We start from the raw sequence: 72,089 nt of genomic DNA on the forward strand, positions 1-72,089 counted from the left end.
TCCAAGATTCAAAGAAGATTAAAAAATCCACAGTTCATTGCTTACATCACTTGGTTAGCTGAGCCTTCTTACATTTTCGGATCGGTTGCCAAATGTAAGTCTTTAATTCAGCAATGTGTATACATAATAAATAGTAATACTATAATAGGACATCAGATCATAGTTTATTTAGTTGAGTAACACAACCTACTCCTCAGCAAATTATTTTTGAGAATTTGACAACACGCATAATAGTTTTCCAATTTCCAATGTGGTTAGTGGAGTGGTTTGGTTACTTGATTTAAAAAAAAAAAAACCTTAACTGTGACAAACTTTTATCCAAATTAATTGATATCTGATAATATAATTTGAATACCGCTTATGAAAAAAAATAAAATAAAAATCACACACACATATCGATTGAATCAACACTGGATGGTAAGTATTGACATTCTATAAATTCGCTAGCAAGTTTGACTTTGTGGTTGATGTCCAAATCAAGTGTGCAAGTTAATGTAGCCAAATTTCAACTTGTTAATTTGCACAATTATTTGTCTTTTAAATTGATTATTAAAGATTTTTTTATTTAAATTTATCTTTTAAATATTATAAGTTACTCATATTAGTCATTTTGTCATTTTATTGTTGACAATATTAAAATTTACTGATGTAATACGTTAAACGATGCCACATTGATCATAATATACATCTGACAGTTCTAATTAGTTCCTATCATGATAAATTTATACAATTAAATCAAATCAATGCTAAATTAAAGAGGATCTTGAGACATTGAAATTCCTTAATTTGAAATTAATTTGATTTAATTCATAAACTTATCATGTTAGTAGCCACTTAGAACAGTTAGATATGTGTTATGATGTCACTTTATGTCAACAAATTCTAACGAGCAACGAAAGTGACGGAAGATGAGCTCCAACAAGTGGAAAAGTGTGAATCCCTTTTGTTGTTGATGGCCATGTTGGAGATGATATGGGAATTCTTCTTTGTGTTGTTGTCTTACTTTCTTTACTTTTGGATTGTGGTGTTTGACTGATTCTGTTTGCCCCCACTTTATTCAGTTTATTGTGTTGAGCTCTTTGCTTTCAAAAAAAAAAAAAAGAACTAATGTAACTAAAAATTTTTAAAGGACTAATTTGAAAACTAATTTAGAGAACGAGTAATTTTTTAGGCTGCGTTTGTTTATAGGCACAGAACACTAAGACAGAGATACAGAAATACAAAATCGTGTTTGACAAATGAGACATGGACAGAAGTATTGTGTCTAGAGATACTAAATTAGTGTATTTTGTATCTATCCTGACAGAAAGGACATAGAAAAACTATCAAGAGACACAACTTATTTTTCATTTTTTCTTTCATTATTCTCGTTAATTTTTCATAATTATATTTTTTATTAAGATAAATACCCTATCCGGTCTTTGACCTTTTTCTTGATGGACAAAGCGCACCTTGATCATCTTGAAATCTCAACCAGGTCCCACCCTTCTATAAAATTGTACAAATCGACCGTTGTTTTTGATTGATAAACAGTAACCCATCTGACGTGTTCGGTGAGATCTGATATGTCATGTAACAGTGCCAGGTGTCAATACCAATTAGTAAAGGGACTAAAAATCCCCTCGCCAAAACTTGAAATGTCGTCGCGTAGCCTAACTACCCTTGGCTCTTGTTGCTGCTACCTTCCTCTTCTCTCCTCCCTTCCTCTTATCTATTTTCCAAGAGTCAGCACCTTCGGCAACTGTTGCTCTGTTCTCCACATCTCCTCCTACTCTGTCCAACCCCAACGACTCCATTCTCAAACTTACTCAGTCACACTAGTTTCCAAGAGAGATCAGAGAAGAGATAACTAGTTCGCCTCTTGCATTCGCGCTCGTGCTTTTGAGTCTGCCTCTGTTTCTAGTTCCTCTGTCCACGGCTGCTTCGTTCGCCGCCTGCGTTCCCTTCTGTTTTTGTCACTGCTGGTTGTCCTGCTCGACTACTTCACTCGTGCTTCTGAGTCTGCTTTTTTTTAGCTGTCCTATTTCTAATTCGTTTTTTTTTCTATTTTCTCTAATTAGTTTATTTAGTTAGTTTAATAATGTGTTTGTGCAGATCAATGTGTTTAGTAATTTGTCTTATGGTTCAACGTGTAAAAACTGGAATTATGTCATTGTTAAATGAGGGAGGAAGAGATGAAATTGGTGAACAAAAGCAGTTCAGGGAAGCGGGAGTTGTTGGCGGCTGTAGCACAAAATGCAGTAAGGACGGCGAGAATTTTAGTGATGCCGAGAAGATTTGGTGCGAGCTATTGAGGGAGGTTGGGTGAAGGTGAGAAAAAGAAAAAGAGTAGGAAGAGAGAACCACGATGATGTTAGTTGCTGGTGACAAAATAGAGGGAGAAGATGATGGTTCTGGAGATGGCGCAATGGAGGCAGGAAAAAAAGAAGAGGAGGAAGAGGAAAAGAGGAGGAAAAAGAAAAGAGAGGTTGGTTCGGTGATGATGGTGTCGCGGTAATGGTCGTGAAGGTGGAGCTCGATGATGATGGTGATGGAGATAATGGTGATTGGCCGAATGAAAAGGAAAAGAAGAAGAGGAAGAAAAGGAAAAAGAAGAGGAAAATTATTTATTATTTTTTTTTTTTGGAGAAGGGTTTATAGACTTTTAATAAATTGGTATTGACACCTGTGACATGACATATCAGATCTCACTAGACAAGTCAAATGGGCCACTGTTTATTAACCGAGAGCAGAAATTGATTTGTACAATTTTATAAATAAGTGAGAGTTTGATTGAGATTTTAGAATGATTAAAATGCGTTTTATCCTTCGAAAAGAACATCAAATGACAAATATGGTATTTATTTTTTATTATTATATTTTTTTTAATTTTTTAAATAAAAAATAGAATAAATTAAATTTTTATAATTTATTTTAATTTATTATTAAATAAAATACAAAAATATTAATTTTTATGTATCTATTTTTATATTTTATTTTCAGTACTTTGTCTTATTCTATCAAACAATCTAAAAACGAATCACCAAAAAAAAAAAAAAAATCTAAAAACGAATTTAACTATTTATTCATGGACATGATACATGTAGGATATATTCGGTAAACCTGCAACAAATTGACCATAACCAGCCACCAGAGTTAGGTAAATCTTAATTTGAGACCTGTTCATAATGATAGGTTCAAGTAAAATGCAGTTTTTTTAATCTGAAAAAGAAAAGAAAGAAATATAAAATTATATATCAAGAGAAATAGTCAAAGACAAATAGTCAATGTACACTGAATATTTTAGGACTACCCAAGACAAAATTGTGATGAAACTGTGTAACAAATATCAGGACATTTTATTTCGTTGGGTTGAATATTTATTAATAGACTGAAAATTACATCTATTAATTATAATCTGATTCTTATTATTTAAATAAACCTAGTTGATCATATTATCAAAAGTCATTGACTGATTTGAGCCTTGTTAAGGCCAACAACTTTTCAATCCCTAATTCAAAGTTGGGTTAGTAATTGGTAAAGATTAGGTTTGTCCAGCATTAACTTAGTTAGGAACAATACTGAAAAGAGTTTTGTTATTAATACAAATTATTGGGAAAGTATAGATAACTAATAATATTTTTGAATAATGTATGAATAATATGAATTAATAGGGTTAAAAGAGTAAATTAATTTTAAATTTAATTAGTAACATTAAATTAAGATGTAGTGTATTTTTATTTGATTGGTAGTTGTTCATATTGTTCAAGATGATCATTGTTTACCTAGCACTCTCCAAATTATTTTCCACGAAAAAAAACAGAGTTAAAAAAGTATAGCATTAGCATCATATATGGGGTTCACGTGCATAATCATAATAACCATGTAAAAGTAGTTTAAAGTCAAACAAGCAATTCCAAAACATTGAATCATTTTCTCTTCTATTAGGAAATCCCATCAATGCAAAGATTTAAACTCTAGTTAATTAGTTAATACAATTAATATTAACATTGGCAAAAAATAAAAACTTGAACCAACTATGATGACCAAAATCCAGCAATTAATTAGATTCCCCTAAGCTATAGTAGTTAGGGGTTTACTTTCATCACTGTATATTGATTCATTTTTCTATTTATTTGTCATTCTCCCCCACCACCTCATTAATTATCTCTTTTAAATCAATTGCACAATCAAAGGTCACCATACATTAAAAAATTCAACCATATAACTCACACATCATTAAACAAAAAGAATTAAGGGACAGAAAATCAAGCAAATCAAAGAGAAGGTGAAGAAGAAGGAGGTAAGGGTGACATGGGAGAGCAAGGAGAGCAGCTTCAAAGATCAGTAACATCTTTTAGAAGACAAGGCTCTTCAGGATCTGTATGGGATGACAAGTTTCTTGCCGGTCTTTGGGATCAGAGTCAGAATCAGAAGCAACAAGATGAACAGTCTCAGTCTCAGTCTCAGTCTCAGCCTCAGCCTCGGCCTCGGCCTCAAAGCGAATCAAGTGGCACCATGTTGGAGCGTAGTAGATCAGGAGGAGGGGCAAGACAGCATGAACGTCGGACGGTCACCGTTGCGCCGCCATCCAATGACCCTCCCTCCCCTAAGGTACCAACCTGTGGCCTTTGTGGATTCTTTGCTAAATCCAATAATAATCCTAAGGTCAAGAAACGCAGGTGATATATCTTTTTTCTTTCTTTCTTAGTTATGTAGTTAGCTTCAACATGTAAATTAGTGGTTCTTGTATCTTGGATAATTATCCTTCAATTTATTATTGCACATCGACTTTGTTGTTTCCATTTTTATTTTGTATTAATTGGTATTTGTAAAGTCCTAGGATATATGGAATTATGTGCTTGGGTGTGTAATAACTTAGTTTTACTATATGAACTGAATTGAATTGAATACGGTCCTCATAAGTTCCAAGAAGAATGTAACATAATCCCAATTCCCAGCAAACTCAAGAATAATGGTATCAGTAATTAAATACCTTGTAATTTTGTAGTTTAGCAGCAACTTAACTGATCGCCCAACTCCAATATAACAACACTTTAATTTAAATGGACCAGATTTCATTTATATCAACATTTTTCAATTGTTTACCTCTTATATATTGCGGTTGTAATTTGGTTTTGCAATGTACGGCCATGCTGCTATTTACTTTGAAGTCAATCAAACATTAAAGTGAAATGTGAAATGTAAGAAGACAAGACACAAAGAAAAGAGAATGTTGTTCTCTTATTTTTTGTGTCTATTTTTCTATACTTTTTTATAATATATAAAATAAATCTTTTGTTTTTTTTTTTTTCTAATTTTAATTAATCACTTTAAGATATACACTGTGAGTTAAGAGATAAGAGAATAGTGAATCAAATAGCGCAATTCTTCAAGGCGTGTGTTACACACACTTTCCTTTAGGCTTAATTCGCCCCCACCAATATACAATGGTGTGCAAAATGGGTTATTGGCGAATTTATTGTAGGATACAATGAAGAACACTTGACTTGTTTATATACTCATACAGTCAAGCCTTACACTAAATGATAATTTACAGAATAATATTCTCTATTCTTTCTTTTTGCGCATAAAGAAAGTGTTGAGATGGATTCGTTCCGCAATAATGAAATGAGGGAAATTTATAGATACGGAGTACATGCAACTTGCAACTACGTACTCAACAGACACAACTTTTTAAACAGTTACGACCTTTCAATAGACATAACTTTTCAAATAGTTGTAACCTTTTAACATAGCTTTTCACATATTTTGAAAATATATCTCACAATCCCCCACCATTTTCGAAATTTCTTTTCAATCCTATTATTCTAGAAGTTTTATGCTTTCAGTAGAGGTATCTTGCAATTTGAACCTTTACCTAGTAACCAGTGGTATTTACTCATTCGAATTTAAAATGGTAGACAAGTTTTGAACCATTTAACTCATATGAACAAGCGTGCACTGATGACACATAAAAATTCGGTATTATTTAAATGTCATATTTAATATGACACATTTAGTAGGCCTTGTGTCTTGTATCCTTTCGTGAGTGCTTTAAGAGTAAAATCTTAACTCTAAGAACCGGCCTCAATTCACACTCATATAGGTAGACTCTATCAAAGTATCTCATAATTAAATACTTCAGCAATAATATACTTGCTATAGGTCTATTAAGAGCAAAGCTCATCGTGTTCCTTTATACCATTATGGTTCCAAGTACTTTTTACCTTGGGATGAAAGAAATTATTATGAGTACTTGCAATTACTCTAATAGTGTACTTTACCGCATTGAAGTCAAGACTTGATGTTACTCAAGTGTGAGTTGGGTTTCCACCATTGGTAATTATTTAAAATACGGATTTTAGTCCCATCTCTTTTGATGTTTTAAACACCAAATCCCTTGTCAATCCTTTCGTCAAAGGATCTGCAAGATTTTGTTCTGACCTTATAAAATTTATAGATATAACTCCATTACCAATAAGGTTTTTAACATAGCTATGTCTTACTCCAATGTGCCTAAATTTTTCATTATAGACTTGGCTATAAGCCTTTGATAATGTTGCTTGGCTATCATAATGTATAGAGATTGGTGCCATTAGTTTTGGCCAAACTGAAATTTCATATAATAAATTTCTAAACCATTCAGCTTCTTTGCTTGCTGCTGCCAAAGCAACAAATTCTGCAGCCATGGTAGAGTCCGTTATGCAAGTTTGTTTCTTGGATCCCCAAGAAACAGCACCCCTACCAAGGATAAAGATCCAACCACTTGTTGATGCATGATCCTCTGTATAGCTTATCCAATTGACATCTGTATATCCTTCTAAAATAGAAGGTTCACCACTATACAACAAAGTATAGTTTAATGTTCCTTTCAAATATTTTAATATTCTTCGAACAGCATGCCAATGGTCTTTACTTGGATTGCTTGTATACCGACTTAAGCGACCTACAACATATGCTATATCTGGTCTAGTACAGGTTATAGCATACATTAAGCATCCAATTATTTTTGCATACTCAATTTGTGAAACAAACGAACCTGTATTGGGTACTAATTTAAACTTGGATCAAAAGGAATACTCACCGAATATCCTTCAAACTCATCAAACTTTTTTAATATTTTTTCTATATAATGAGATTGAGATAATCCTAAATTATGACCATCTCTAACAATTTTAATTCCTAAAATTATATCTGCAATTCCCATATCTTTCATATCAAAATTACTAGACAAAAAATGTTTAGTTTTTTCTACCTCTTCTAAATCAGTACCAAAAATAAGCATATCATCAACATATAAACAAATCATAACACCTTTACCATTTTTAACTTTACTATATACACATTTATCAGATTCATTTATTTTATATCCATTAGCACGAACAGTTTCGACAAATTTTTTATGCCATTGCTTAGGGGCTTGTTTCAGTCCATATAAAGACTTAACTAATTTGCACACTTTATTTTCTTGACCAGCAACTATAAATCCTTTGGGTTGCTTCATATACACCTCTTCGTCTAGTTCACCATTTAAGAAAGCTGTTTTAACATCTATTTGGTGAATGACAAAATTAAAAATTGAAGCAAGTGCTATAAGCACTCTAATTGTAGCAATTCTTGCTACTGGTGCATATGTATCAAAGTAATCAATTTCTTCTTTTTGTGCAAACTCCTTAGCAACTAACCGTACTTTGAACTTATCAACAGTTCCATCTACTTTTATTTTCTTTTTAAAAATCCATTTAGAACCAATGGCTTTTGACCCACGAGGAAGATCCACTAATTTCCAAGTGTTATTTCTTATTATTGAGTCCATCTCATCTTGTATTGCTTCTTTCCAAAAATATGAATCTCGAGACCTTATAGCCTCTTCATAGGTCTCAGGATCACCTTCCATATAAAGGCATATAGGTGTAATGCTATCTATTGATTCTCCTGTTCCTTCCACAAGGAACATAAAGAAATCTGGTCCATAAGTCTTTGCTTTTCTTATTCTTTTACTTTTTCTAAGTTCAATATTTTCAACGGGCTTATTTTCTACATTTTCTTCTATTTCTAAGTGAATTTTACTTTCAGGTCTTGGAGTTGAATTAAATCTATCCTCTAAAAAAATTGCATCTCTTGATTCAATAACTGTATTAGTAGAATATGATTCATTAGATTCAATAACTACAAACCTATAAGTTTTACTGTTCTCAGCATATCCTAAGAAAATACATTCTATACCTCTTTCTCCTAATTTCTTTCTTTTAGGTTTAGGAACTTTTACTATTGCTCTACAGCCCCAAACTTTAAGATATTTAAGGTTAGGCTTTTTATTCTTCCAAAATTCATATGGAGTTATTTTATTCCTTTTATTAGGAATTCTATTTAAAATATAACATGCAGTTAAGATAGCCTCACCCCAATAACCTTTTGCTAGACCAGAATAAGATAGCATAGCATTAATCATTTTTTCTAGCACCCTATTTTTTCTTTCAGTAATACCATTCTGTTGTGGAGAGTGTGGTGCAGTGGTTTGATGAATAATACCAATGGACTCAAAATAACTAGGATTATAATATTCTCCTCCACGGTCAGACCTTAAACACTTAATAAAGGTTTCATGTTGTAATTCAACTTCAATTTTAAAAATCTTAAATATCTAAGACTTCATCTTTAGAATGCATCAACTATATGTAACAATATCTACTGAAATCATCAATAAAAGTTATAAAATATTTTTTTTCCACCTATAATAGGCTAACCATGCAAATCACATACATTAGAATGTATTAATTCTAATAACTTTGAATTTCTTTGTACTCTTTGAAAAGGAAGTCTTGTTATCTTGGTTAACATACAAGTTGTACATACATCTAAATTTTTAATTGATTTTGGAATAAGATCATATTTTATCATATCATTTAATTTATGAAAATTAACATGTCCTAAATGATTATGCCATAAATCAAAGGACTCGGCAATATAAACAGAAATATTATTATTATTATTATTATTATTATTATTATTATTATTATTATTATTATTATTATTATTATTATTATTATTATTCAATTTAAACATATTCTCACATAGATATCCTTTACCCACAAACAATCCACCCTTAGATAGAATAAATTTGTCTCCTTCAAATATAGACTTAATTCCATACTTGTTAAGTAGAGGGACAGAAACTAAATTTTTTCTGACTTCGGGTACATAATATACATCAGTAAGAGTTAGTACTCTTCCAGAAGTGAATTCAAGTTCCACCGTTCCTTTGCCCATTACTTGAACAGTTGATGCATTTTCCATGTACAAAATAGTCTCATTCTCTTCTTTGAATGTCTTGAAAAAATCTCTATTCTTGCATACATGTCGAGTTGCACCAAAATCTATTTACCATGATCCAATATCTTCAATCATGTTGATCTCAGAAATTACAGCAATAAGATTATCTTTTATTGCTGTGTCATTCTTTTCTTTCTTTTTTCTTAAGAAACGACATTCTTTCTTAAAATGTCCTAGTTTTTCACAATAAAAATAATTTTCTTTCTTTTTATTTTTTCTGAAATCATCATTGTTACTTTGAGATTTATTAAAATCTCGGTATCTCTTCTTGTTGGGCTTGTTGGATTTTCCATCTTCCATTACGTGAAGATTAGCATGAGCACTTTGCTCTTTAGTATCGTCTTATTTACGATACTCTTCTTCAAGACGAAGGTGATTACTTAATTGCTCAAGAGAAACATCATCATTTCTATATTTCATAGTTCTTTTGAATTCTTTCCATGATGGAGGGAGTTTGTCAATAATTGAAGATATAATGATGGTATCATCCATGTGCATGTTATGTTGCTTAAAATTATTTAAAATAGCTCAATTTCTTGTAGTTGTTCCATGACAGATCTACCATCAACCATCTTATAATTATTAAAGCGAGTGACAAGAAATTTCTTACTTGTTGCGTCCTCGGCCATATATTTTGTCTCTAATTTGTCCCATAATTCTTTTGCGCTCGTGGTATGCGAAATCATGATCACTCAGATTTGTATTTTGTAAAATTGTTTGTTCGTTCTTTCCCTGGCAATGGCGCCAAAACAGGTGCACAGAACCATGGTCCAAACATAACTTCACAACTTCGCATAACTAACCAGCAAGTGCACTGGGTCGTCCAAGTAATACCTTACGTGAGTAAGGGTCGAATCCCACGGAGATTGTCGGCTTGAAGCAAGCTATGGTCACCTTGTAAATCTCAGTCAGGCGGATATCAAAAGGTTATGGAGTTTTCGAATATAAATAATAAATAGATAGAAACTAAGGATAGAAACACTTATGTAATTCATTGGTGAGAATTTCAGATAAGCGTATGGAGATGCAATCGTTCCTCTGAACCTCTGCTTTCCTGCTATCTTCATCTAATCAGTCTTACTCCTTCCTATGGCTGGCTTTATGTAATGCATCACCATTGTCAATGGCTACTTTCGATCATCTCTCGGGAAAATGGTCCTATGCCCTGTCACGGCACGGCTAATCGTCTGGAGGCATCACCGTTGTCAATGGTTACATCCTATCCTCTCTGTGAAAATGGTCCGATGCGCTGTCACTGCATGGCTAATCATCTGGAGGTTCTCGATCATACTGGAATAGGATCCATTGATCTTTTTGCGTCTGTCACTACGCCCAGCACTCACGAGTTTTAAGCTCGTCACAGTCATTCAATCACTGAATCCTACTCAGAATACCACAGACAAGGTTTAGACTTTCCGGATTCTCATGAATGCCGCCATCAATCTAGCTTGTACCACGAAGATCCTGATTAAGAGATCCAAGAGATATTCATTCAATCTAATGTAGAACAGAGGTGGTTGTCAGGCACGTGTTCATAAGGAATGATGATGACTGTCACGATCACCACATTCAGATTGAAGCGTGAATGGATATCTTAGAAGTGGAATAAGTTGAATTGAATAGAAACAGTAGTACTTTGCATTAATCTTTGAGGAACAGCAGAGCTCCACACCTTAATCTATGGAGTGTAGAAACTCTACCGTTGAAAATACATAAGTGATAATGGAGTTCATTGGTCTCGGCCCCAGAGGGGAACCAGAGTAACCAAGACTAAAAATGATCCGAAGATGTCTAATACAATAGTAAAAGGTCCTATATATACTAGACTTGTTACTAGGGTTTACAGAAGTAAGTAATTGATGCATAAATTCACTTCCGGGGCCCACTTGGTGTGTGCTTGGACTGAGCTTTGAATGTTACACGTGCAGAGGTCATTCTGGAGTTGAACGCCAGCTTTTGTGCCAGTTTGGGCGTTGAACTCCACTTTGCAACTTGTTTTTAGCGCTGGACGCCAGAATTGGGCAGAGAGCTGGCGTTGAACGCCAGTTTGCGTCGTCTAAACTCGGGCAAAGTATGGACTATTATATATTGCTGGAAGGCCCTGGATATCTACTTTCCAACGCAATTAGAAGCGCGCCATTTTGAGTTCTGTAGCTCCAGAAAATCTACTTTGAGTGCAGGGAGGTCAGAATCCAACAGCATCAACAGTCCTTCTTCAACCTCTGAATCTGATTTCTGCTCAAGTCCCTCAATTTCAGCTAAAAAATACCTGAAATCACAGAAAAACACACAAACTCATAGTAAAGTCCAAAAATGTGAATTTAACATAAAAACTAATAAAAACATCCCTAAAAGTAACTAGATCCTACTAAAAACATACTCAAAACGATGCCAAAAAGCGTATAAATTATCCGCTCATCACAACACCAAACTTAAATTGTTGCTTGTCCCCAAGCAACTGAAAATCAAGTAGGATAAAAAGAAGAGAATATACTATAAATTCCAAACTATCAATGAAACATAGCTCCAATCAGATGAGCGGGACTTGTAGCTTTTTGCCTCTTGAATAGTTTTGGCATCTCACTTTATCCATTGAGGTTTAGAATGATTGGCTTCTATAGGAACTCAGAGTTCAGATAGTGTTATTGATTCTCCTAGTTCAGTATGATGATTCTTGAACACAGATATTTTATGAGTCTTGGCCGTGGCCCTAAGCACTTTGTTTTCCAGTATTACCACCGGATACATAAATGCCACAGACACATAATTGGGTGAACCTTTTCAGATTGTGACTCAGCTTTGCTAAAGTCCCCAATTAGAGGTGTCCAGGGTTCTTAAGCACACTCTTTTTTTTTTTTTTTTGCTTTGGACCTTGACTTTAACCGCTCAGTCTCAAGTTTTCACTTGACACCTACACGCCACAAGCACATGGTTAGGGACAGTTTGGTTTAGCCGCTTAGGCCAGGATTTTATTCCTTTAGGCCCTCCTATCCACTAATGCTCAAAGCCTTGGGATCCTTTTTATTGCCCTTGCCTTTTGGTTTTAAGGGTTATTGGCTTTTTGCTCTTGCCTCTTGGTTTTAAGAGCTATTGGCTTTTTCTGCTTGCTTTTTCTTTTTTCTTTTTTTTTTCTTTTTTTTTGCCTATTTTTTCTTTCTTTTTTTCTGCAAGCTTTGTTCTTTGCTGCTTTTTCTTGCTTCAAGAATCACTTTTATGATTTTTCAGATTATCAAATAACATGTCTCCTAGTCATCATTCTTTCAAGAGCTAACATATTTAACATTCTTAAACAACAAATTCAAAAGACATATGCACTGCTCAAGCATACATTCAGAAAACAAGAAGCATTGTCACCACATCAATATAATTAAGCTAAGTTCAAGGATAAATTCAAAACTCATGTACTTCTTGTTCTTTTGAATTAAAACATTTTTCATTTAAGAGAGGTGATGGATTCATAGGACATTCATAACTTTAAGACATAGTTACTACTACTAATGATCATGTAATGAAGACACAAACATAGATAAGCACATAACATAGAAAATGAAAAACAGAAGAATTAAGAACAAGGAATGAGTCCACCTTAGTTATGGTGGCGTTTCCTTCTTGAGGAACCAATGATGTTCTTAAGCTCTTCTATGTCTCTTCCTTGTCTTTGTTGCTCCTCCCTCATTGCTTTTTGATCTTCTCTGATTTCATGAAGGATGATGGAGTGCTCTTGATGTTCCACCCTTAATTGTCCCATGTTGGAACTTAATTCTCCTAGGGAGGTGTTGATTTGCTCCCAATAGTTTTGTGGAGGAAAATGCATTTGAGGCATCTCCGGGATCTCATGGTGATGAGCTTCATACGCCTCTTGAGCTCCATAAATGGGCTCTCTTGCTTGCTCCATCTTTTTCTTAGTGATGGGCTTCTCTTCCTCAATGTGAATGTCTCCTTCTATGAAAGCTCCAGCTGAGTAACATAGATGGCAAATAAGATGAGGAAAAGCTAGCCTTGCCCCAGGAGAGGGCTTTTCAGCTATTTTGTAGAGTTCAAGGGAGATGACTTCATGAACTTCTACTTCTTCTCCAATCATGATGCTATGGATCATGATGGCCCGATCCACAGTAACTTCAGATCGGTTGCTAGTGGGAATGATGGAGTGTTGGATAAACTCCAACCATCCTCTAGCCACAGGCTTGAGGTCCAATCTTCTTAGTTGAACCGGCTTGCCTTTGGAGTCAATCTTCCATTGAGCTCCTTCCACACATATGTCCATGAGGACTTGGTCCAACCTTTGATTAAAGTTGACCCTTCTAGTGTAGGGGCGTTCATCTACTTGCATCATGGGCAAGTTAAACGCCAACCTCACATTTTCCGGACTAAAATCTAAGTATTTCCCCCGAACCATGGTGAGATAATTCTTTGGATTCGGGTTTTTACTTTGATCATGGTTCTTAGTGATCCATGCATTGGCATAGAACTCTTGAACCATTAAGATGCCGACTTGTTGGATGGGGTTTGTTAGAACTTCCCAACCTCTTCTTTGGATTTCATGTCGGATCTCCGGATACTCATTTCTTTTGAGCTTGAAAGGGACCTCGGGGATCACCTTCTTCTTGGCCACAACATCATAGAAGTGGTCTTGATGGGCTTTGGAGATGAACCTTTCCATCTCCCATGACTCGGAGGTGGAAGCTTTTGTCTTCCCTTTCCCTTTTCTAGAGGATTCTCCGGTCTTAGGTGCCATCAATGGTAATAGAAAAACAAAAAGCTTATGCTTTTACCACACCAAACTTAGAATGTTGCTCGCCCTCGAGCAAGAAAAGAAAGAATTAGATGAGGAAGAAGAAGAGAATATGGAGAAGAGGGGGGAGGTGTGTTTCGGCCAAGAAGGGAAAGAGAGGGTTGTGTTGTGTGAAAATGAAGAAGAATGGAAGGCTTTATATAGGGAAGGGAGGGGGGTTAAGGTTCGGCCATATGGGTGGGTGTGGGTGGGAAATTGATTTTGAATTTTGAAGGTAGGTGGAGTTTATTGGGTAGGTTTATAGGGAAGAGTGGGTGGATGTGAGTGGTGAAGTGGTGATGGGGAAGAGAGATTGAGGTGATTGATGAAGAGTTTTAGGGAAGAGTGTTTATGGGATTGTGTGAAAGAGGGATGAGAATAAGTGAGTGGAGGTAGGTGGGGATCCTGTGGGGTCCACAGATCCTGAGGTGATCCTGTGGGGTCCACAGATCCTGAGGTGTTCAAGGATTTACAACCTTGCACTAAATTAGGCATGTAAAATGCCCTTGCACACAACTCTGGGCGTTCAGCGCCAGGTTGGTGCCCATTTTGGGCGTTCAACACCCATTTGTTGCCCATTTCTGGCGTTGAACGCCAGAACCATGCTTGTTCTGGGCGTTCAGCACCAGCTCTTCTCCAGGGTGCAATTCTGGCGTTCAGCGCCCAGATGCTGCCCATTTTAGGCATTCAGCGCCAGAACCATGCTCTGTTCTGGCGTTGAACGCCAGATCCATGCTCCTTACTGGCGTTTAAACGCCAGAAAGGCCTTCCTCCAGGGTGTGATTTTTCTTCTGCTATTTTTCATTCTGTTTTCAATTTTTATATTTATTTTGTGACTCCACATGATCATGAACCTAAGAAAACATGAAAAACAAAAATAAAATAAGATAATTAAACATTGGGTTGCCTCCCAACAAGCGCTTCTTTAATGTCAATAGCTTGACAGTGGGCTCTCATGGAGCCTCACAGATGTGCAGAGCTTTGTTGAGACCTCCCAACACCAAACTTATAGTTTGACTGTGGGGGCTCTAGTTGACTCTGTTTTGAGGGAAGCTTTTTATGCTTCCTCTCCATGTTTACAGAAGGATAACCTTGAGTTGTGAACACAAGGGAGTCCCCATTTAGTTGAAGGACCAATTCTCCTCTGTCCACATTAATCACAGCTTTTGCTGTGGCTAGGAAGGGTCTTCCAAGGATGATGGATTCATCCTCATCCTTCCCAGTATCCAGGACTATGAAATCAGCAGGGATGTAGAGGCCTTCAACCTTTACTAATATGTCCTCTACTTGTCCATAAGCCTGTTTTCTTGAATTGTCTGCCATCTCTAATGAGATTTTAACAGCTTGCACCCCATAGATTCCCAGCTTCTCTATTACAGAGAGGGGCATGAGGTTTATCCCTGAACCAAGGTCACACAAAGCTTTGAAGGTCATGGTGCCTATGGTACAAGGTATTAGGAACTTTTCAGGATCCTGTTTCTTCTGAGGCAATCTTAGTTGATCCAGATCACTCAGTTCATTGGTGAACAAGGGAGGTTCATCTTCCCAAGTCTCATTACCAAATAAACTGGCATTCAGCTTCATGATTGCACCAAGGTACTTGGCAACTTGCTCCTCAGTAACATCCTCATTCTCTTCAGAAGAAGAATACTCATCAGAGCTCATGAATGGCATAAGGAGGTTCAATGGAATCTCTATGGTCTCTAGTTGAGCCTCAGATTCCTTTGGTTCCTCAGAGGAAAGCTCCTTATTGATCACTGGACGTCCCAGGAGGTCTTCCTCACTGGGATTTTCGTCCTCTCCCTCCCTTACAGGTTCGGCCATGTTTGTTATATCAATGGCCTTGCATTCTCCTTTTGGATTTTCTTCTGTATTGCTTGGGAGGATACTAGGAGGGATTTCAGTGATCCTTTTACTCAGCTGGCCCACTTGTGCCTCCAAATTTCTAATGGAGGACCTTGTTTCATTCATGAAACTCAGAGTGGCCTTAGATATATCAGAGACTAAGTTTGCTAAATTAGAGGAATTTTGTTCAGAGTTCTCTGTCTTTTGCTGAGTGGATGATGGAAAAGGCTTGCTGTTGCTAAACCTGTTTCTTCCACCATTATTAAAGCCTTGTTGAGGCTTTTGATTCTTCCATGAGAAATTTGGATGATTTCTCCATGATGAGTTATAGGTGTTTCCATAAGGTTCACCTAAATAATTTACCTCTGCTATTGCAGGGTTCTCAGGATCATAAGCTTCTTCTTCAGAAGATGCCTCTTGAGTACTGTTGGATGCAGCTTGCATTCCATTCAGACTCTGAGAAATCATATTGACTTGCTGAGTCAATATGTTATTCTGAGCCAATATGGCATTCAGAGTATCAATTTCAAGAACTCCCTTCTTCATAGGCGTCCCATTACTCATAGGATTCCTCTCAGAAGTGTACATGAACTGGTTATTAGCAACCATGTCAATGAGTTCTTGAGCTTCTGCCGACGTTTTCTTTAAGTGAATGGATCCACCTGCAGAGGTATCCAATGACATTTTTGATAACTCAGACAGACCATCATAGAATATATCTAGAATGGTCCATTCTGAAAGTATGTCAGAAGGACACTTTTTGGTCAGTTGCTTGTATCTCTCCCAAGCTTCATAGAGGGATTCACCTTCCTTCTGTCTAAAGGTCTGAATATCCACTCTAAGCTTACTAAGCTTTTGAGGAGGAAAGAACTTGGCTAAGAAATCCGTGACCAGCTTATTCCAAGAGTTCATGCTGTCCTTAGGTTGAGAGTCCAACCATATTCTAGCTCTGTCTCTTACAGCAAAAGGGAAAAGCAGGAGCCTGTAGACTTCAGGATCTACTCCATTAGTCTTAACAGTATCACATATCTGCAAGAATTCAGTTAAGAACTGAAAGGGATCTTCAGATGGAAGTCCATGAAACTTGCAGTTTTGTTGCATCAGAGAAACTAATTGAGGTTTAAGCTCAAAATTGTTTGCTCCAATGGCAGGAATGGAGATGCTTCTTCCGTGTAAATTAGAATTGGGTGCAGTAAAGTCACCAAGCATCCTCCTTGTATTATTATTATTTTCGGCTGCCATCTCCTCTTCTTGTTCGAAATTTTCTGAAAGGTACTCGCTGGATTGTTGTAATTTAGCTTCTCTTAATTTTCTCTTCAGAGTCCTTTCAGGTTCTGGGTCTGCTTCAACAAGAATGTTCTTGTCCTTGCTCCTGCTCATATGACAAAAAAGAGGGCACAGAAAAATAATAATAATAGGGGTCCTTTTTACCACAGTATAAAGGTCCCTGTGTGAGTAGAAGAAAAGAAGAATAGAAGGAGATGAGAGAGAAGGAGAATTTTCGAAAATTATTTTTTTGAAAAAGAGTTAGTGATTTTCGAAAATAGTTTTTGAAAAAGGTTAGTAATTTTTCGAAAATTAGAATAAAAAATTAAAATAATTAGTTAATTAAAAAGAAATTTTGAAAAAGAGGGGAGATATTTTCGAAAATTAGAGAGAGAGAGTTAGTTAGGTAGTTTTGAAAAAGATAAGAAACAAACAAAAAGTTAGTTAGTTAGTTGAAACAAATTTGAAAATCAATTTTTGAAAAGATAAGAAGATAAGAAGTTAGAAAAGATATTTTAAAATCAAATTTTTGAAAAAGATAAGATTTTAAAAAGATATTTTTGAAAAGATATGATTGAAATTATTTTTGAAAAAGATTTGATTTTTAAAATCATAATTAATGACTTGATTCACAAGAAATCACAAGATATGATTCTAGAACTCAAAGTTTGAATCAAAACATTAATTGATGATGTTATTTTTAAAAATTATAACATAAAAATAAGAAGAAGATTTTTGAAAAATATTTTAAAAATTTTCGAAAATAACTAAGAAAAATGAAAAGGATTTGATTTTTGAAAAAGATTTTGAAAAAGATAAGATTTTTAAATTGAAAATTTGATTTGACTCATAAGAAACAATTGAATTTTAAAATTTTTTTGAAAAAGTCAAATCATATTTTCGAAATTTTGAGAGAAAAAAGGAAAAGATATTTTTTTTTATTTTTGAATTTTTTTTTATGAGAGAGAAAAACATGAAAAATGATGCAATGCATGAAAATTTTGGATCAAAACAATGAATGCATGCAAGAATGCTATGAATGTCAAGATGAACACCAATAACACTTTGAAGATCATGATGAACATCAAGAACATATTTTTGAAAAAAATTTCAATGCAAAGAAAACATGCAAGACACCAAACTTAGAAATCTTTGATGCTTAGACTCTATGAATGCAAGAATGCACATGAAAAACACCATACAACACAAAACAAGAAAATATCAAGATCAAACAAGAAAACTTACCAAGAACAACTTGAAGATCATGAAGAACACTATGAATGCATGAATTTTTCGAAAAATGCAAGATGAATATGCAATTGACACCAAACTTTCAACTTAACTCAAGACTCAAACAAGAAACTTGAAATATTTTTGATTTTTATGATTTTATGATTTTTTTTTTCGAAAACAAAGGAGAAATTTTTGAAAGATTTTTGAAACATTTTTTTGAAAACAAAACAAAAAGAAAATTACCTAATCTGAGCAACAAGATGAACCGTCAGTTGTCCAAACTCGAACAATCCCCGGCAACGGCGCCAAAAACTTGGTATGCGAAATCATGATCACTCAGATTTGTATTTTGTAAAATTGTTTGTTCGTTCTTTCCCTGGCAATGGCGCCAAAACAGGTGCACAGAACCATGGTCCAAACATAACTTCACAACTTCGCATAACTAACCAGCAAGTGCACTAGGTCGTCCAAGTAATACCTTACGTGAGTAAGGGTCGAATTCCACGGAGATTGTCGACTTGAAGCAAGCTATGGTCACCTTGTAAATCTCAGTCAGGCGGATATCAAAAGGTTATGGAGTTTTCGAATATAAATAATAAATAGATAGAAACTAAGGATAGAAACACTTATGTAATTCATTGGTGAGAATTTCAGATAAGCGTATGGAGATGCAATCGTTCCTCTGAACCTCTGCTTTCCTGCTATCTTCATCCAATCAGTCTTACTCCTTCCTATGGCTGGCTTTATGTAATGCATCACCATTGTCAATGGCTACTTTCGATCATCTCTCGGGAAAATGGTCCTATGCCCTGTCACGGCACGGCTAATCGTTTGGAGGCATCACCGTTGTCAATGGTTACATCCTATCCTCTCTGTGAAAATGGTCCAATGCTCTGTCACTGCATGGCTAATCATCTGGAGGTTCTCGATCATACTGGAATAGGATCCATTGATCCTTTTGCGTCTGTCACTACGCCCAGCACTCGCGAGTTTTAAGCTCGTCACAGTCATTCAATCACTGAATCCTACTCAGAATACCACAGACAAGGTTTAGACTTTCCGGATTCTCATGAATGCCGCCATCAATCTAGCTTGTACCACGAAGATCCTGATTAAGAGATCCAAGAGATATTCATTCAATCTAATGTAGAACAGAGGTGGTTGTCAGACACGTGTTCATAAGGAATGATGATGACTGTCACGATCACCACATTCAGGTTGAAGCGCGAATGGATATCTTAGAAGCGGAATAAGTTGAATTGAATAGAAACAGTAGTACTTTGCATTAATCTTTGAGGAACAACAGAGCTCCACACTTTAATCTATGGAGTGTAGAAACTCTACCTTTGAAAATACATAAGTGATAATGGAGTTCATTGGTCTCGGCCCCAGAGGGGAACCAGAGTAACCAAGACTAAAAATGATCCGAAGATGTCTAATACAATAGTAAAAGGTCCTATATATACTAGACTAGTTACTAGGGTTTACAGAAGTAAGTAATTGATGCATAAATCCACTTCCGGGGCCCACTTGGTGTGTGCTTGGACTGAGCTTTGAATGTTACACGTGCAGAGGTCATTCTGGAGTTGAACGCCAGCTTTTGTGCCAGTTTGGGCGTTGAACTCCACTTTGCAACTTGTTTCTGGCGCTGGACGCCAGAATTGGGCAGAGAGCTGGCGTTGAACGCCAGTTTGCGTCGTCTAAACTCTAGCAAAATATGGACTATTATATATTGCTGGAAAGCCCTGGATGTCTACTTTCCAACGCAATTGGAAGCGCGCCATTTTGAGTTCTGTAGCTCCAGAAAATCCACTTTGAGTGCAGGGAGGTCAGAATCCAACAGCATCAGCAGTCCTTCTTCAACCTCTGAATCTGATTTCTGCTCAAGTCCCTCAATTTCAGCCAGAAAATACCTGAAATCACAGAAAAACACACAAACTCATAGTAAAGTCCAGAAATGTGAATTTAACATAAAAACTAATAAAAACATCCCTAAAAGTAACTAGATCCTACTAAAAACATACTCAAAACGATGCCAAAAAGCGTATAAATTATCCGGTGTATATATAGTCATCGTTGTCCCATTTTTGCCTGGCTCGTGTTTCTACAATGGCCTCCCCTTCAACTTCTGGTGGTCTTGGTATAGTAAGAACATATGCCACTTTTAGTGTTGTGAGAAGGAAATGCATCTTCTTTTGCCATCGTATAAAATTTCCACCATCAAATCTTTCTAACTTTTAAAATCCGACGTCATCTCCTTAATTGATGCAGTGACAATTTTTGTTTTATTGGTGAATAATTAAGCCTAAAGATTGTGAGTTAAGAGATAAAGGAATAGTGAATCAAATAGCGCAATTCTTCAAAGCGTGTGTTACACACACTTTTCTTTAGGCTTAATTCGCCCCCACCAATATACAATGGTGTGCAAAATGGGTTACTGGCGAATTTTCTGTAGGATACAATGAAGAACACTTGACTTGTTTATGCACTCACACAGTCAAACCTTACACTAAATGATAATTTACAGAATAATATTCTCTATTCTTTCTTTTGGCGCATAAAGAAAGTGTTGAGATGGATTCGTTCCGCAATAATGAAATGAGGGAAATTTATAGATACGGAGTACATGCAACATGCAGCTACGTACTCAACAGACACAATTTTTTAAATAGTTACGACCTTTCAATAGACATAACTTTTCAAATAGTTGCAACCTTTTGACATAACTTTTCACATATTTTAAAAATATATCTCACATATACAAGGATACAATATTTAACATCCTTAAAAAGTAAAAGCGTGAACATATAATTTGTTGAGGTACTTATCCCAATAAAGATGCTAAAAATATTTTTTTATAAAAGATATTTATTTAAAAGTGTGACTTATTTATTTAGTATACTTTAAATAAAAATAATACTTTTATAACATATTAAAATAAAATATTTTTATATAAAAATAATTATAAAACTTTTATTAAGTATCCACCATTTGTTGAAGTAAAGTAACTCACTTAATTAACTTTTAAAAGAGTAAAATTTAAGAACAGTAAAGCGCATATAATTAGATACGGTAGAAATACAAATGGCATATGCTCTGTTGAAATTTTAGATTTTTTGTGATGCATATATAAAAAGCAAAATTTACCTAGCTATTTACTTAATTAGCGTAACATATATATGATGTTATTTAAGCATAAAGTCTTAAACATGATCAAATTAAAACAATGTAAAAAGAAAAAGAATTGAGCTAATCATAAGTCATAATAAATAATTGGAAAAGTATAAGGAGATAATGTATGTTTTATACAATATGTAAAATAGAGTTAATTTGAAATTAAAACTAAATTATAGGCAACTAATTAATTTTGAATAGTTTTCAATTTAAAATTTAAATCAAATATTAGGATTACCGTCGGTTTTGGAAACAAATAAACTACCCCTTTTTCACCCCTCTCTCTCTCAATACGGTTTGTCAGCGTTCTATGCCTTTTTCATCGAGTCTCAGTCTCGTCGGTACACTAACGCCATGGTCACCAGCCACCATCGGAAATCGCGCCGACATTGTTCCGACTGGCGCCGTTGCCGCACAGGCCACCGCCAAGGGAGGACGCGCATATTGTGTGGGTTGAACTAACGACACCGCAGCAACCCAGACGTCCAGCGCCTCCGTCGCAGCCGGTGTGTGCCTTCTTCCCAACACCGTCCTCACCTCCTCCGATGCGCCTTTGCTTTCTCCCATTTTTTCAAATCTCTTCTCACCGATGATACCACCATACTCTTCTTCTTCTTCGGATCCAAGCATGGTTAGCTTCTTTCATGATTTGAGCCTTATGCTTCACAACAGTGCCGCTTTTGTCATGACTAGTTCTTCAAAATTATGTTTCACCACAACAATAGTTTCTTCTGTTTATTCATCTTCTTCTTCTATTTTAATGGTCAATTTAGGATGGTCATTGACAAATGAATTTTTGCCGGTATAGAAATTTTCAAATGATCAATCGTAGTATAGTCTAAACCGACGCAAAATCCTTCGTCAAACAAATCTACAATCTATATCCGAGAGTACTAGTCTCCCGAGTCGTTCTCCCTTGGAATTGCCAAAGTGTGCATCTTATTGATTTAGTAAGCCTTGTTGGAATTCTTTGAAGGTGTTAGCAAAGCAATGAGAAACAAACAATCAATTATCAAAAGACTTGGCTTAGGGTTGGCATTAGAAATTCTATCCTTATAGTCCATTCAATGTTGACAACAATTAGGCCTTGCTTCATTTAGTTATCCCCTAGGTATAGAGGGAGGTCAAATGAAAGCAATCAACTTGAGTCACAAGTCCTAGCTTCACCTTATGGGAATCTAGTTTTAGTGCACTCCAAGCCAACTAGCAATCCCTAATTCCAAATCAACTATTGATACAACTATTCAACTTCTTCCAAGGACCAAACCCTATGCCAAGTGTGAAAATTCTACTCCATAGCTAGTGTTGTCATTTTATCAAACATGTGATGAGCAATAAGGAAAGTCATAGCAAAATGAGAAGGAAAGTCAAATTGAAAGTATTGCAACACAAAGATCTAACAACAAGTCTCAAAGAGTAGCAATGAAAATAGAGACAAAATCCAAAATTACAAAGTTGAATTCTAGATCTATGAGAATTGATCAATTGCATCTACTACTTGAAATTGGAAAAGAAAATCTATGACATGAACAAAGTGGAGTGAGAATTGTAGTGGATCTCACCAAAAAGTCATTAAAAATTCAGAAATTAGATGAGGATGAACCCTAGTGAAGCTTGGAATCTCCCTCTTCTTCTCCTAAAAAGTGTAACTAACTCCCCTCTCTCCAAAAATATCTAGATCTAGAAAATGAACTAGCTAAGTGTCCTTAACCCTTGTTCCTTTGGTCTTCTTAAGCTTTTCCCGCCAAGGTGTTTCTCCAAGAGTGGGATCCTTAACTGCCTCCACGCCTAAGTCACGTGACTCCTTAAAAAAATCATATTCGCAAATCGGCGCGCACGCGCAAGGTACGCGCACGCGCCGTTGAGACGTCTTGTAATGTGCGCGGAGGCGTGATGTACGCGTGCGCGCCCATGAAGATCCTGGCTTAGCCGCTTCTCAAGCCGGCTCTTGGCTTTGGCTCCACGTTGCCTTATCCGCGCGGGCGCGCAAGGTGCGCGCACGCGCCCATGCGGAAATTTCCAAAGCTTAATCCTCATGCTTCCTTCCTTTGTACCCGTCTTCCTCCTCTCTTTCGGTCCATTCCTACTCTATATCCTGAAACCACTTAACACACAAGTCACGGCATCGAATGGCATCAAGAGAATATTAGAAATGTATCTATTTTAGTGCGAAATAAGCATGTTTTCATTCATGAGGCGAAACTAAGAGAGGAATGCAAAATCTTGTATTTTCATATAGAGAGTGTGTGGAATCATTGATAAAACCCCTGAAATCAGCACAAGATAAACCCTCAAATTGAGGTTTGTCAACCTCCCCACACTTAGATTCTAGCATGTCCTCATGCTTAGAGAAATGCAAAGAAACACAGAAGACCGAGGGATTGCAAAAGTATAAGACTCATGAAGTGCAACCTACTTATATGCATGCAACTATGACTAGTGCCACTATCCACTTGGTTGGGAGCAAATTAGCCTTCTTAGGACATATGCGAGCACATGGGGTACGATGGTGGCCAAAGCATAGGACTTGCCACTTTCTAAGCATCAAATGCAATATGCGCAACCTTGCATGAGGAATGCTCGCGAGAGCCGGGAATCAAAGGATTGAGCATCGAACCCTCATCGGAAGTGTTTGCACTCTAATCACTCGGTGTTTGGGGTTTATTCTCTCAATTCTCCCCTAATCATGCTTTCCAAGATTTGTTTTTCATCTAACAATCAACAATTATTCAATGCATGCATACAATTATCATGAGGTCTTTTCCTAGGTCGTAATGGGGTTAGGGTCAAGGTAGGGTCGTATATGGCTAGTGGACTTAGGATTTGAATCTTTGATTAACTTGAACTTTTCCCACCTAACCTATATAATGACCTATACAATTAAGTGCTAACCTAACTACCCATTCCTCACTTTTCCACATACTCATGCATTTTCTTTTCGTTTCACAATATTTATGCATTGATTCCTCTTGAGCTTCACTTTGGGGCATTTTGTCCCCTTTTCTCTTTTTTTTTTCTTTTCTTTCTTTTTCTATATTTTTTTTTCTTTTTTTTTCCATATTGTTTTCTTTTTTTTTTCTTTTGTTCTTTTGTTTTTCTTATTATTTTTTTTTTCTATATACAAGAGCGTCAATGCATAAGGTTTTTCATTTGATCAATACATGAGTATGTACCCAATTCCCAATATTTTCAATAATAATACAAAATACCCTCTTATTCACCCAATGTCCCAAGGTTCCCACACTTGAATGATACTCACACACACTAGCCTAAGCTAATCAAAGATCCAAATAAGGACTTTTATTGTTTTCCGCTTTAAGGCTTGTAATGTGCTAAATTAAGAACAAAGTGGGTTAATCGTAGGCTCAAATTTGGCTAACAAAGGAAGATAGAAGGTAAGGCCGTTTGGGTGAGTGAGCTAATGGAATGATGGCCTCAATCATATAAATGCATGAATACACCAAATAATGGACATAAAGAGTCAAACAAATCAAAGATCACAATCATGGAAGGAGAATAATGCACACTAGAAGGAAAAATAAGTGGTTATAAGATGTAACCACACCATTAGGCTCAAATCTCACAAGCTTGTGTTCTTAACTCAAAACCATGTTCCAAAATATAATTCTTCATGCAACTTTGGCATCAAAGCATTTAAAATTTGCAATGCCATGGTCGTCCCAAAGTGTTGGTTTCCTAAGAAAGAATTTCATTGTTCCAACCAAGCAGACTTATCATGCGAATGGTGCTAACTAAAACCTAATCATGCAACCTATTCTAATTTATTCAGATTTATTCAGATGTTACCTACGGAGATCGGTCGGCCGACCTCCCCACACTTAAAACTTAGCACAGTCCTCCGTGCTAGAGGTTAGGCGCACTCGGCCGAGTGTGCCTCGTTTCCAATGCCATTGCTATCTCCGCTTGAAGTTGCGGTGGAGGTGGAGATATCGGGTTCTTCCATAGGTGGGGTGATTACGCTTAGAAGCCTCTTCACATGAGCATAGCGGCGTTGGTTACGCCTCTCATAGCGGTCTAATTTGTTGTGAAGGTCTTCAAGGCGTTGGGCGGCCGATTTTTGTGATGTAGATGAAGTAGTAGCGTGGCCAGTCGGTGTGGGCAGTTCAATGTCCTTGGTGACTTCCGGAGGCTTAAGGCATCTCTTGGTCGGAATGATATCACCATCGACCGGTATTGAGGTTCGCCTATCTTTAGTCTCCCGGTTGACGCCGGCTTTCGCAACTAATGCCGTCACTAAAGCGGGGAATGGTAGATTTCCCTTGGCATGAATGCGCCCCATGGATTGGCGGATGGCACGCGGAACGTCGACCGGTTTCTCGGTCAAGATGCACCATATCAATAAGGCAAGCTCGGCGGTGATGGATGACCCATGTGTGCTTGGGAGCACGTAGTGAGCTAGAATTTGGGCCCATGCCGTGGCTTCTTGAGTGAGGTGGCTGACATCTAAACCCTTGGGTCTTCGCTTTATGGTCCCCCGAATCCAATATGCGTCGGGTAAAGCAATGACGCGGAGGATCGCACTCCAATCGAATGCGCGGTCAACGCATGTAGCCAAGACTTCTTGGTAGGCGTCATATGCATCCGGTGACGGTGCAATCCCAAGGACTTCTCGGATGGTTTCCACTGTGACTGACACTTGTTTTCGGCGCACAAATATGGATGTGAGATGAGGTGAGTGGAAGTTGGAGTAGAATTCCACCACCCATGAGAGATTGGCCTCCGTTGGTTGCCTCAAGAGGAACCTCCATTGCCTCCGGTCAATTTGTGGCATCACAATCGGACTGAGGTGAGCCGGTAAGACTAGGAGGGGTTCCGGATGGTAATTCCTTTCAATCATTCTGGAGTAAACAAGTTCGCAGTAACGGTTGGGAAACTTGTTTGAATCCTTAGGAGGGTTGTCCTTCTCTAGAACGTCAACGGGGCCCTTGGTCTTCTTTAGGAGGGGCCTGGCCGTTAGTTCTTGGCGCGCTTTATTGGAAGCTGGCTTCTTGGGGCCTTTCCCGTTGTCCTTTTTGATGACCATCCTGTGGAAGCAAGAAAGGGAAAATACCAAACTCAAAAAAAATGGAGGTACATGAGCTCTATGTGATGAAAAGTAATGCCATAAAATATGGGTATCTTTGTTACATGACAGCTGCAACATGTAACTAGGATAATGTGCGAAGAGCAAGGCAAATTATTTTCATGTGGTGCAAGGGCAGTTTAAGCATGCAAGGAAGAGGCATGAGAAGCGCACACCCTTGGGGGCCATAATTGGAAGGCAAGCTAAGAAAATGGGAAAGAATGGTTTGTGGAAAGTGGGGATGCACTCGAAAGTGATTAGTTGAGAGGCAATGTAGTCACAATGAGTCCAAAATTCAAGTGTGCCTTTCATCGAACACTTGGTGTGCATCCTTCAAGTAGTATGTGATTATGTGAAAATGAGGGCAATGTAACTTTCCACAATCCATTATTAATGATTATAATGCATATTGAGTGCAAGAAAAGTAAGCAACACCATTCATCTATTCATGTAAGTGAGTTTGGGGCCTAAATGCCCATGAAGAATGGGATTGAAAGAGAGGGGGGAGCAAAGACATCCCAAGGGAGTAACTAGAGAAAGAAGGAAGAGAGAGAGAAGAAGAAAAAAAGAAGAAAGAAGCTACCTAAAAGATGGTGCAACTAAATGAATAAGAACTACAAGAGATTAATGGACTAAGAGGGAGCCTAGTATAATACCTTGTGAGATGGAGAAGGATATGGGAGAAGAAAAGAAGTGGAATGAGAATGAAGGGATGAGTGTGCCCCCCTTTTTGTTTAAAGAAGGCGTCGATCACCGGCGCGCGCTCGCGCAGGGAGCGAGGTGGACTAGGGGCGCGCGCGCGCACAATGCGCGTGCGCGTCCATGCGCTTGGGCTGGCGGCACAGGAGAGGCACATGGGTGGCATAACTCTCTGGACGAAGTACCAGAGATGGCTTCAGCGCTTTTTGGCGCGCGCGCGCACAGTGCGCGCGCGCGTCCTCGTGGTTGTGCCCCAGGCATGAGAGGGGCCTGGAGGGGGCTCAACTCTCTGTAAAATGGCCCAGAGAGGAGTGCAGAATTAAAGGGCGCGTGCGCGGCTGCGGCGCGCGCGCGCAATTCGTGCTTGCCTTGCATGGACGCGTGCGCGCCAGGTGCGCGCACGCGGCAAAGGTGCTGGGCCTGTGGCTTAGTGTAAGCTTGAGAGTGGCTTAACTCTCTGTAGTATGTACTAGGGGGCAGTCAGGCAATTGGCGCGGACACGCACAGTGCGCTTGCGCGTCGATTGGCAGATTTCGCTCATGTGCGCGTACGTGCCATGTGCGCGCACGCGCAGAGGGGTGGTTTGTTTGTAATTTTGCAAATGTTTACACCACTTTTGACATTTCAAACCCCCCCCCATACAGCCACTTAAGCACTATAGGAGGGCATTTTACTTGGTAAACTATCAAGGAAGTCAACAAATGAAGGGGAGTGTCTATGTACAAACATGAAGTCAAGTGTCTATGTACAAATCTCAAAAGAAGATCTTACCATGGTGGGGTGTCTCCCACCTAGCACTTTTGTTTAACGTCCTTAAGTTGGACTTTCAGTAGCTTATAGTGTTTATTCAAGAGTTGCATCCCTCAAGAGGAACACTTCAACTTCCTTGGCGTTCTTTCTTTGCTCACCATGATACAATTTGAGACGGTGCCCGTTTACCTTGAAGATGTTCGGGCTCGATGGGTGGCGCAGGTGGTAGACCCCATAAGGTTCTACTTTCTCCACTTGGTAGGGCCCATCCCACCTTGATCTAAGTTTTCCGGGTAGTAATCGCAGCCTTGAATTGTAGAGAAGGACTAGGTCACCGGGTCTGAATTCTCTTCTCCTAATGTTCTTGTCGTGGATAGCTTTCAACTTTTCCTTATAAAGTCTAGAGTTGTCGTAAGCTTCCAATCTCAAACATTCTAATTCTGCCAATTGAAGCTTTCTCTCTACTCCGGCCCCACCCAAGCTCATATTACACTCCTTTACGGCCCAATAAGCTTTGTGTTCGATCTCTACCGGTAAGTGACATGCTTTACCATATACAAGCCGGAAGGGGCTCATGCCAATGGGTGTCTTGTAAGCCGTTCGATAGGCCCACAGTGCATCGGAGAGTTTAGTGCTCCAATCTTTCCTATTCGGCTTTACAATCCTTTCTAATACATGCTTGATTTCCCGGTTAGAGACTTCGGCTTGGCCGTTTGTCTGAGGGTGGTAAGCCGTGGCGACTTTGTGGATGATGCCATATTTTCTCATGAGGCCATCTATTCTTTTGTTGCAAAAGTGGGATCCTTGGTCACTTATGATTGCTCTTGGGGCGCCAAAGCGACAAATGATATTGTTCCTCACAAAAGAATACACAACATTAGCGTCATCCGTTCGGGTGGGGATTGCCTCCACCCATTTTGACACATAATCGACGGCTAACAAGATGTAAAGAAAGCCATTGGAATTTGGAAATGGTCCCATGAAGTCGATTCCCCATACGTCAAAGATTTCGCAAAAAAGCATATTTTGTTGGGGAATTTCGTCCTTCTTGGAAATATCTCCAAACCTAATACATTGGGGACAAGATTTGCAATAGAGAGAAGCATCTTTGAGAAGTGTTGGCCACCAAAATCCGCAATCAAGGATTTTTCTTGCCGTTCTTTGGGGTCCATAGTGACCACCTCCTTCGGAAGCATGGCAAGCGTCCAAGATTGCTTGGAATTCGGTTTGAGGTATGCACCGTCGCATTATTTGGTCCGCTCCACACCTCCACAAATAGGGATCATCCCAAATATAGTATTTGGATTCGCTTTTCAGCTTATCCTTTTTGTTTTTGTCGAGATTGGGAGGGAAAGTGCGTGAAACCAAATAGTTTGCTATTGGGGCATACCAAGGAACCACTTCCGAGATTGTATGCAAGGCATCTAAAGGAAAGGAATCATTGATAGGAGTGGTGTCGCCTTTTGTGTGTTCGAGGCGACTTAAATGGTCCGCCACTAGGTTTTGGGAACCGCTCCTATCTTTGATTTCCAAGTCAAATTCTTGTAATAAGAGCACCCAATGAATTAATCTCGGTTTTGATTCCTTTTTTGCCAACAAGTACTTTAGTGCCGCGTGATCTGAGTACACTACTACCTTGGAACCAAGAAGATAGGCTCGGAACTTGTCCAAAGCAAAAACAATAGCTAGGAGTTCCTTTTCGGTAGTAGTGTAGTTGGATTGGGCTCCGTCTAATGTTTTGGAAGCATAAGCTATGACATAGGGAGTCTTACCCTCGCGTTGTGCTAACGCGGCTCCTATCGCATAATTCGAAGCATCACACATGATTTCAAAGGGTTGAGTCCATTTGGGTCCTCGTACAATAGGGGCTTGTGTCAATGCTACCTTGAGTGTGTCATATGCTTCCATACATTCCTTGCTCATCTCAAATTCGGTGTCTTTTTGAAGTAATCGAGAGAGAGGTAAGGCCACCTTGCTAAAGTCCTTGATGAATCTCCGGTAGAATCCTGCATGTCCAAGAAAAGAACGGACTTCCCTCTCGGAGGAGGGGTAAGGTAAACTGGATATCACATTTATCTTTGCCGGATCTACGGAGATGCCTTCCTTTGATACTATGTGTCCCAAAACAATGCCTTGTTTGACCATGAAATGACATTTTTCAAAATTTAAGACAAGGTTTGTTTTGGTGCATCTTTCTAAGACTTTTTCAAGGTTACCTAAGCAATGCTCAAATGACTCACCATACACACTAAAATCATCCATGAAAACTTCCATCGATTGCTCTAGAAAGTCCGCAAATAGGCTCATCATGCATCTTTGAAATGTTGCCGGTGCATTGCATAGGCCAAATGGCATACGCTTGTAAGCATACGTTCCAAAGGGGCAAGTAAATGTGGTTTTTTCTTGGTCTTCTAGAGCAATATGAATTTGGAAGTATCCGGAGTAGCCATCAAGAAAACAATAGTATGATTTACCGGCTAACCGATCAAGCATTTGATCGATAAATGGTAGTGGAAAGTGATCTTTTCTTGTGGCCGCATTCAATCTTCGGTAGTCTATGCATACTCTCCAAGAATTCTGCACTCTTGTTGCTATAAGTTCACCACTTTCGTTTTTGATTGTTGTCACTCCGGACTTCTTTGGCACTACTTGGACCGGGCTTACCCATTCACTATCCGAGATAGGATAGATGATGTCCGCTTCAAGTAGCTTAGTGACTTCTTTCTTTACCACCTCAAGAATGGTTGGGTTAAGTCTCCTTTGAGGTTGTCGGACCGGTCTTGCTCCTTCTTCAAGAAATATGCGGTGCTCGCATACTTGGGGGCTTATTCCCACTAGATCCGCCAAACTCCACCCAATTGCCCTTTTGTTTTTCCTCAATACATTCAGCAATTTTTCTTCTTGTTGAGGAGTTAACTCTTGTGCAATTATCACGGGTAGCTTTTGGGCTTCATCAAGGTATGAATACCTTAAGTGAGGTGGTAGTGGCTTCAATTCCATCTTCTTGTCATTCCTTGAAGTTTGAGTCTCCGGATGGCTTGTATGATGTGTGGTATTTAGTTCGCTTGACTCTTCATTTGCTTCTTTGACCATGCACTTCTCATCTAATCTTGCAAGATGCACTTCGGCTACTATGTTATCGATTGGGTCACACCGAAATAGAGAGTGGTTCTCCGGTGGATGCTTCATTGCTTCTTCTAGGCTAAAGCTTACAATTCTCCCATCTATTTCAAATGAGTAGTTCCCCGAGTAAGCATCAAGCTTAAATCTAGAAGTCCTCAAGAATGGCCTTCCAAGTAGGATAGATGATGCTCTCTCGGTTTCGCTTGACAGCATTTCAAGGACATAGAAGTCAATCGGAAACACCAACCCCTTTATATTCACCAATACATCTTCCGCAACACCCGCTACGGTTATTATGCTTTTATCCGCTAGGACAAATCTTGCCGTCGACCTTTTTAGTGGGGGCAACTTCAATACCCGGTAAACGGAGAGCGGCATGATGCTAACACATGCTCCGAGGTCACACATACAATCTCTAAATTGAACTCCATTGACAGTGCAAGTGACCATACAAGGGCCCGGGTCATCACACTTCTCCGGTAATGTTCCCATCAAAGCGGAAATAGAACTCCCCAATGGGATGGTTTCCAATTCAAGAATTCTATCCTTGTTTATGCATAAATCCTTGAGGAATTTGGCATATCTAGGAACTTGATGGATGGCATCAAAGAGGGGGATGGTTACCTCAACTTTCTTGAACATTTCTACCATTTTGGGGTCGAGTTCCATGCGCTTTTTAGCTTTCTTTGCAAGTGTTGGAAATGGAAGTGGTTGAGCAATTTCTTCTTCCAAGGTTCTTTTGGCCTTGGTTGTCTCCCTTGTTGGTTGGGCTTCATCTTCAACTATGGCTTGTGGTGTCTCCTCTTTCGCTACCTCTTCTATGTCTATTCTCTCTTCCTCTTGGGCGGTTGTGATAGGACTTGGGTCATTTGCTTCCTTTTCTTTTAGTTGTGTACCGGATCTAAGGGTGATGGCATTGATGCCCCCTTTTGGATTTGGTTGAGGTTGAGAGGGAATGACACTTTGGATTGGGGGTTGAGGAGTGGGGGTCGATGGTGTGTCCATGCGTGCAAGAAGAGCTTGTAGTGTAGAGGTGAGGCCGGTGAGGCCGGAAGCAAGTGTGTTTTGTAATTCCTTTTGGCCTTGAATAATGGTCCGGAGTGTTTCGTCTTGGTTGGAGGGGGTGGTTGCATATGTGAGTTGAGGAGTTTGTGATTGGTTGGGTGGTGGTCTTTGATGTGGTGGTTGATATGTTTGGTAGTTTCTTTGTGGGTTTTGTTGATTGTATGGTTGATTTTGGAAGTTGTATGGTCGGTTTTGTGAGAAATTTTGCGAGTTGTTATTCCATCTTTGACCTCCTCCATTGTTGTTGTTGTCCCTATTCCCTTGTTGATGATTGTCTTTCCAATTTTGATTATTGTGTCCACTTCCTTGGTTGTAGCTTCCTCCTTGATAAGGGTGTCCTTGGTTAGGATTACCTCCTTGGTAGTACCCTTGATTAGGGCGGTCATAGAAATTATGGGTAGCCGCCAAAGTGTTATCTTCTTGGAGGCTTGGGCACTCATCCGTGTGGTGAGAGTAGCAAGAGCAAATGCCACACACTCTTTGAGGGACCAATTGTTGGTTGTGTTGTTGAGGTGGTGGAGGGTGTTGTTGTTATGATTGAGGTTGTTGTGGTTGTTGTTGGTTCAATTGGAGTTACCTCAAAACGGATGTCATCTCATTCAAGGATTGAGTTAGAGCGGTGGCTTCACTACTAGTTGATACCTCGTTCACGGTCCTTGGACGGTTGACTCTTCGCCTCATATGTTGATTGGATTCGGCTAAGTCAATAATAAGTTGCCATGCCTCCTCCGCGGTTTTATATTTGGACAAAGAACCATTGCTAGAAGTGTCCAAGAGGGTTCTATCTTGCTCTCGCATCCCTTGACATATGTATCCAAGCAATACTTGAGTGTCGATCATGTGATTAGGGCATGCATCTAGTAGTTTGCGAAACCGTTCCCAATACTCATAGAGTGGTTCCGTCTCACCTTGCACAATACAAGACATTTCCTTCCTTAGCCTATCCATCTTTTCCGGGGGCAAGAATTTATCCAAGAACCCCCTTCTAAGTAGGTCCCAATCGGAGGTAACTTCACTAGAGAGAGTGTAGAACCATTCTTTGGCCTTATCCTCAAGAGAGAAAGGGAAAGCAAACAACCATATAGCGACTTCATCGGACCCTTCCCGTCTAGTAGTCGAGCATATGCGATGGAAGTCCTTGAGATGTCGAATAGGGTCTTGTGCGGGAAGTCCGTGAAACTTGGGTAGGAGGTTGATCAAAGCGGTCTTCAATTCAAAGTTCGCATTCAAATTGGGGTGAGTTACATGAAGGGGTTGAAGGACATAATCCGGTGCACCCGCTTCCTTGATGGTAACTCTCCTTGGAGCGTCCATGGTATTAGTACCTAAAACAAAAGAAGAGTTGTTAGTGAGATTGATGGGAGTATGATTAATGCCTTCTTTGAGTGACGGTTCAATGTTCACTTCTAGTAAGGTGGTTGAGGTGGTGAAAACCTCTTCACCTTTTCCAAATCTTAGCCGCCTCCGAGCTTGTCTAATATGAAACAAAGTTCGTTCTATTTCCGGATCAAAAGGGGTTAAACTCGGATTCGGTTGTGAACGCGTCATGCAATGAAGGGGAAATGGAATTCATTGTAACAATGAGGAGTTAGTCAATTGAGTAGTTCACAATGAAGTGCAACTATGTACATATATACACGCTTAATCCAAAACAATAACATGGCACACTAAGCAAGTCCCCGGCAACGGCGCCATTTTGACAAATGAATTTTTGCCGGTATAGAAATTTTCAAATGATCAATCGTAGTATAGTCTAAACCGACGCAAAATCCTTCATCAAACAAATCTACAATCTATATCCGAGAGTACTAGTCTCCCGAGTCGTTCTCCCTTGGAATTGCCAAAGTGTGCATCTTATTGATTTAGTAAGCCTTGTTGGAATTCTTTGAAGGTGTTAGCAAAGCAATGAGAAACAAACAATCAATTATCAAAAGACTTGGCTTAGGGTTGGCATTAGAAATTCTATCCTTATAGTCCATTCAATGTTGACAACAATTAGGCCTTGCTTCATTTAGTTATCCCCTAGGTATAGAGGGAGGTCAAATGAAAGCAATCAACTTGAGTCACAAGTCCTAGCTTCACCTTATGGGAATCTAGTTTTAGTGCACTCCAAGCCAACTAGCAATCCCTAATTCCAAATCAACTATTGATACAACTATTCAACTTCTTCCAAGGACCAAACCCTATGCCAAGTGTGAAAATTCTACTCCATAGCTAGTGTTGTCATTTTATCAAACATGTGATGAGCAATAAGGAAAGTCATAGCAAAATGAGAAGGAAAGTCAAATTGAAAGTATTGCAACACAAAGATCTAACAACAAGTCTCAAAGAGTAGCAATGAAAATAGAGACGAAATCCAAAATTACAAAGTTGAATTCTAGATCTATGAGAATTGATCAATTGCATCTACTACTTGAAATTGGAGAAGAAAATCTATGACATGAACAAAGTGGAGTGAGAATTGTAGTGGATCTCACTAAAAAGTCATTGAAAATTCAGAAATTAGATGAGGATGAACCCTAGTGAAGCTTGGAATCTCCCTCTTCTTCTCCTAAAAAGTGTAACTAACTCCCCTCTCTCCAAAAATATCTAGATCTAGAAAATGAACTAGCTAAGTGTCCTTAACCCTTGTTCCTTTGGTCTTCTTAAGCTTTTCCCGCCAAGGTGTTTCTCCAAGAGTGGGATCCTTAACTGCCTCCATGCCTAAGTCACGTGACTCCTTAAAAAAATCATATTCGCAAATCGGCGCGCACGCGCAAGGTACGCGCACGCGTCGTTGAGACGTCTTGTAATGTGCGCGGAGGCGTGATGTACGCGTGCGCGCCCATGAAGATCCTGGCTTAGCCGCTTCTCAAGCCGGCTCTTGGCTTTGGCTCCACGTTGCCTTATCCGCACGGGCGCGCAAGGTGCGCGCACGCGCCCATGCGGAAATTTCCAAAGCTTAATCCTCATGCTTCCTTCCTTTGTACCCGTCTTCCTCCTCTCTTTCGGTCCATTCCTACTCTATATCCTGAAACCACTTAACACACAAGTCACGGCATCGAATGGCATCAAGAGAAGATTAGAAATGTATCTATTTTAGTGCGAAATAAGCATGTTTTCATTCATGAGGCGAAACTAAGAGAGGAATGCAAAATCTTGTATTTTCATATAGAGAGTGTGTGGAATCATTGATAAAACCCCTGAAATCAGCACAAGATAAACCCTCAAATTGAGGTTTGTCAGTCATTTTAGTAGATATGCGGATGGTTATTTTATTTTTATGTAGATGATTATTTTGATTGGATTGAATTTAGTTATATATAATTAAAATATGTTAGATGTTCAATTCATTAGGTATGCGGATGATTATTTTTATCCTTAAGTGGATGGTTATTTTTATTAAGGGTGAGTGGTGTGTGGCAACCCAAGTAGCAACGGTGAAATGGAATGATTATTGATGAAGGTGGGTAGGCCGCCGGTTGAAAAAGAAGAGAGTATTGAAGGATTTCAGATGGTTATTTTTTTTGAAATAACTAATTGAATTTTTTAAAAATTTGAAATTTGAAATTGAAGAATTTGAAATTTGATGTGAAATAACTGAATAAGAGTTTTTAAATTTATTATTTCGTAGGTAATTTTCATTTTTAACTCATATTGGACTAAATAAACAGCTCATTATACATATTGTACAAATATTCTATTGGTTTCTTAGCCGGACTCTAAATAATTACCACTAATTATATTACAACCCTTGTTATCCTCTTACAAAGCCGTGTAAGAATTGCTGCAAATTGAACAACATTTCAGATGGTATCATGCTTCTAATTTGGGTATGTGAGCCCCGTATCACTTATAGAACCAATTCCAATAATTATGAAACCCATATGAGATACCGAGGAATAAGCTATTCTTTTCTTTAAATTACCTTGACTAAGAGATGTTGAAGCTGCTATGGGTGTGTTTGGTAAACACGTTGGGGAGGAGAGAAGTCCGTTTGAGCTTCTTAAAAGTTTCACTTTGATGTTTGACAATTTTTATCTTTGTAAACGCAGAATTGATTTTGCCTCTAAACCCACGTTTAGAAGAAGCTAAAATTTGTAATTTCTGTGTTTCAAGTTCATGGTTGTTGATTATCATTGGAAAATTAAGTAAAAAATTTATTTCTTTTTTACCAACCCCACCCGTCATTTTCTTCTATAAGAATGATACCAGTAACTATTATCTTCGTCGTTCTTTGTAGTTCTTCCTACTTCTTCATAATTTTTTTCGTTCTAATTTTTTCATCAAAATCGTTCAAATTTATTTCAATCACTAGCAAATTGAATATTTTAATTTTTTATTATTTTTAGTACTCATTTTCATATTTTAATTTTTTTGTTTTTTATTGTATTTTTTATTTATATTTTTTATTATATTTTTATTTATATGATAAATATTTTTATATTATTTATGTAAGTGTCCTGATTTCTCATGTTATGTTTTTATATGGGTTTTTTTTATCATTTACTATATTATTTTTTATATGTATATTTTTTATGAAATCTTTTTTTTTTTATTTTTGGTTGACTTTGTTTATATGATTTTTTTATTTATTTTATTGTATTTCTTCAATTCATATGACAAATGTTGTTGAATTTTTTTATTTTTTATAGTGTTCTGATTTTTTAGGTATTTTATTAATTTTTATAATATTTTTATTATTTTTTTTATATGAATTTTTTTTATCCTTTACTGCATTGTATTTATGTTGTGTATGAAATTTTTTTTATTTGATTTTATTTATATGAATTTTATTTACGTTTTATAGTAGTTTTTTTGTTCATATGATATATGTTATTGGTTTTATGGAATTTTTATTATTTCTCATCTGTATGATTTTTTTTTATTGTTTGATGTACTCTATTTTTGTTTTGTATTAATTTTTTTTATTTTTTATACTGACTTTGTAAAATTTGTAATTGTAATTATTATATACTACGTTTATTATCAAAATTTTGTATAATATAAATTATAATCCTATAAAAAAGGATAAAATAAATAAAAAATTAATTATAAGTAATAATAGAGTCATAAATAATGAAAATTTATAGTCTAAAATAATACTAAATTAAAGAGTACTGACGATACTAAAAAAATTATAGAATATTTTCTTTTTGTCTGAACATTATAAAATTTATAGTACTCTCTTTTATATTTTTATTTTTTATTGTATTTATTTTATTTATATGATAAATATTTTTTATATTATTTTTTATAGTATTCTGATTTTGCAGGTATATAAAATTGATGTCACTTTTAGTAATTTTTTATTTAAAAGTGATTTTGAGTAATATAATCCAAACAATATTTATTTTACTATAATCAATTTTAATATAAAAATTACCAAATATAAATCACATTAACTCAAACTAATTTATCATCTAGTCACCAAAAAAAAAAAAAACTAACTTATCATCAAAATCAATTTTACAAAATCAATTTTATGCAAATCCAAACATACACTATAGGACAAGTGACCTCTTTCAACTTTCAAGAGCCTCAATGCTACTCATCCTCTAATGAGAGTGTGCCAGGTTTCATGGTTTAATTTCATCCACTTTATACAGGGGGATATCCATGATTTATAGGAGTCGTGTGGTTTTTTTTATTGATGTAACATTTTTTAGAATTTATTATCAAAATGTTATTTTTAAAATTAATTTCAAATGCTATTATTTTATTAAGGCGACAATCAATTTATTATTTATTTTTAATTATAACTAATTATAATAATGTAAAATTAATGCCTTTTGAATAATTAATTCTAAAAGAGTAATAACTTTATATTAAATTTTAGAAAATGTGATATATTGATTAAAAAAAAACTAACATGCACTCTGGAAATCTTTTCAGCAATGACTATGCTATATCACAATATAAAAGACTATAAATTTGCAAAGAAAATACTTCTAGCTTGCTTCTCAACTAATTAAAGATATTCTTGAATTCACAATTATCAGATTATCTCCCAAACATTACTTAAAAAATTTGACCCATTCAATACGAAAAACCCCCCAAAAATTAGAAGCTAAGCGTATTTTTGGTAGGCTCATTGATCTTCAACCCAAAAAGAAACCAAAAGCAGGATATAGACCCAGATGGAACGAAGGCTTGCCTTTTTCAAAAATTATTTTTCTTGACCAAAAGAAAAAACTATTTTTTATATAAAAAAATTGTATGATCCAATGTTATTGATATTTGGAGTGATAACATGGTTAGCAAATTCTTATCCTTCTTATCTTTTTTTACTCTCTAGGATTAGTCTAGTTTGAAACGTAAGAGGTGCAACTAGCAATACTTTTACTTTTTTAGGTGTAGCTTTAAGGATACGATGAAGCAACATAAACCAGATTTAACTATTTTGTTGGAAACTAAATGCAGCGTAATACAACAAAAAATAATAATATAACATTTGGGTTTCACTAATTTCATTATTGAAGAAGTTTAGAATTTTGTCGGAGGTATTTGAATTTGTTGGAATAGAAAGGACCTTAACATAATTAAAGTAAAATCACATAGACAATGCATTCATGTGAAAATTCAATATCAAAGAGATAAGGAATCACTTTTAACAGCGATGTATGCTAATCCACACAATCAAATGAGAAATCAGCTTTGGCCTAAGCTCCTAAACATAGCAAACTCAATGGATGGAGATTGATTGATAGTTGGTGACTTTAATGAAATTAAGGATGTTTCGGAAAAAAAGGGCGGAGTGGCTTTGGATATGAGAGCATGTAACAACTTTGCAAATTGGATCAATAGATGTGGGCAGATTGATTTAGGTTTCATAGGATCAAGATTCACGTGGAAGGGTTCAAAATGGGATGGGCATGATAGAGTGTTCAAACGATTGGATAGGACACTCTTTAACCCTACGTGGAGAACTAGATTCTAACAAGCAACTGTTGAAGTTCTTACTAGAACCAATTCCGACCATCACCCTCTTCTTATCAAATGTAAAAAGGAAAGAAACGGTAGTTATACTAGACCTTTCAGATTTGAAGCCATGTGCGAGTTACATCCGGATTTCCAAAACTGCCTAAGAACAAGTTGGAACAAAGAAAAATCTCTACTGACAGTTATTAGAGAACTTAAAAAAGACCTATTGAAGTGGAATAAGAAAATATTCGGAAATATTTTCAAAGCTAAAAGAAGACTTTTCGACAGGATTACGGGCATACAAAGAAACAACACGTACGGAATAAATCCTTATCTAGACAAATTGGAGCAAGATTTGAACAAAGAACTGAATAAAATTCTAGATAAGGAAGAGACCTTTTGGATGCAAAAATCAAGACAAGAATGGATAGTACAAAGAGATAGGAATACAAGATATTACAACACCAAAACCATCATCAGAAGGGGAAAAAACATAATTCAAAAGCTTCAAAACAAAGAGAAAAAATAGATCGAAGAAGAAGAAGAGCTAAAAGCACATGTCCTCAAACACTTCCAAGACCTATACCAAGAACAGGTAAATATTATTCCAATTGACAATTATCAAGTTCAATGCCTAATTTCAGTACCTCTGATTGTAGGAAACTCATAGCTATGCCTACGGAAATGGAGATAAAAAGAGCTATTTTCAGCATCAGATTGCTCAAGGCACCAGGAAGTGACGGACTTCTGTCTGTCATCTACAAAAATAACTGGAAGATAATGAAAGGGAAGTTGTGCAATTTCATCTACAACTGCTGGACCGAACCAAAACAGATAAAACAAAGCAACACCACCCTCTTGACGCTTGTCCCTAAGCTCAACAACTCTGAGTTAATAAGTCAATTCAGACCTATTGCTCTTTGCAATGTGTGCTACAAAGTTATAACTAAGATCCTGGTTAATAGAATAAAGTCTCACCTTAATGACAGAATTGCAGCTCATCAATCTAGTTTTGTCCTGGAAAAAAAAATCAAAGATAACATTATGATTGCTAAGGAGATGATGCACACCATGAGAAGAATGAAAGGAAAAAATAATTTATGGCCATTAAAATTGATTTTGAGAAGGCATATGACAGGATAAATTGGAACTTCATGATGAGAAGACTTCAAAAATTTAATTTCCCAAGCCACCTAGTCAATTTGATTATGAACTGTGTCCAAACACTTTCTTACCGTGTGATTTGAAATGGTAATAGAACGGAAGAGTTTGTGCCTAAAAGAGGACTGAGACAGGAAGACCCCATCTCTCCCTACCTGTTTGTCATCAGCATAAACAAACTTTTCCACCTCATAAAAGACCGTGTTCAAAGAGGTTTATGGAAGCCAATTAGAGTGGAAAGGGAAGGATCTGACATATCCCACCTTATGTTTGCGGATGACCTTCTCTTATTTGCTGAAGCAACAATGGATCAGATTAAGGAAGTGACAGGGGTGATTGAAACCTTTTGCAAAGCATCTTGACTGAAGATCAATATAGATAAATATGCCATTATTTTTTCTAAAAAAACTAATATGGACATTTGGGATGAAATCACTAAATATTTGGGTTTTAAAGAACAAAGGAACTTAGGCCATTACCTGGGGGCTATGATCACTAGCAACAGAAAAGGGAAAGAAAACTTCAAAGACATACTAGAGAAAGTCCATAACAAATTGAAAGGGTGGAAGAGTAAGTTCTTATCACTTGCGGGAAGACTTACACTAGTTCAATCGATGTTAAGGCCATCTCTCAATTTCAGCATGCAACACGAAAGAGTACCAAGAGAAACTTATTTAGAGGTAAAAAAATTGCAGAGAAGCTTCACATGGGGAGATGAACCAGATAAAAAAAAATACATCTCATAAGTTGGAAGACCCTTTGTCAACCAAAATATTTAGGAGGACTAGGATTCAGAAGTCTCAACACTATGAATGATGCTTTTCTACTAAAAATCATTTGGCAAGCTACGGAGAATCTGAAAGCATTGTGGGTTCAAGTACTTTCTAATAAGTATTGCAAAGGAAATAGGTTGAACAATCTTATGCAAGAAAAACGAAGAGATTCACCCTTTTGGAGAGAAATTATAAAGCTATGGTCTACGTTTTTAAATTGTTCTATTCACTATATTGAAAATAGATTATCTACACTTTTTTGGAAGTGAAATTGGTTAAAGAATAAATAGATTCTCGTAAAAAAAGCGTTAAATCTAGATATTATGAATGTTGAAAGTCTAGTGTGGGAATGGACCAAGCAAAATGGCAAATAGAACATAGACAGAATTAATCAGAACTTGCCTCCTAAGATTGTGTTGGAAATTATATGCAAACCACCACTTCAGGCAAAAAATGAGGATGATAGAAGAGGAGGAGATTGTCACAAGATGGAAATTTTTCTATTAACTCCTACAAAGAACTTAGAAAGTGGTCAAGTGAGGAGAAAACTGTTTGGAAACAACTCTGGAGTTGGAAAGGACCACAAAGAGCGAAAATATTCTTGTGGACGGTCATGCACAAGAAATTGATGACAAATAAGAGAAGAGTTAGGACTTTTGAAGGAGCAAGGCATTGTACGCTATGTAATGGAGGACAAGAAGACATCTTTCATGTGCTAAGAAATTGCCCGAAAGCTTCAACAATTTTGGTGAACCTAGTTAAAACAGACGAAATCCCTAATTTCTTTCAATTGGAATGGGATAATTGGATAGAAACAAATCTTCAACAGCAACTGGAGAAAGAGGAAGAGTTAGATTGGAGGAATGTGTTTATCACAGTTTGTTGGAGAATTTGGTAATAGAGGAACAAAAAATTCATGAACAACAGTATACAAGACCGATGCAACCATATGCAGAAATTAATAAACAAGCCAAGAAAATTAAAGGCGCGCTTGAGAAAGCTTACCTCATCGGGTAGAGAAGAGGAAGAATTGAGAGGAACGTTCGATGGAACCCCCTACCGGCAGGATGGATCAAATTGAACTCTGACGGAACAGTTCAGGGCAACACAAAAACTACCAGTTGTGGAGAAATTCTACGGAATAAGGAGAGGCGCTGGATAGCGGGCTTCTCTCACAAAATCAGAGTCGGAACAGCTTTCATGGCGGAATTCTGCGGTGTGAAGAAGACATTAGAGTTAGCTTGGACAATGGGTTTTTGAAAAATAATGGTAGAGATAGATACTAGAGCAGTGATAAAGCTTCTCAACAAGGGAGAAAGTTTGGCCTCCCACCCTAATGTTGTGGTTAGAGAGATATACGAATTAAAAAGAAAAAAAATGGAATATTCATTTTGTTTAGATATATAGAGAAGGTAATATGTATTGCAGATTACCTGGCAAAAAAGAGTTTAATAATCGAAGCTAATTTTATTTTTTGGGATATACCTCCCCCTAATCTTGGGAGGATTATTAGTGATGATAAAAGAGGGGTTACCTTATCCCATTTAATTTGTATCTAGGTTTTCTTTTGAACGTTTTAACTCCGTTTCATTACAAAAAAAAAAACATGGTTAGCGAATTTCTTTCTAGATCTTTTGTAAAACTTCGATCCCAAAAGGGATATTAAATTAGTATTCAGTGTCTACAAAACTACAAACCAAGAGATCACAACAATTCATGCTCAAAAAAACTAAAATATAAACGAATACAAAGAAATACTCTAACACAACATCTCAAATATCACAAAAGCAAAAATTCCTAACTAAACACACCAGACACTAACACAATTTCAGAAAAAAGACAATACAAGACTTATACCATATTTTTTTCATATTGAACTTCTTTCTTCTGATTCCTATTGCTGTGTCACTCTCTTCCTTCTTCTGGTCCTTATAATTATACTCAGATCTTCGATCTCATTTTTTTCACTCAAGTCCTATCTAATGTAATTTACAAGAGCCTCATCATCGTTATAAGACAAATTAAGTTGCGATCCTATTCTCCATATTTTAGTAGTTTTACTTCAGGACTCATCATCTTTACTTACAGTTGGAACCTCTCCCTCAAAGTCTGTCTACTTCTCTTCTTACTAGTTTTTTCTCTGAATTTATGTTTAGCTCTTCTTCCTCCTTTTGTATCCTTCTTTCTCTTTTGATTCCACTTCTAGTTTGATCATTTTTTTACCATTTCTCATTTCTTATTTTATGTTTTAACTTTTTTATCTTTTGATCTTGCTAAAAAGAATCTTGTTTCTCTTTCATGTTACACTTCCTCACACTTCTCAGCTTCACTTGAATTGGTCTCTTATTTTTAAAACTTGGCTAAGGTAAGCTTTTCTTGATAATGTCTTCAAAATCTTATAGAATTAAAGGACCCGAGACCAATTCGTTTTCTATTTCATCACGAGTCTCCTTGCAATTAAAATCATTTATCATTGTCGTATCCTTAAAAATTTTATGTTAAAACTCTAATTGATTTTTTCGAACAAGGTAGACGAAGGAAGCAACACGCTAGCCACATGTTGCATCACTAGTCAATCACACGGAACATGCAACCTACGTGTTGGCTATACGCAGTCTACATGCTATTATGGCGCAACCTATGAAAATGGTTAATCCTGAACTTGCGAATTGCATTATTCATCCGTCACATTCACATACAATTCCATCTCTTTATTTTATTTTGACGAAAAACACCAAAATTTTTTTCATATTAAAAAAATGAGCCGACAAAGGGATAACACAAAAAAAATTAACTCCTTTTAATGATTAATGTTTTGGTAATTTATCCATTAAATGTGATATTGAGTTCGTAATTTAATAGTTAGTTTTCTATATATACTTGATTGAACTTCAAGTGCTGTATTTTATCCATCTCCTTTCTTAAAACCGTTTTAGAATTAATTCTTTGTAAAAAAAATAAAAAATAATGACAATAGAATATGAGTAGTAAATCAAATTTAAACTCTTGTTATATGGAACAAGTATAATAATCCTTGAGAGAAAATTTGACAGCTGAAAAGATTAAAAAAAAGTTTTTAAAGTATATACCAGAGATGAGCTGGATCCATTCAGATTCCCAACCAATAAGAAAAATATATGAAAATAACCCAGTTGTTATAAGATTCCAAAATGGTAAGCTGTTATCAAACTGTCACATACACCAAATAAAAATGAAAGCAAAACCAAAAAGAGTAGAACAGAAAATTTGTTAAAGAAAACTTAATTTATTAGATTCCAATTTTCATGTACATACAAGAAATTTGAATAACTTTGCCAGCATAAAAAGTGGATGTGCTAGCAGCTAACTCTTATATATTTATATATATATAATAATTATATGATATTATATTAACATGTACCTTTACCCAAGGTCTTCTTAACTTTGGTCTTGAACAGTAAAATATACAAATTTTCCATTGAGAAATAAAGAAAACAACCCGTTGCATGCGTCACGAAAGAACCAAAGCTTGAACCTACAATGCAATGCCACACCGGACCATAAGCTTTGTCAAATTCCTGCACATGAACCAACACACCATAAAATAATGTAATGTTATTAAAAATAAAATATTGAAAACAAATTAAATCACTATATTTCATAAATCTTGCTGACCAAATATTTATCAATAAAATATAAAAATTCAGTGCACATGGCTGGGGTGAGAGTTGAGCCTGAGAATCCATATTAGGGAAATATAATAAATTAGATGAGATTAGATTATCAATTTTAATTTTCTTATTATATGAGAAAATAAAGAAAATGTAAAATTTTAGCTAGAGTTGTAGGGGCTATAGGAGTTTAACACATGGGGTGTTGGAGAATTTTGTGATTAATAAGATTTGATCTTCATAATGAGAAGAAAGGAGTAATTAATTAAGCAAATAGGGTTAGCATTTGGACGGTGAAGATTGAAAGAGATCCAATCAGAAAATGACAATAGTGTATGTATGTTATTAGCTAGATGTGTGATCTCCTTTATGATTGGACCACAATCTCATCAATTATTCACTCAAGAGAAAATGTCAACACATGCATGCGTCGTTTAGTCACCTTTCATTCCACAATTCTCAATCATCCAAGAAGCAAAATTCCAAAAACAAACACCAACCGAATAATAATCTTTACTACTTTTAATACCTTTGCAACACAATCTTCTATAGTTCTATAACATCTATCTTTTTTGGTTTATTCACAAAACTTTAAATTGCAAATAAAGCTTATCTAACTTCAATTTCAACACATCTAACTAAAAACTAGATAGATATTTTGATACATACGAACTAACTATATTATATTATTATTATTTTTTTCATTCTTTAATAATTATTTTTTAATCTTAACCATTCAAGTAACTGTTTTATACGATTCTTATAAACGATGACATGTTCATCTATGAGGGATCTAAGTAGACATTAAATGAACTTCTTAAATCAATTACTTGAATAATTAGAGATCGATTAAATTTTTAAATTTTTAAAAGATGTTTTGTGAAAATGACATTTACTTTTATATTAGAGACCAAGAATATAAGAATATTCATGACATATTCTATAGTGTAAAGTACTAAGATGAGAGGAGTGGTCAAAGTTCAAAGTAACAGAGAAAGTATTGAAGACGATGATAGGAAAAACAGTAAAGTTAATATATACCTTCTTAATGTTATGAGCAATGTGTTTAGAACTAAACTGTTCCAAGCTATCAAAGGTTCTTCTAGCAGAACGAAAAGCATGCAGTTGCATGAAACTTGGCATGTCAGAAACCAAAACCTTAACCTGAAGATATGCTGCCACTGATGACAATGTCTCAATCTGTGACACTGATTTTCTTCCTTCATCAACAACAACCTTTTCTACTCCTCCAAAATCTCCCTCAATCTGAGACACTGATTTTCTTCTCTCCTCAAATATCACTCCTTTGGATACTGATTTTCTTCCCTCTACAAATCCTTCTCCTCCTCCTCCTCCTCCTAACTCCAAGCATGATGTTGAATTTCTGGCTTCCACAAACCCACCTTCTTCAATAACAATCTTTTCAGCATTTGAAGAATTTCGAGTTCTGGTAAGCCTTTGCAACCAACTTCTAGATGAATTGGATTTCTTGCCTTGATTATCCTCATCTTTCTTTCTCTGATGATGATTTCCTGTTATTCCAGCTTTATAAATGTACAAGAACCCTCTCTTTTGGTTACTAGCCATTATTCCAATTATTCCCCTCTCAACAAAGACTACTCAATGGAATTGGTATTATAAGGAAGACCAATAATTAATATAATATAATGTTTTATTAGTTAGGAAAGAAGATGACAAATGACATGCAAATTTATGTATATATAAATGAATTAATTAAAGGCAGAGGCATGTGTGATGTGTATGTGGGTGTGAGCAAGGAATAGATATGTATAAATGAGATAATGCCTAATGTGGATGTGGGACTAATCATTAGTTTCTGGGGCACATTTGTCCCCCATTGATCTGCTTCTAGACATGCAACATCCATGGACCCCTACCCTTGCCAACACCTCTTTGTTGGGTTACCCTATAAAAAGGTCACTATCTACCTAGGATGTGATATTTTATTTTATTAGCTTCAACAATTTTCCATCTTTATAAATAACCATATAAACCCTTCAAACTTATTCTTATGGTAATTTCAGATTTTTTATACATATAGAGTTGTAGTCAACAGATGAGTTCATTTCGTTTTGGTTTTTCCTCTGTCTTAACATGGCAGGCCAAGTTGGATTCAGCCACTCCTATAATTAATTAAATTGTCGTGTATATATTATACATAAGATGCAACTAACCTGCCAAAAGATACAAATAATAAGTGAACAATTTTTCGATTGACATGAATTATTACAAGCTGTTTGCCCAATTCTAATCAACAATCATCCATAAAGAATCAAGATTGTTCAAACAAAAAAAGAAAAAAAATTATAAGTGTTAGTAACAACTTATGGGCCAATGAAATATATATAGATCTACTAGCTAGGGTAGCTCTTTAAAATATAATAAGAGAGCATTATTATTATGTGGACATCATGAATTTATAATTATAATATATGCAGCGGAATAATTTTGTGGTGTACGATATGTCTTAATAATGGCATAGTGATTTAATTTGAACGGCCAGAAGAAGGCATAGAAATTGATTACGTACCTTCCGTTTTGTTGATTGCGCAGAGTATATTTTAAGGTGTAAGGGGGGTTACCCCCACAACTGAACATTTTTGTTTGGTTGTTTACAATATCTTCAAGTTCAACAGATAAAGAATTAATATGTTATAGATTTAAATTCTATTTAAAGGTGTGTTGTTACTCAATGAATTATTGTATACACGATACTAAATTTAAATCCTTTATACTTATTTAAATGAGGGAATGAACTGATCACTTAACTAAAATCTAAAATAAATGGCCCACAACTGACACTGTTCTGTGTAGTGTGGACCTTCTATGGGATTTTGCTGGATTCATGAACCTTTTTAAGATAAGCAACTTTTTTCCGGGTGGAAACAATTTTTTTTTCCTTTAGAACTCGTTCGTGATGATGTACTTTACAAAATCTTTTTAGTCAAATTTCTAGTCGGGGTAAACTGGTGAATTCAAATTAGTTCAAAAGTTTTATTCGAGAATACTTTGATACGTGTGGCTAGAGTTAGATTATTGAAAAGAGAGCAATTGAGATAAAGACGTCTAAAGAGTATTTTTTTAAAGATATTTTTTAGTAATTAAAATTTAACACATGTAATTAATTAAATCGTATTATTTTTGTCAAAATTAGGTCAGATAAATTAATTTGACTAAAAAAATTGTGAATTAAATCTTGAACCGGTCTAAATTAATATTATTTTTTTATAAAAAATAACTATAATACCTTTATTATAAAAAATAACTAAAATATTTCTATATATATATATATTTAAAAAAAAACTCTAAATCCTAATCTTATAACGATATAAGAGTAAAGGGCTAGAATTTAAGATTCTCATAATTAATATATATAATAAGAGTATTTTAGTCATTTTCTATAATAAGGGTATTGTAGTCATTTGCTATAAAAAATAATATTAATTTAAATCAGTTTAAGATTTGATTCATTATTTTTTTGGTCAAATTAATTTATCTAACCTAATTTTAACAAAAATAATACGATTTAATCAATTATATGTATTAAATTTTAATTACTAAAAATTATTTTAAAAAAATATTTTAAATATCTTTATCTAAATAATTTTCTATTAAAAATTATTCAGAATATATCCGAAAAAAATATTTATAGACATATAGGACATAATTTTTAAAATATTTTTTAATTCGACGGCCAAAAATTAATATAGAATATTAAAAGGATACAAGATGTATAAGATGTTTAAAATCTCCTCTAGAAGACAAAATTTTTTAATATAACAGTAGAGAATGGTATTCATCTTAGAAGATAAAATTTGGTTTATTGAGACATAGGAGATACCTTATTATATAAATACTAGAGGCTCGATGTCAAGCCACTCTTCTATTGTTGTTAATTTATATAACAATTTTAATTTATATTAACTAATATTTTTAGCAAGCAGTCGAATATTTTTAGTTTAATAGTCTAAGTCTAATATCATATTTTTTACTAATAATGTTAAATATTATTAGCTAATTATTATTATTCAAAAATAATAAATTGTGCTATTCATATAATATTACTCATATAAAAAATTTATTACATAAATGAGATAAACTTTAATATGTTGTTTCATTTTAAGAACTATTTTTCTTTTTGGTATAAAAAAACACAAAATATACATCGTAGAATGTTTTATGAATTTTTTATTTAAATAAATAAAATAAATATTTTAATTATTAAAATAAATAATTATAAAAATTATTATCAAAATCCGTTTTTCAGACTTATCTCGTCGTTTAATAAAAAAAATCCAATGATTCACATATTTAATAAAATTAACATAAAAAAGTCTCTACATGGTATAATCGTCTTTGTAAAAGATTTGAAGGATTAAAATTATATATTTTTCAGGTAAGGAGAAAATCTTGTTGGCAGAGTTTAATGTTGGAAAATTGTTTGGAATTTTTCTTCGAATTCTTTAACTCAAAGATCATCCATATTAAATCATTAAGAAAGAAAATACTTGAATGTAGAAACGTACCTGAGTTTATAAACATAAATTATGATCAGAAGAGTTTGGATCTTGTGGTTCTTTCGATCTTTCTCAACCAAAGCCTTCTGTATTTCTAGGTGGCTGAATTGCAACTTCTCTGATGGGAAAGAGTTGCTAAGGCGAATTTGGTATATTGGAGACCAAAACCCTGAAGGCACTATTTATATTTGAACATGACACCCATTAAACCCTAAACCCCAAATAAAATAGTATTTAAAGTCCAAAAGATAATATATCTTAAATCCAAAAGATAATTATCTAAAGAACAAAAGATAATATCTGGTTTTATTCTCATTTAATTCAAAATCAAAAGTAATAATGACTTATTCAATTTAGCATTTATAACAATAAATGAGATCACCATTATATAAGTCATTTAATTTAAAATAACATAATTTGTGATTATAATTAATATATGTATTGCTCACAAACAAATTAGAAAATTAAATAATTTCCTAACAATCTTCCACTTGAGCTATACATATATTCTTTCTTGACATAATCACATCTTATAAACTTTATGCGCGCATCTGAATGCTATTTCTCTCATTACTTTAACAATCTGGTCCGTCTCATACATTAGATATGGAACTACCGCAGCTTTTATCACATTAATGTCGTGACTAAACCACGACAATCACCATCCTAATATACTTAACGACATAGATCGAATTTGGATGAGTAATACGGAAATTACATGCCAAGTGATCTCATGCATGTCTATTTCCAGCTGGTCCAACTTTAAAACTTTATTGAGACCAAACACAAAACAAATGTTGCAAGATGAACATTTCACATAACATGAAATAAACCATCAACTTAATTCTGGAGAAAAATAATTCAATTATCTGTCATAGGACATATAGCATAAAATAAACTCCCACTAAACCAAGACATCACAAATATTAACACCCATCTGAGCAGTGTGCTTATGAAAGACTTTAGAGATCAATTCTTTGGTCAGTGAGTCTGCTAGCATATACTCTGTTCCTATATGTTCTATGGAAATCTATTTTTTCTTAACCTTTCTCCTTGACAACTAAGAGCTTGATGTCTATATGCTTCGATTTTGTCAAACTCTTATTGTTATTGGAGTATAGTACTGCTGACTTATTATTACAAAATATCTTTAATGGCCTTTCAATGTCATTTACTATATGAAGCTCAGTGACAAAGTTTTACAACCATATGCCATGAAATCGGAAATAGAGTACCCAATGATCTCCAAATTTTCTTATCTCCGATAATAAGCATGTAATTATTTATTCTCTTTAGATAACGCATCATGCGTTTTAATAGCTATCCAATGATTCATGCCCAGATTGCTTAAGTATTTACCCAATACTCTCACTATAAATGATATATCGGGATGTATGTAGACTTGAGCATACATTAAGCTCCCTAATGCTGATGCATAAGGTTTATCATGCATTGATGTCCTCTCAAGATCATTTTTAGGGCACAGCTTGAGACTGAACTTGTCTCCTTTAGTTACGGGTGTGTCCATTGGTCTACAACTTTTCATGCCATATCTACTTAAAATCTTTTCGATATAGTTCTTTTATGATAATCCAAGAATACATTGAGAGCAATCTCTTAGTATCTCGATTCCTAATACAAAAGAGGTATCACCAAGATATTTCATTTCGAATTTGTCCGATAGAAATTTCTTAGTTTTATGCAACAAGCCTATATCGTTACTGGCAAGTAGAATGTCATCAACATATAAGACTAAAAAGATGTATTTACTCCCACTGAACTTGCGGTATACACACTCATCTATGATATTTACCTCAAAACCATATGAGATAATGACTTGATGAAACTTGTGAAACCATTGACGGGAAGCTTGTTTGAGATCATAGATGGATTTTCTCCTTTTTTTTGTTGGATCTCCTTAATGATACTTCTTGATATTGTTGAGCTTGCTGTATGGGTTGTGGTTGAGAAGGATTCTCATTATTTTGCCTGTATTGTAGCAGTATCTTGAGCAACAATGATATTTTCATTATTCTTTTGTACTGTAACTAGATCTACAATAGAATTCTCATTGTACTCTTGTACTATAACTGTATCTTGAACAATAATAGGCACAAAGACTTAATCATTGTCCGTTATAGAATCCTCATCAAAAGCAACATTCCTAATATTTTCTTGCCCCCCAAACTCAACATCCTCAAGAAATCTCGCATTTTCTGTTTAAAAAAAAAGACTTTGATGCAGGATTGTAAAACTTGTACCCCCGTGAACACTCAGCGTAACCAAGAAAGTAGTAACTAATTGTCCTTGAGTCCAATTTTCTTTCATACGGCCTATAAGGTCGCGCCTTAGCTGGACATCCCTAAATATGCAAATGCTTTATACTGGTCATTTTCCCAGTCCAAATTTCATATGGAGTTTTGTTAACTGCTTTGCTTGGCACCCTATTAAGAATATACACTGCAATCATTAATGCTTCTCCCCAGAGTGATTCAGGTAAGGAAGAATGACTAATCATACTTCTCACCATATTCTTAAGAGTTTGGTTCCTATGCTCTGCAATACTATTCATGCTAGGTTTGCCTGGCATGGTGTATTGCAAAACAATATCGCACTCCTCTAGGAAAAGAGCAAAAGTCCCGGGACGTTGCTCACCTAAACCGTCATATTTTTCGTAGTATTCACCACTACAATCAGATTTGACAGCTTTAATTTTCTTCCCAAGTTGAAGTTCAACTTCAGCTTTGAAATTCATGAAAACATCCAAGGCTTTGGACTTTTCATGAATTAAATATAGATACCCGTAACGAGAGTAATCATCTATGAACGTAATAAAGTACCATTGTCCATTTCATGAGACAGTAGGGAGTGAGCCACATATATCGATATGTATCAGTTCTAAGATATCTTTAACTCTCTCGGCACCTAATGTCCTTTCGTTTGTCATTTTTTTGTTTATGCACTCAATGCAAACTTCAAAGTCCGCCAAATTTAGGGGTCGAAAAATTTCATCCGACACGAGCTATTAAATTTTCTGTTTAGATATGTGACCTAGGCGTTTGTGCCATAATGATGCCAAATTCTCATTTAATTTTTGTTTTCTACCTGTTTGCAGTATTTCATTATTATAGGAATTCAAATCAAACCTATATAGATTATCCACCAAACAACCAGAGTAAATATTATTCGAATTATAAAAGAGACTGACTTTATTATTTTCGAATGAACAAAAATAACCTGATTTGTCCAAACGAAAAATAGAAATTAAATTCTGTCTAAATGACGATGCATAAAATGTCTCTAATAAATCCAAGTAAAATCCACTCGTGGAACATAATCTAAAGGTTCCTATAGCTTCGAATGCAACTATATTGCTGTCTGCCACATAGATGTATCTTTCAACATCACTTGGCGGTCGGTTTCACAGGCAACCTTGCATAGTAACACTTACATGAGTAGTAGCAACAGAATCTACCCACCAAGTATCAACAGGTGCATAACTTAAACTAGCCTCAGAACAAATGAAAGTAAGAATTATACCCTTCTTTACACGCCAAGTGGCATATTTGGTACAATCCTTCTTCATGTGTCCCACCTTCTTACAGAAGAAACAAGTTGAAATTTGATCCTGTTTCTTACCCTTTTTCTGTTGAGAAGGCATATCTGTAGTAGTATCACGCTTTCTTTTATACTAAGAAGATGAAGCCATGTGAGCACTTTCAGTCTTATCTTACTATAGCCTCTCTTCTTCTTGCACACAGTGAGATATAAGCTCATTTAAGGACCATATGTCTTTTAGAGTGTTATAACTCACTTTGAATTGCCCAAAGTGTGCAAGAAGGGAGATCAAAATGAAATGCACGAGTAAATCTTTAGACAACTCTAACTTTAGTGCTTTCAATTTTTAAAGCAAAATGAGACATTTTCATAATGTACTCTTTTATGTTCCCTTCACCTTTATACCTCATGGAGACAAGTTTGCTCAAAAGTCTACTTGCCTCCACCTTTTCATTCTTAGTAAAGAATTTTTCATTATCTTACAGGAACTGTTCGACATCTTTATTCTCAGTAATTGAGTCTCAAAACTTCTCAGGAATTGAGCATTTCATGATCATAATGCTCATTTGATTGGATCTCTCCCACTTCTCTATTTTAACCTCATTGAAATTTTATCGGGTGGAAGTAAGTTTCTCCTCTTGAAGAGCTATATCCAGATCCATATAACTAAGGAAAATCTCCACATTATCCTTCCAAACCTTAAAGTTTAAACTATTCAGCATAGGAATACTGTTATTGTGTAGAAACATTGGCAGCTGAAGCTATAGTTTCTTTATTAGAACAAAAAAGGAACATGCAGTATTAGTTAAATAATGGAAAAAAAATTCATATTAAGATATCTAGAACAACATTAATTTTTAATATTTGGATAGAAAATTAACTGTAAGTGATACTCTCATTGCAGTAATAAAATATTGTCAAAATTCCTGTCACACATTAAGCCTTTCTTTGGACCGACTAAATGCACACATGAAAATTTAAACTTCGCAACCTATTTATTACCGCATATATTTTCTATTAATTAGCCAAACAATAACCTTCTTTTGGGCCGACTATTGACTGCATAATTAATAAAAAATAAACAAAAGTGTGCAATGCTTATTATTTGGCCACACAATAAACTTTCTTTGGACCGATTATTGTCCGCATAACTAATAAGCATTACTTTATTCATAATTAGCTACCCAAACATGTATTTACCATCAATATGTGTATATAATTCGGTCAAATATAGACCTTCCTTTGGGCTGACCAATATTCGCATGAATTACATATCACCATGTTCCTAATGTTTTAAATAAATCAATTTTTACAAAAGAGGCTACTTTGGCAGCATAATGTTCAATCAATTTATTCCAAAATCAAATCTTTATAAAATAGGTGGGTATAATAATCCAAATTGTTACTAATTTCTTTATGTAACAATTAAAAAAATATTTAAATCACAAAAGGAATTACATCTTAATGGTATCTTTTTAGATCTTAAAAAAAAGACATAATTATAACTATTTAACAAATTTTTATGCCAAAATTTTTTTGATCCATTAAGATTAGAATCAATCATTATGATTCAATCCACGTAAAACAAAAAAAAACAATAAACTTGGCAAAAGAATGAATCCATATAAAATGGTATAAAAAAAGTATAAACAAATGAAGAACTCCTTTTTTTTTCTTTTAAAAAAAATTTGGATTCATATCCACAGATTAAATCACAGTGTATACAAAAAAAATTTATGGTAAATATGTTAAATCTATGGATGTGCATTGTTCATGATTAAGAAATTAATTAAATTCTTTTAATTTTATTAACATGTGCTACACAATCCAAAAGCAACACATATTTGGATATAATCTCATAGACTCAAATTAAGATTAAAATTGAAATAAAATAAATTTATAATTTTTTAATGATTTAATTATAGACGGCTCTAATACCATTTGTTGGATTTTTTTTGGAATTTTTCTCTGAATTTCTTAACCCAAAGATTAAAATTAAGATTAAAATTAAAATAAAATAAATTTATAATTTCTTAATGATTTAATCATAGACGGCTCTAATACTACTTGTTGAAATTTTTTTTGAAATTTTTCTAGAATTCCTTAACCCAAAGATTATTCGTGTTAAATCATTAAGAAAGAAAATACTTGAATGCGGAAGCGTACTGAATTCATAAACATGAATCATGATTGGAAGAGTTTGGATCTTGTGGTTCTTTCGATCTTCCTCAACCAAAGCATTATGTATTTCTAAGTGGCTGAATTGCAACTTCTCTGATGGGAAAGAGTTGTTAAGGCGGCTTTGGTATATTGGGGACTGAAACCTGAAGATACTATTTATATTTGAGCATGACACCCATTAAACCCCAAAACCCAAATAAAATAGTATTTAAAGTCCAGAAGATAATATATCTAAAATTTAAAAGATAATTATCTAAAGAACAAAAGATAATATCTAATTTTATTCTCATTTAATTTTAAATCAAAAATAATAATGACTTATTCAATTTAGCATTTATAATTATAAATGAGATCACCGTTATATAAATCATTTAATTTAAAATAACATAATTTATAATTATAATTAATATATATATTATCTACAAATAAATTAGGAAACATTTAATTCCTATGCAAATAATTTACCACGTTGTTGTATGAGACTCTTTAAACAAAATCGAATTATTATAACATTTTATATGATAAAGGATCAGTTAGGTTTATGAGTTTAGTACATTGAAATTGCTTTGAAATATTGGGAATGGATTATTTGGTGTGAATATTAAATTTTTCTAAAGTAAAAATGTTAGTAAGATAAATAATAAAAATTTATCCATCATATCAAAATAGTTTGATTCACAACTAACATAAATTACAAAAACAACCTTGATAATTAAATTTCCATTTTTCCATATTTACAAATTATGACATCTAATTCACATTGATATCAACGAAGAAGAGACTATTTCTTCCATTTAGTTCCATCTTCAATCCCCCCACTTAGAGATGGCAATATCACCTAAATTTGTGGGTATCTATTTCGTTTCTATTCCATCGAAGCAGGTAATTATCCATCCTGTACTAAAACGAGTTTTTAGTGGGGCGAGTTTTTGGGAGGGACGGAACAAAATCAGGTTTAGATAATACCCGCCCCTATCCACTTCGCTATATATATATATATATATATATATATATATATATATATATATATATATAGTAAAGTATCATTTTTGTCCCCAACGTTTGGAGTAAATTCTATTTGTGTCCCTAACGTTTAAATCATCCTATTTGTATCTCTAACGTTTGTAAAAGTGATTCAATGTTATCCTGTCGTCAATTATATATCATGAGCGTTTTAGTTTGAGTTTTAAAAATCTCTTCTTGAAATTAGAATACAAATGTTTGGGATAGAATCGATGATCTACTCCGAAAAATAGCTCATCAAATGTTGAAACTAATTCTTACAATATTTACATAATTTACTTTTCTAGGTATATAATTGAATCTAAACACAAATAGTGGGTATAATATTAAAATCGAACACATCCAAGTGAGACCTAATTGAGAATGAATACATCCAAGTGAGAATAATTGAAAAATATAATCTGATTTGTTAGTATAATTGATAGTAGGATAACATTGAATCACTTTTATAAACGTTAAGGATACAAATAGGACGATTTAAATGTTAGGGACAAAAATAGGATTTACCCCAAACGTTGGGTACAAAAACGATACTTTACTCTATATAATATGTATAATATATGTAAAATAATTAGTAAATGATTAATAATATTGTATCATATTTAAATTTTTACTTTAATTTATGTTATGTATGTGATGATAGTTATATAAATTTTGAAATTTAATTTTATTTATTAAATTTTAATAATTATAAGGGCAGGTAGGGGCAAAGCGAGTACCCGCAGAGGCGGATTAGGGTTCAATATTTTACTATCCATAGATAGAAGTGGAGCGGGTTCTATGCGGATTGTTATGCGGCGAAACGGAGTCAGATAGAGCAATAATATTAACAAACCTACCCCTACTATTGTTGCAGTTTGACTATGTTACTCTTCAAACCTCTTATTAACAAAAATATTAGGTATTACAAAATATTAATTAAAAACAGTCAAAATTTATTTTATTAATATTTATTAATTATTGTTAAAATAAATAAATATTAAATAAAATACATTTAAATTGTTTAGACTGATTTTTTAGAGTCTCGCTAGAAAATTAATGGGATATTTATACAATGTATACAATGGACTGTTTATTTAGTCCAATATGATTTAAAAATAAAAATTACCCACGAAATTATAAATTTAAAAACTCTTATTCAGTTATTTCATTCAGTTAGTTATTTCAAAAAAATAACCATCTGAAATCCTCTAATACTCTCTTCTTTTTCAACCGACGGCCACCCCACTTTCATCAATAATCATCCCATTTTACCGTCGCTACTTAGTTTGCCACACGCCATTCACCCTTAATAAAAATAACCATCCACTTAAGGATAAAAATAATCATCCGCATACCTAATGAATTGAACATCTAACATATTTTAATTATATAACTAAACTCAATCCAATCAAAATAATCATCTACATAAAAATAAAATAACCATCCGCATACCTACTAAAATAACCATCATAAATTGACCATTAAAATAGAAGAAGAAGATGAATAAACAGAAGAAACTATTATTATGGTGAAACATAATTTTGAAAGACTAGTCATGACAAAAGCGGCACTGTTGTGAAGCATATGGCTCAAATCATAAAGGAAGCTAACCATGCTTGGATCCGAAGAAGAAGAAGAAGAGTATGGTGGTATCATCGGTGAGAAGAGGCTTGAAGGAATGGAAGAAAGCGAAACCGGTTCGGAAGAGAGGCACGAAAACAGCGACAGCAACGTTAGGCTGAGCGTCGGAGGGCGAGGCGCATCGGGCTAACATGTGGAGGTGAGGACGGTGTCGGTGGGAGGATGCGGCGACTTCGATATGGCCGGCGAGAAATTCAGTGACGCGAGATGAGAACCGGAGAAGATGACGGTGAATTTTGGACGTGTATTGGAGGTTACGGTAAGATTAGAAATAACCGTATATCGTGTGAATGGATTTAAATACTAATCTTAATTTTAAAATTTTAAAATTTGAAATTAAATAATTAATTAATGATCTAATTTTTAATTTTATTTTTTTTTAATTCATTGTACACATTGTACTCAATTAATATTGGTTGCTAATATTTTTTCGATTTTTTATTGTTCCTAACATTATCGTTTTATTAAATACTACCTCTCTCTTGTCTCTCCTTGCTACCAACCTAGGCCTCCTTTGCAAACATACACAAACATAAGCTTAGATTTCAATACTGGCCCCCTCAATTTAAGAGTCTGCATAATAATGCATCCAATTTATATAATTAAGAACATCAATTAATAGAAATAATATATCACGTAACGAAGTACCACTTTGATGTGTTATAGTTATTAGGTAGCTAGGGCGTGCACCTTTTAGACTGCGTTTGTTTTCGAGAACAGGACAGGACAAGACAAATATTGAGAATAGGATAGGATAAGACACTGATGGACAGAGACACAAAATTTTGTGTTTTTATATTTTGTTTGGTGATAAACTAAAACAAATTATAAAAATTTGATTTATTCTCATTTTTTTTATTCAAAAAATTTGAGATAAAAAATATAATAATAAAAAATATAATTATAAAAAATTAACAAAAATAATAAAAGAAAAAATAAAAAATAAGTTGTGTCCTTTGTTAGTGTCTCCGTGTCCTTTCTGTCAGGATGGACACAAAATACACTAATTCAATGTCTCTGGATACATTATTTCTGTCAATGTCTCTTCTGCCAAACACGATCGTGTATCTTTGTATCCCTATCTCAGTGTCTTGTCTCTGTAAATAAATGCAGCCTTAGATATGTATTTAGTGTTTACTATATTCCAATTTAAATTTCCTTCCATACAACATATTTTTAAACAGTAATAATGTTTTAATAAAGAATTAAAGCAATACTTTTACAACAATTTTGCGCTTAGTATATAACTCCCCGGTCATTTTCATTCTACGGATATTATTCAATAAATAATGCTTACTATGAATATATATAGTTGTAGAGGAAGCATTTGGAGGTCGTTGGAATGTATTAGAACATTTATTTCGAAATAAATGCTCACTTATGGGGAAGACATGCCGGTTGATGACACTGATGGTGGGTTTTGGACTTTAGTTCCTTAATTAATTCATTAATTGACTTGGGAAATAATTTCGTCACATTTCATATATGCTAATAAAATAAGCTGCTTCAATAATTTTGGATTGATTTCTGAATCATGTGAACGGTTATTTCATCTATCTTTCTACAACCTGTAATTCAACGAGTCCCGCCAACTTATTGAGAGATAGCAATAGTATTCTACCATAGTGTTCTTGCCTGGATTGACTAGATATAGCTCGTTTTTTTAATAGTTAATTTCGAGTTTTTTATTTTGATTTTGAATTTTTTGTTCAAAAAGAGATATATTTTGGCACAGAAAGAATAAAGAGAGAATACTTGTAAAAGGCATTTCGATATTTAAGTCAATTAATGTATAAAAGTATAATCCTTTCTTTGATAAAGTGTCTTACCTCTTTTATATGTGAGGCCAAATATTAACGGTTGTACTTTAGAAATTATTTGTATTAAAAAAGAGTAATATCATATTAGGATGTTATGATATACGTTTTGGTGTGCGAAACCGAGTTATAACTTTTGAACGAGTTATAACGCATGAAGCCGAGTTATATCGTACAAAGCCGATTTTATAATATTTTGATTGAGTTATAACAGTCATATCATAACCTCCAAACTTAACTCCAAACTTAACTTGGCCATATTTTGATATATATATATATATATATATATATATATATATATATATATGAGTTATAACTCAGCGAGTGTTATGGTTATAGAACTCCCAGTTTAACATACTTTATTAAAATTGAGAAAATAATAGAAAAAAATAAATAATGAGTGACTTTCTAGAAAAGGATTCATCTAAATCAATCCCTTCCTCTAGATCATATCCTTGAGCAACCAATCTAGCTTTGTTGCGGACAATGGTTCCATCTTCACCCAATTTGTTTCTGAAAATCCATTTAGTGCTAGTGACTTTCTTTCCATTTGAGTGAGGCACTAAGGTCCAGACCTGAATCTTCTCAAACTGTTGCAATTCCTCCTCCATAGCTAATTCCCAAGATGGATCAGCAAGAGCTTTTTGGATATTTTGAAGTTCAATCTTTGATATGAGAGCTAAGTTGTTGATTTCAACTCTTTTCAAAGATGATCTAGTTGATATTCCTTTGGAAGGATCGCCAATTATGAATTTTTATGGATAGCTTTTCAAAAACTTCCATTTCCTGGGCCGTCTAGTTTGGGTTGAGGATTCAAGTTCCTCTTGATCAACAATGGCCTCTGTTTTCTCATTAATGACTCTACAATCAGATTTTCTAAAGGTTACAGCATATCCAAAGTCACATAATTGACTTATACTCAATAGATTATGCTTTAACCCATCAACTAAAAAGACACTATCAATGCAAGTAGAAAAATCTTTGCCAACCTTACCAATTGCAATTATTTTTCCTTTACCATTATCTCTGAAAGTGACAAATCCTCCACATACTTATTGAGTTTAATGAAGAAAGTATCCCTTCCGGTCATATGCCCTGAACATCCACTATCAAGATACCACATGTCAATTTTCTTCTTGGATGTAAGGCAAACCTAAGAAGGGGGGTTGAATCAAGTTAGCTTAAAACTTATAGTTTCAAACTCTGTTTCAGCAGAAGCTCGAGTTGCATGAGATTATTTCATTTTATCTCATGTCCAGAACAAGTAAAGAGTAGGGAAGAAGAGAAATAGGCCAGCATGTATTCTGGTTCAGATTCTTTGTGCAATGAATCCTACGTCCAATCTCCACCATAAACCATGGTGAAATTTTCACTATAATTCACAGATTACATTCACCAATACTATTGAATTACTCCCTAATTCAACTAGTATCTACCCTAAGATTTTTTCACCAAAGCTTAGCTTCCCATAATGCTATCCCAACTAGGAAGGGGAATCTAACTGATTCAGACTTCACCCAGTGCTAACCCAACTAAGCAAGGAGAACTAATCCTAGTTCAAAAATCAAATTAAATCAGAATTCAGTGGCTCTTTTGCATCACTCTTGCCTTTTCTCTTTTGGCTTTTCAACCTCACAAGATCAGCCTTTTCTCAATACAGAAAATGACACAAGATAGCCATAATAAAAAGATCAGAAATTAAGCTTGAGTAAAAGAAAAAGATTCCAGCTCAATATTTGAGATGATGCTCTGAGTGTGTGCTCTCTTTTTCTTGATTTGAAATGATGGAATGAAGCTTCTTATATGTCTTCATCTTGCCTTCATTTTTTCTTCTTCCTTTTGCTTGTCCTTGCTGCCCGTTGGAGCTGTCACATCTAGCATGTAGTCTTTCTTCATCATGCTCCACTACCTCTGTGGTCCTTGGATTTGCTTTCATCCTTGGCATGAATTTTTTTTCCTTCTGCTCTATTCTCTCTTCTATACGAGGAGCTACACCACTACCTCTGCTGCTTAGCAAGTTTGTGTTTTGCTCTCTCATTACTGAAATTTGCTTTACTATTTGTCCTTGGAGTGGTGGGAGTGTACCAGCTGTCCTTCTTGCTTTATTTGAGCAACACTTGTCCTTTTCTTTTGCAGCTGTACTCTTATTGCTTTTAGCAATTACATAACCATATAAATGCAGAACGGTGCCACAAAGAGGAGCTTTGGCTCTTTTACATTGCTGAAGCATAAGCTGCTCTTGGGCTAAAGCAACATGAACTTGGACATTTGGGCCTGCCACAATAAAACACACATTAAACAATATTGGGCTTTCAACCCAAAGAAATGTTTGTCATCATTTATAATACCCAAAATCAACTTAGACTTAACACTGTGCTATAGGTCGGACAGATGGATTGAGTGCTAGCTTGTGAGAAATTATCGAGGAATCAATCTCAGGCATATCAGTAGGAGTCCAGGCAAATAGGTCAATATGTTCTCGTAGACATTGTTGAAGTGTATCCTTCCCTTCTGGGCTTAGAGTTGTACCTAAATAGGTAAATTTATTTGGGTCGTTAGTGAAATAAACTTTTTGTAATTCTTCCATTGGCATTGGTCGTTCAAGGAACTCAGCTCTTGGATCGAGGTCTGCTATTGTTGGGAGCTCATCAGAGTTCTCGACAGTGTTTACTTGTGCACCTATAATTCAGTTTGGGGTTCACAATTTGAGACTGATGTTGTAGCACTGACGAGCTTCGTAATCGTCACTGTGAATAGTTACAATGAGGTTGTCCTGCACAAAAAACTTGACATAGAAATGAATTGTAGATACTATAGCACCGAATTATTTAAAAAAGGTCGGCCAACTAATAAATTATAAGGACTGAAATAATCTTCAACTAAATATTGAACATCAGAAGTCTTGGTAAGAGGATGCTCATACAATGTAGTTTGTAACCACACAGATCCCATTACCGGAACACGTTTACCTGAGAACCCCACCAGATCTCTAGTGGATGGTTGGAGTATTATTACTCAGCATCATTTTTTGGAATGTAAAGTAAAATAAGACGACTGCGCTGCTTCTAGGATCAAGCAAGACTTTTCTTACTAATAGCTCTCGCAACTGGATAGAAATGACTTCTGGATCATCTAAATTAGTGGTGTTTGTGTTGAAGTCGGACGGTTAGAATGTCATTTTTGGGAAATGAGGAGGTGGCTGAAATTCATTGAAAGTACCCTCAACTGAGAGCATAGTGACGGAGGAAAAATGTCGGTAAAGATTCTCATAGAAATTATCGCGTTGCAAGTATAGTCTACACCAACAATTAAACATCAATCAAAATGTAATTTGTTTATCACAAGTACAAACCCCAATAAAAATAACCGAAGTATTTAAACCTCGGGTCGTCTCTCAAGGAATTGCAGGGAAGTATGTTTATTATTGGTTATGAGATAGTATATTTTTGGGGTTTTGAGTTTAATAAGCAAGGAATGTAAATAACAAGAAAATAATGTAACAACTAAGAAAAGTCCTAGCAGGGATTGAGAATTGGAATTCCTATCCTCATTATCATAGTCACTTGTGATGATAATTGCCTTTTGCTCTCACTTAGTTAACCTCTAACAATTGAAGGTAAGTCAAGTGAGCAATTCAACTTGAGTTCACAAGTCCTAATCAAAGACTAGAGTTAGTGAAGCTCAAGTCAACTAGAAAGTCTCAATTACCATTCAACAAAAGACTTTTGAAAACTCAAGAGTCTCTAAATACTCAATCCAAGCTAAGAATACAAAAATCTAATTTAGAATCCAACCAATCATTTTATCAAACACTTGGTGGGCACAAAATGAAAGCATAAAAAATTAACAAGAAATAATAAAACCTAAGACTAACAGTTGCAACAAATCAACAACCAACAATTAAATAAAGAAGCCATAAACATGAAACATAAGATTGCATTAAAAAGGGAATTGAGAGTAACATAAGAGTTCATAAACTAAATGGGAGAATAAATAAATCAACAAGAGAAGAGAAACTAAAGTGCTGGAATAATTAAGAGTAGAAGAGAAACTAAATTAAAGTAAAGTAGAAATCTGAAATTGAGAATAGCTAAACCTTAGAACCTTAAAACCTAGAGAGAGGAGAAAGCCTCTCTCTCTAGAAAACTACATCTAAAACCTAATTTTTGTGTGAATGAATCTTGAATGACTGATTCCCCCCTTCCAGCTCCACTCTGCAGCCTTTAATCTTCACTTTCGGGCTTGAAACTGGGTCCAAAATTAGCCCAAAATCTCCCCCAGCATCTTCTGTTTAATGTAGCCCGTGACGCTCTGTCATGCGTACGCGTAAGCCACGCGTACGCTTCGCTTGACAAAATCCTGGTCACGCGTACGTGTTACTGCCAGCTTCTCAAAACTTTATTTTATTGTGTTCCTTCCACTTTTCTATGCTTCTTTTCCATCCTTTAAGCCATTCCTACCCTGAAAAACCTGAAATCACTTAACACACATATCACGACATCGAATGGTAATAAGAGAGGATTAAATATTAGTAATTTTAAGGCCAAAGAAGCATGTTTTCAATCACAGCACAAAATTAGGAAGGAAAATGTAAAACATGCAATTTATATGCGTAAGTGTGAAAATAATGGATAAAATCCACTCAATTTAGTATAAAATAAATCGTAAAATAGCGGTTTATCAATCTCCCCACACTTAAACAATAGCATGTCCTTATGCTATGCTCAAGGAAAACTATAAGAGAGTGAAGAGGAATGGTAGAATTTATGAAATGCAAGCTATCTATATGAATGCAACTAAATGCAAAATGCTTTTACTTACTTGGTTAAAAGTAAATAAACCTTTCAAGAACAAATATGAACGGGATTCCACTAATTTAAATCTAAAAATAAAGTACAAGTAGACCTGCAAGAAGAAAACTCATGAAAGCCAGGAACAAAGAATCAAGCATCGAACCCTCACTGGAAGTGTATACACTCTAATCGCTCAGGTGTTTAAGGTTCGATTCTCTCGGTTCTCTAATAAGCTTGCTTTCTAAGACTTGCTTTTTTTCTACCAATCAACAAAAACTTAATGCACCAGTACACATATCAAGAGGTCTTTTCAAGGATTATAATGGGGTTAGGGTCAAGGTAGGATTGTATTTGGTTAAGTGGATTAAAATCTGAATCCTCAATTAACCTAAACTTTCCACCTAACTTAAGACAATCCATGCAATCAGAATATAAAATCCAACTACCCATTAACTGTGTTTACCACATATTCATGCATCCCAAATTTAGTATAATACATATGCATTGCTGACACCATTTACTTTGGGGTATTTTGTCCCATTTTTATTGCTTACTCTTTTCTTTTCTTTTTCTCTTTTTTTTTCTTTTTTTTCTTTTTTTTTTTTGTTTTTTTCAATGCATATGATTAAGGTATTGAATGCAAGAATATGTTCTCAACATTCTTTTCACATTTTCACCAAAAATATACAATATACCCAATTTTCCACACTTAAATCATGAGCACTCTCACTAGTCTAAGCTAACCAAGGATTCAAATTAAGGACATTATTGTTTTCCGCTTAGGGTTAGTGATGAGCTAAAGTAAAGAATAAATGGGGTTAAAAAGGTTCAAAATTGGTTTGAAAATGATAATGAAAAGGTTAAGGCCATATGGGTATGTAAGCTCAGTGAAACAAAGGCCTCAATCATATAAGTGCATGCATATATCAAACAATGAAAATATAGAATTAAGCAAGGCAAAGATCACAATTTTAGAGAGAACAACACACACCAAAATAAAATATTAGTTGATAAAATGCAATCAATCAAATAGGCTCAAAATCTCACTGGTTTTGTGTTCTAGCTCTAAAACCATATTCCAAAATAAAATCTTCAAACAAGTTTAACAAAAAATTTAATTCAAATTAGTGAAGTGCTATAAAAAATTTCTTGAAAAAGAAATTATTACTTCAACCAAGCAGTGGTAGAATATGCACAAAATCTAACAAACATGCAATCAAATATGCAAATGCAACAATGAACTAACAAAGAGAATTAAACACTGGTGTTGAGAAGAAAATAACGAACCCACGGAAGTCGGTATTGACCTCCCCACACTTGAAGATCGTACCGTCCTCGGTGCATGCAAAGATGTGCAAGTGGACGGGTGGCTCCAACTGACGCTTTTTCTCCAAAGAATGTGCGTAGGAGCATGTTTGTCGCCCCATGTAAAAGTGTTCCATTTCCCTTCTTGATGGCCATCCTGAAAGAAGAGAAAAGGGAGGAAAAGTAACCTAGGAACAAAGATAGAAAACAAATAAAATATAGGTAGGTTAATGCCAAATAATAAGGGTCTCAACTACATGGTAGCTACAACATGCAAGTGAGAAAATAGTAGAAGAAAATGACATATAAATAGTGCAAAAATTTCAACAATGGGGGAAGAGAGTGTGGGTAATGAAAGACAGTATAAGTGCATATCAATGCAAATGGAATACAAGTGTCATAAAAGATTAGCAGTGACCTATAAATAATAATACCCAACAATTTAAAACAAGTCACGAAGCACCAAAATAATTCAAGAAAAGATGCAACAGTTGAATAAGAACATTTAACACGAATAGAAAAATAAGAAACTTAGAAAAGACAATAAAAACAGGCACAAAGTGAAAATGCAATAAAGTAAAGTATGCAAATGCAAGAAGTAAAAGAGAATGAAAAAGAATAAGGATGAGAATTTAAAGAAATGAAGAAGAAGAAAGTAAGAAAGGAAGAACAAAAGGGAGAAGAAAGAATAAGAAAGGAGAGAAGAAAGGAGAAGGAAATGAAAATCAGGACGCGACGCGCACAAATGCATCACGCGTACGCCTGAAAACTGAAATAGTCAAGCGACGCGTAAGCATCGTCCACGCGTACGCGTGGATGGCCAAAAATGAACACTGACGCGTGAGCGTCGGTCACACGTACGCGTGACTACTCGCGCGACTCCCGCACCATGGCCGCACAACTCTCTGTTCAATTCACTCTTTTACGCCGATTTTTCATTCCACGCATACGCGTCGCTGACGCTTACACATGGATTGGCAAAATTGTAGGTGACACGTACGCGTGGGGTGGCTTGCGCACCATGCACCCCTCCCGCACAGTTCTGGCGTAATTCTATGTTTAATTTAATAGAGAGCAAATCTCCATGCGACGCGTGCGCGTCATAGACGCTTACGCGTCGAGTGCAAATGATTTTTTTATTAAATATGAAATGTAAAGCAAAATAAGGGTAAACATGCAGACTTGGAAATTAACATTGACAGAAGTAAAATAGAACTAATAAAAAGGAAGATCATACCATGGTGGGTTATCTCCCACCTAGCACTTTTAGTTATTGTCCTTAAGTTGGACATTTTGTGAGCTCCTTATTATGGCGGCTTATGCTTGAACTCATCTTGAAACTTCCACCAACGCTTGGACTTCCAATAAGCTCCGACATTCCCAAGTAAATTCACCAAGCTTTGATGAAGTTCTTCACAAGCTAAGGGCTCCCAAAATTGATCCTCATATATTTCTGGATCCCAAATATTATTTCTACACCCGTCTTGAAGTTGATCATCATTGTTCCAACCGGGTGGCAAGCAATCTGAATTCTCAATGCAATACCAAACTCTTCTCTGAGATCCAACCAATTGATCACTAGTCCAACCCTTGAATCTAGCTCTTGAAATCTCAACTTTGATGAGTCTTGATTTACAACTCCAACCACTGAACATCCTTCTCTTACGCTTAATGCCACAAAGCCTCCTAAGTTGACCATCCGTTTCAAGAATACCATACTCAAGTGGGACAGTAAAGCGAATAGAGATAAGTCTTACCCACTCAAATGAAGGAGTAGATGGCAACCTAGGTAGAGAAGTCTCCAACGTTCTTGACAAAGCGTACTCAACTCCCGTCCAACCTTTGTGAAGGACTTCCATTTCCACATCATTCTCAAACTTACTCAGAGAAGGTTCTTCATACCCAAGGAGTTCATTTGCGGATGTAGATTCATCACTAGGAAGACTTGATTCATGATCATCATCACCAAGGAAACTTTCTTCTTGATCTATCTCATCCAATTCTTCATAGGGAATATGCCATGGAGGTTGTGCACTAGCCTCCTTAACATTAATTTCAAGCTTCTTGGAGGAATACTCTACAACTCTAGATTCCCATGGAGGTTCGGTATCTCCTAATTCTTCAACCACTTCTTCCACTTCAACTATTACAGCCTCCTCCACTTGTTCCAATACAAAGTCACGTTCCTCGTTGTCCATCAGAGTTTATAGTGTCTCCTTCATGCTACGCTCTTCTATTGATTCTCCACATGTAGCTATGGGAGTTCCTTGAGTGTCCAAATATTGGGAATATAATCGATTTACTACCTCGGTCAAGGTAGCCGTGAATTCTAGTACATCCCTTTGCATCTCTCTTTGCTTTTGAAGAAGAACACCAAGGGTGTCATCCATTGGAGACTAGAGTGGATATGAGGGTTCAATGCTTGAGAGGAAAGGTTCATGATAAGAGGGTGGTTTATAATGATATGGATGTAGCGGTTCAACACTCTCCATCTTTTCTACTTGTTGTACAACACTCTTCAATCTCTTGTTCTCAAGTTGAGATATGTTAGCCATGAGAGCTTCATGTGCTTTTCGGCTTTCCTCTTGCTCCATTTGATGGATGGTTGCTTAAAGTTGATCTAGTATTTCCTTGAGACGATCCCTTGACTCTTGTTCCGCTTGGATAACATGATTAAGATCATATGGCTCTTGGGTTGATGGAGATGGACAAGGTGTATATGGAGGTGGTGTATATTGAACTGGTGGTTCTTGGGAGTAATTGGGTTGGAATTGGTGTGGTTCTATATATGGTTCATGTGGCTCATAGGGTGGTTGGTATGGTGGATATGGGTTAAGATCATAGGGGGTGTTCGGTTGTAGGGGGCTTGTGAGTATGGTGGTTCAAAGCTATGTTGAGGAGGGGGTTCATAGGCATATGGTGAGGGCTGTTGATTGTCACGAAAAGGTCCACCATAACCATTGTCTTGGTATGCATCGTAGAATGGTTGTTTCTCATAGCACATTAGAGGAGGTTGTTGCCAAGAGGGTTGATCAAATCCTTGTGGCTCCTCCCATCTTTGATTGTCCCAACCTTGATGCATGTTCTTATTGCAGCTTTTATTCCCTACAATATGATTTGAACCAAACTCATAGCCAAAGGGGTGAGAATTCATAGTAGCAAGAGAAATAAAAACTAATAAAAATAAGCAACAAAGTCCTAAAACTAACAAAAACTAACAAATAAGCAAAAGGCAAATATGTACAATAACTAATAATAAGGCACACATTTGCAATTCCCGGCAATGGCGCAAAAAATTTGACGGAGAAAAAATGTCGGTAAAGATTTTCACAGAAATTATCGCATTGCAAGTATAGTCTAAACCGACCATTAAACCTCAATCAAAATTTAATTTGTTTGTCACAAGTACAAACCCCAATAAAAATAACCGAAGTATTTAAACCTCGGGTCGTCTCTCAAGGAATTACAGGGAAGTATGTTTATTATTGGTTATGAGATAGTATATTTTTGGATTTTGAGTTTAATAAGCAAGGAATGTAAATAACAAGAAAATAATGTAACAACTAAGAAAAGTCTTAGCAGGGATTGAGAATTGGAATTCCTATCCTCATTATCATAGTCACTTGTGATGGTAGCCTTTTGCTCTCACTTAGTTAACCTCTAACAATTGAAGGTAAGTCAAGTAAGCAATTCAACTTGAGTTCACAAGTCCTAATCAAAGACTAGAGTTAGTGAAGCTCAAGTCAACTAGCAAGTCTCAATTACCATTCAACAAAAGACTTTTGATAACTCAAGAGTCTCTAAATACTCAATCAAAGCTAAGAATACAAAAATCTAATTTAGAATCCAACCACGCATTTTATCAAACACTTGGTGGGCACAAAATAAAAGCATAGAAAATTAACAAGGAATAATAAAACCTAAGACTAACAATTGCAACAAATCAACAACCAACAATTAAATAAAGAAGCCTTAAACATTAAACATAAGATTGCATTAAAAAGGGAATTGAGAGTAACATAAGAGTTCATAAACTAAATGGGAGAATAAATAAATTAACAAGAGAAGAGAAACTAAAGTGTTGGAATAATTAAGAGTAGAAGAGAAACTAAATTAAAGTAAAGTAGAAATCTGAAATTGAGAATATTTAAACCTAAGAACCCTAAAACCTACTCTCTAGAAAACTTAGGCATGGCAAAAATTCCCAGCGGGGCGGGTACCCACAGGGATTTACCCGTCGGGGAGCAGGTATGGGGGGTTTTTTCTACTCGCGGGGACGGGGGACAGGGCCCCGTATAATAAACGGGGCGGGGGTGGGGGTAGAGGTCCCCACCCCGTGGGGACCCGTTAAATCCCCGTTTGTGTAAAAAGACAGAAATACCCTCATATATAATATGTAAACCATCAACCATTGTTCAAACCTAACCTAGCCGTCACATTCCTTGCTTCAGAGAGACAGAGAACTGAACTCTCCACTCCTCCTCAAACCCTCAGCGGCTCAGCCCCTCCTGGCTCCTTTCTGCTGACCGCCGACCGCCAACCGTCGCCCGCCGCCTTTCAACCTCTGGTCCCTCAGCGCCACCTCTCACCCCAGACCCCTTGAGTGGCTTGGTTCACTCACTGAAGGTGTCGAGGCAGTCGAGCTCACCGCCGCGGGTCTTCCTCTTCGCATCGCCGGTCTTCGCTGGTCTTCCTTCCCCTTTTCTCCGTCAGGTTCAGGTATGTTAGCCCTGGTCTTCGCTGGTCTTCCATCCTCTTTTCTGAAATTAGATTTCTGAATTAGGGTAAGAAATTTTTGTGTTTTGAATTTCTGGATTTCTAAGTTTTGAATTTGTGAATTTCTGATTAGGTTAACTAATTTGTGAATTTCTGATTAGGTTAATGAATTTTCGACTATGAATATCTGGTTGTTTAATTTATATTTCAAGATCTGAGCAAATTAAACCCAACAATATTTATGAAACAAATTTTTTAATTCCCATATTATACTCTTCAATTCGTTTCTATGCTTCTCTGCTTATACACTCTCTGCTTATGGATATGGCAATCAATTTTGGACTTTTGGTCAATGAGATCTGGCAAGTGATCAATTTTTTAGGATGCAACCCAAGTTTTTTATATCAACGAGATGAACAAAAAATTGAAAAATATTGATTTGTTACTTTCCATCAATGCAGATTTGATAGAAAACAATTGTTACTTTCTTTTTCCCATCAAGTGGTGAATATGAGAACTGAAAAGCATATGAAAACAAAGGGGAGAAAATGCATAAAGGATTTTAAACTGGCTAAATAATTTAACACAAACCAAGTAAGATCTAGCATAAGTACATATGAAAGTTTCATTAAACATGAAGAAATCATGGAAACATCTAAGTTGCCTATCCTACCTATGTACATTAAATTGTGTTGAACTAGTTAAGGTTATATAAATTTCCTAGAAAGTTTAACAAGTAATTGTGTTAGAGTTGATTTAAATTTTCTGTGACTGTAATTCAAAATGCGAGGGTGCAGTTGGAGTTTGCTGAAGTTTAAGTTCATCTTGTCATTATAAATTTTGATATGTTGGAAGAGAACTGTTGCCAGATTTACTTTCCTGGTGATATTAAATATTTATTTAACTAATATGTTAGGCTTTATGTGAGAGTGAAGAAGAAAGTAAAGGGAAAGGTATTCAGAGTCAGTAGGTAAGGAGTTAGAATGAAGGAATAAGATGGTTGTCTATATCTTGTATAGATGTTTAAGAGAAAACAATAGAGAGGTTGAGTGTATAAACCCAAATTTTGAGTAACTTGAAATGGAAGCTGGGGAGGAAAATTAAAAATGATTAATAAAAATGTTGATTTATTACTTTGACATGATAATAGTGTAAGATGTTTTGTTGTTTATATTAATCTCGAATGGTGTTCCTTTATGTTAGTAACTCTTTTTTTCCTGGTGATGGCTTGAATGTCAATATCAATTATTGCACCTTTTCCCTTTAGTCTGTTCCTAACTTTCCATTAACCTTTCAATTTGTCTATTAGTTTGTGTCTTTGTGATCCATAATATAGAAATTTATTATTTTACTTGTTAGTTTAATACAACAAAAAATTTATTATCGAAATATCTGAGTTGGATTTATGTGATTTTAATTCATGATTTATATTTCATGATTTATAGAATGTCTTCTTCGGATTCATTGAGTAATACTCTTGAGAAGAGTACTCCATCGGAGGAACCTATAGGCACTAATATTCAAACTACACAAGAGGCTCCTCAATCTCAACCTCAAGAACCCCCAACGGATACCACAACTACTAATGAAGGAACGACAAACTCTACAAGTAGTGTTCGAAAGAGGAAGTTGGCCTCTGAAGTGTGGAATCACTTTAAGATTGTGGAAATCAAGGAAAAATTAAAAGCTGAATGCAATTATTGCAAATCGAAGCTACTTGGTGA

General features: G+C 35.3%; 3 protein-coding genes and 1 non-coding gene across 5 annotated transcripts in view; 3 read left to right on the forward strand and 1 right to left on the reverse strand.

Moving 5' to 3' along the window:
- The first annotated feature begins 4,033 nt into the window (after positions 1 to 4,033).
- LOC107621638 (uncharacterized protein At1g15400) lies at positions 4,034 to 4,850 on the forward strand. Its single transcript, XM_016323670.3, has one exon. The coding sequence runs from the start codon at positions 4,294 to 4,296 to the stop codon at positions 4,663 to 4,665; it is 372 nt and encodes a 123-aa protein (XP_016179156.1). The 5' UTR covers positions 4,034 to 4,293; the 3' UTR covers positions 4,666 to 4,850.
- Positions 4,851 to 16,673: 11,823 nt separating this feature from the next.
- On the forward strand, positions 16,674 to 16,777 carry LOC148579113 (small nucleolar RNA R71). Its single transcript, XR_015899708.1, has one exon. It is a non-coding gene; the product is annotated as a small nucleolar RNA R71 (small nucleolar RNA).
- A 21,541-nt stretch (positions 16,778 to 38,318) lies between these two features.
- Positions 38,319 to 46,586, reverse strand: LOC107621778 (Dynein light chain type 1 family protein). 2 transcript variants are annotated; one of them, XM_016323780.3, is made up of 4 exons: positions 45,853 to 46,586; positions 44,562 to 44,718; positions 42,167 to 42,372; positions 38,319 to 40,244 (listed from the first exon to the last, which is right to left on the reverse strand). In XM_016323780.3, the coding sequence occupies exons 1-3, from the start codon at positions 46,396 to 46,398 to the stop codon at positions 42,296 to 42,298; spliced, it is 780 nt and encodes a 259-aa protein (XP_016179266.2). In that variant the 5' UTR covers positions 46,399 to 46,586; the 3' UTR covers positions 38,319 to 40,244; positions 42,167 to 42,295. The 2 variants fall into 2 exon arrangements, with proteins under 2 accessions (XP_016179266.2, XP_088361363.1); XM_088505237.1 differs by lacking the exon at positions 38,319 to 40,244 and adding an exon at positions 40,468 to 40,682.
- A 23,254-nt stretch (positions 46,587 to 69,840) lies between these two features.
- LOC148579114 (zinc finger BED domain-containing protein RICESLEEPER 2-like) overlaps positions 69,841 to 72,089 on the forward strand; it is a 4,171-nt gene continuing 1,922 nt past the window's right edge. The window contains exons 1-5 of the mRNA XM_088488633.1: positions 69,841 to 69,897; positions 70,144 to 70,368; positions 70,527 to 70,555; positions 71,282 to 71,335; positions 71,811 to 72,089. The exon at positions 71,811 to 72,089 is cut by the window's right edge and continues 175 nt beyond it. Coding sequence (XP_088344759.1) covers positions 69,841 to 69,897; positions 70,144 to 70,368; positions 70,527 to 70,555; positions 71,282 to 71,335; positions 71,811 to 72,089 — 644 coding nt within the window. The remainder of the gene's footprint in view (positions 69,898 to 70,143; positions 70,369 to 70,526; positions 70,556 to 71,281; positions 71,336 to 71,810) is intronic.

This window comes from Arachis ipaensis, chromosome B10, assembly GCF_059453495.1.
Source record: "Arachis ipaensis isolate K30076 ecotype BB chromosome B10, ASM5945349v1, whole genome shotgun sequence".
Classification (NCBI taxonomy): domain Eukaryota; kingdom Viridiplantae; phylum Streptophyta; class Magnoliopsida; order Fabales; family Fabaceae; genus Arachis; species Arachis ipaensis.

Coding starts and splice junctions, on each gene's coding strand:
- LOC107621778 (XM_016323780.3), bottom strand. CDS start 46,398: ATGGCTAGTAACCAAAAGAGAGGGTTCTTGTACATTTATAAAGCTGGA. Junction 44,719..45,852: donor TTGCTCATAACATTAAGAAG/GTATATATTAAC, acceptor GTTCATGTGCAG/GAATTTGACAAAGCTTATGG. Junction 42,373..44,561: donor TAAGAAGACCTTGGGTAAAG/GTACATGTTAAT, acceptor TTCACACCGCAG/AATTCCGCCATGAAAGCTGT.
- LOC107621638 (XM_016323670.3), top strand. CDS start 4,294: ATGGGAGAGCAAGGAGAGCAGCTTCAAAGATCAGTAACATCTTTTAGA.